Below are 72,089 nucleotides of genomic sequence, written 5' to 3'. Positions count from 1 at the left end.
CGGGTGGAATAATGAGTGTTGGCTTTTTGTCTAACTGATTCCAAAATTCAAAAAACTAAAATTCACACATTCCTAAACAGGAACAATATTTGTAATTAATGAAATAATTTTATTACCATGATGGGTATGAAATATTTTAACATGTCTTTGCAATGACAAAGACACTCAGACTTTAAAAACCTCAGATTTATAAAAATATTTTACGTTCTTTTATTTATATTCAACATATGTGTTAAACATTTATTGAATTTCAGGTTCTAAACAAGGTGTGATAGTGGTAGAAATTTGAATATGGCATGTTTTACACTTTCAAGGGGGCTCAGAGCTTATTAATGAATTAGAACATGTAATCAACCAGTGTGGAGGAAACCAGAAGAAGTAACACCAGACTAGAAATTAATATGAATTATTATACATGAATTTTGGTAAGATATTTAATTGCTTTAAGCTTTAATTTTCTCATTTGAAATATGGAAATAATAATGCCAGAATGGAAGAATTGTTTATAAGTTTACAGACAAATCACAGTGCTGTTTGCATTCTGTTAACAGGTCCTCAAGAGGTAAGAGCTCTTATTACTATTACTTGAGAAGCCTTCATCAAAGCAGAGGAATTTTACCTGGAATTAAGGAAAGGAAAAAAAGACACATGCGAGGTTGCAGTGGGGAACGAGAGGCAGAGGCTTCAGGTAATCGAGGGAGAACATATAGGGAAAGACTTCACGAGAATCTTTTTTATTTCAATAAAAGACTGCAGATAAATGCTTAGTAGACAACATCTCTAGTGTGATTCAATAAATGAATATTAAGTTTTTTGGTACATTTCACAAATTTTCTAGAAAGGTGTTCACTTGGACCACCTCATTTTCCCTTGTGTATATTAATGTGTTATTTTTCCCTCTGAAGAGAACGTGGGATAAACTAAATGACTTCATATAAATTCGTCAGTAATGCAGGAACTATATAAGAAGATCGACTAAAACCGTGGAAATCCTTGGTAACAACCCACACAGGGACTCCATCGTCATGACTGGTGAGGTGAGCTGATGAGATGCTGTAGTTTGAGGAAACTTGGTTGCAGAGAGAACAGAACCACGTCTGTACAATGAGTGGTACAAGTGTTGGTTCGAGGGTAGGCGTGCACATCAGAACAGGAGAGCAGTCCGGCCGGGGAAGAAGGGAGGAACACACACTTGTCTGCTCCAAACCGCGCACGCAGGTCAAATTTCTATCCGTCAACCTGGGGACAACAGTGAGATAACTTCAGACAACTGTTTTTCTTAGACTAAACTCCTCCAAAAAAAGGAAAAAATTAGTTCTTTGATTACGTTTTGTCATCGTAAAACAATATTTCCTACCAATTTGTTTAAACAAAAACAAAACCAAAAGCATATGAGAACGAATTTTGGTAGAATTCTGCTGTTTCAAGATTCTGTCGAGCTTTCATTGCAGGCGCTTCCTACTGACTTGCCGGGAGGAACAGTGGGTATTTCTCTTGCCTGTGTTTTGGGGTGGAACTAAGTTCGCTAGTCATTTTATATTTTATCAAAGCTGCTGGAATTGCCATAACAACCCAAAAAATCATATTTTACCTTACTGTTTAACAGGATCTTAAGGAATAATATTTAAATTTTTAAGAACAGAAGTTAAACATATTTCTGGCTTTCAAGCTACAGATTTTTTTCCCTAGAAATTAATTTTCATTACTAGATATTTTTTTGTTTTTTTAAGGCAATATTAATACTTTCAAGAGAATTTTTCAAGAGAATTTAGTTTTTCAAGAGAATTTAGGATTCTCACCATTCAGCTAAGTTAGATGAGATGTGCAATGTTGCTGAAGAATGAAAGTTTTATTCTATGAGACTTTGGTTTAAAATAGTGCCTGATTTCACACTAAAATGTTATGCAAAGAGATGCAAATTTTCAATACGACTGGAAACTAGGGGTGTTGATGAGGGACATGACGGGCTCAGGAGAAATGTCCGTTAGTGAGAGCAGGGACCCTGAGGACGATTAGTGTAGATGCCTCCGCAGGAGACGACTACAACCCTGGGTCACCGTCTCTACAGATGCACTTTGGGGCACAGGTTCTTAACGGACTGAAGAGAAAGAAACCACCTCCTCCTAAAGGAACGTTACCTTCTGAGACGTACTCCTCCTACCAGCACTCCCATCAGGACTTCTCCCTTCCTGTCTGTCCTAGGACGACATTGCCCATAATGTTACACTAAACGTATTATACAACATGACTGGTGTCACTACATTTTGAGAGAGTACAGAGACGGAAGGTTAGGAAGGGCCACAGGAACAATAAACTATGGGTGCAGCATTGTTTTCTACATTTGTGCTGACTGTGGAGAACTTCCAGTCCTCCAAAAATAAAGTATCTGCCGTGTGGCCTGAGCTAAGCATACGGTGAGAAAACTCCTTTCAGTACAATAGAGCCAGTTTAAATAAATAACTGCCAAACAAGAGAACTCAGCTGCAGACTGTGGATGACATGAGATAAGAAACAAACATCTAACATTTACCTTGTGGACAGTGAGAGGTGCAGGATGATTCCAAGGTGCAAGACTGCACAAATGTAAAACAAACTAAATTAAATTAATTTTAATTAAAAAAACAAACAAACATGGAAATATGAAAAATTCAAAAGCATAAGTTAAGGAAATTATCATTTTTGAAAAGCAGAAGAAAATCAGATCTTAAAATAAGTTTTAAAAATAATAACTGAAGAACAGTTTAAAATGACTTGCTTATGTTAATCACTAATGAAAGCAATATTTTTTAAATTTTAAGAAAAAAAATTGAAAATAAATTCACAGATCCAAGATAATCAAAGTCAAGCACAGAAACATGAAAAATCGTAATTAAATTGCATAAAACCAATGATAAAGAAAAAATCTTGCAAGTATCCTGAGAAAAAAGACACGTTATCTACAGATAAAGATGACAGCAGATTACTCATCAGAAAGAATTCAAGTGAGAAGATAGTTAAGCAAAGTTTTAAAGTGCTGAAAGAAAAAAAAAGAAATATCTTTCAAATACAAAGGCAAAATTAAGACTTTTTTAGACATACAAAAGATGAAACAATTCATATGAATTCAGAGCAGACTCACAGTACAAAAGAATGTTAAGTCCTTCAGGAAGAAGAAAATTTATGCCAGATGGAAAAGCAGATCCCCACAAAGGAATGGAGAGCAGCAGAAATTATAACTGCATGAGTAAGTATATGACTGCTTTTCTTATGATTTAAATCTCTCTAAAAGATAATTGACTGTTTAAAGAAAAATAATAATAACGTGACATGGGATTTACAACAAATGTACAAGTAAAATGTGTGACATCATCAATAGAATAAAAGTTAGAACTAGACAATTTGAAATATACCAATATCTCAAAGTAAAATATTCCATTCTCTAAATAAAATCTCCTTTTGTTTTTAACCAGTAACTTCCTCTAAAACATTCACTCCAGTGGATTCCAAACCAGCTGATATGATAATATTTATCGTGTATCAATTCTGTGTGATAATTTTAATAATATTTCAAGTTCCCCAAACTTGAAGAGGTTGTTCAGACGTTGGTGCCTGAAAAGAAGAGCTGATGTGAACCACAGCAGCAGAAATAACCACGGCAATGTCACCTTTATTTTTTTTAGTTTCTTTTTTGTTTTTATAGTCATTGATATTTCTGAATTCTGGCATGTAACTTGGTGTGGTTTATTTTGTAACAGCATCTTTACTTTTTTCACAATGACACAACTTGCAGATTAAAATGTATAAATATTCTTCACCTTTACTAAGAACAATGATTACTACCATTTATCTGAAACACCTGGACCACTGGTCTTTTAATTTTCCCACTTTTAATAGAAACATGGGTTAAAAACTTCCTGTTAAATTTACAATTAAGTAACCCAAACCCTGTCACAGTGTAGCCGACCTCCCACATTTGGAGCAACGAGAGTAGTAAGGGCTAAACAGAGCTGTGTCTGAGCAGAGTATTTTCACATCAGACTGCTGGCCTGGTGTTTCCACGTACTTTTCTGCCAAAAGAAGCTGAAAATATGGATTTTTAATTTGAATTCCCATGAATTTAATAGGTTGATAATTAATGTCATTAAAATTAATACACAATGGGCTAAAATACTGTAGGCCAAACATATATGTCTGTGTGTCTATGCATATAAACACATATATATAATGTGTCCGATGTGAGCACACATAACAAAACACACAAACATACACGCCCATGCACACTTATACACACATGCATGCACACACACACGTACACACAAACTCACAAAACTGTGGCATATTAGGGCCAAGAGTCTCTAGTTTATTTTTAAAAAATAGACTGCTTTTGTCTAAGCTGAACATTAGGCTTTCATGCTTTGGAATATAAATATTTGGAAATATGTATATATGGAAAAAAATATTTTTTGGAGAGTGTTACCAGAGAAGGAAATTGACATGAGTGGATAGTCTATTTAACAAGACTAATTTAGCAGAGGAGTTTTCACTTCTCCATACTTGTTATTTTTATGAATACAACCCTTGAGGTGACCTGGCCCTTCACTGTTGTTGTTTTTATTTTTAATTCACTTTTTTTTAATGACCTTTGGAATCCACTGTCTCTGTTGCCTGTGATAGGACCACATCGCAGGCTGGCGGTGAGGTCCTCTGCCTCCGGGAACCCCATGCAGAGACCTGCATTAGCAGGGGGCTCTCTCTTCCTCCCTGACCCTCTCCAGCGAGGACAGAGGACTCCTCTGAAGGGAGCCTGCGGACCTCAGCATCTCATGAAGGGGGTTGACTGTGCTTTTCTTTTTTTCCACAAACCCCATAAAGCATGTAGTTGTTGTTACCAAAATAATTATTTTGGGTCAGTTGTGTACAAATTTGAAACTCAGGCTGGTCAGAGTGTGGCTCCAAATACAGAAACCATCCAGATTGCCTGTGCATTGAAGAAAGGGGAGGTCTTAAATCTGAAATTCTCAGTAACACACTTTCATTGCTTCTTCTCTTAGTTTTAGATTGTCTTTAGGTAGCACAAAGTAAATAGTAAATTCAACACAACATCAATAAATGCTGTGGTTTGGAATAATGTTTATCACATTTAAAGTTGTTGCTGACACGGAGGATGTGACACAAACATACAATTATACACCTATAACTGCAGGTACAAATCTCAGGTGAGGGTCCAGCCTGACTCAACTAGGGGAGAAAAGCAGCAAAAGTTCAGTGTTTGTCATGAAGCAGTGCACCTTTAGAAGATACCGCTTCATTTTGAATTGGTGATTTTGTGCTTAATTTCTTCTTTCATTAGAGCAAATATTTAAATCACTAAACCAGATACTGGAGTCCTCCTCTCATTGAAGACATAGAGAGACATGGATCTGTCCACCTATGTCTGTGATCCTCAGCACTCTTGTGATCATTCTGACCTTAACTTACTCCTGGAACAAAAAATTCTGAAGGCAGACGGAATAAAAATAATTCACTTGGGAAATTCAGTAGCAACTCAGAAGCAGGTATTTACACACACAATGAGAAAGGGGAAAATGGGTACTTTTTCAGGAGAAAAAAAATGAGCTCCCAAATCTCAATTTACACACCGTGCCAAGTAAATTGTACCATGTCTACTCTGCCTTGACTTTTAAAAGCATCAACAAAAATTAAATCCTAAAACAGCTGAAAGGAGGTTTCAATTTCATGTTAGAGCAGCTTATACAAGACCAACACTCCCACCAAGATCAAGAACAAAACCTAGAAAAAGGCACAAGGCAGACAACCCTGGAGGGGTGGGAATTCTCGAGAGAAGGAAGTCATAGAGCTGACCCCACAGTCACCTCAGCATCTTCCCTTGGATGATTTTCCAAATCACAACCAGGAATTAGAGACTTAGGGAAAGCGACGCCCCAGGTCTGGCTGCAATCCTACTGAACTGACATCCTGAGGTTATACCGTGAGACTGTAGATAGACCAAGACAGGAGGTGAAGGAGAGAACTGCGCAGACATGAGACTGAAAGTCGGTCTCAGATTTGCTCACAAGGCATGTACCAGTCAGCTAGAGCTGCCTAACAAAATACCACACTGTGAGGCTTGAACAACAGAAGTTTATTTCCTCACAGCTCTGGAAGATAGAAGTCCAAAGTCAAGGTGGTGGGGAGGTTGGGGTCCCAAGGCCTCTCTCTCACCTTGCTGAAGGCTGCTTTCTGCTGTCTCTCCACATGGTCGTCCCTCTTTGCTCACATCCCTGGTGCCGCTCTCTCTTGTAAGGACACCAGGCACTTTGGGTCAGGGCCCCAGCCTGAAGGCCACACTTTAACTGAGTCATCTCTTTAAAGACCTTCTCTCCAAATCCGGCTACATTCTGAGGTTCTGGGGACCGGGACTTCAACACACAAGTGGGGGACACACTCCGTGCATAATAAGGCGTGTGCCGACTCTTGAGTTGTATGTTCAGGGAGCGAATCAAACAGAGCAGAGCAGCATCTACGTGACGCTGCAGAAACCTTCGCAGTCTTGCAGCGCTGAGGAGACAGAGGCTGGAACTCCGGTTGCACCAAGATGGGGGCACTTCAGTTAACAGAAAAAGAAAAAGAAAAGAGAGAGACACACTTCATGTTGCAATCACAGAATGTCTAAAACCAAGAAGAATTATTCTTTAGGAAGAAGGACAATTGAAAGCAAGCAGCTTATCAAACACCCTCACCTGGGTCAGGTGATCTAAAAGCTCTCTAACTCCTTTCCAGAAAAAACTAAATCCTCTTGGGAGGAAGATAGATGAGGTAGAGCCTTGGCAATTTTCTTTAAAAAGTATCTGACATTCAATAAGGGATCATGAGGCATTCCGAGGGAGACCAAATTAAAACAAAACACGACCGTGAAAAAAGTGAAACATGACAGTGAACATACTGTTCCTACTGAAAGAGATGGGGGAATTCCTGCTTCAGCTCCAAAATAAAAACAGCTCAGAAGTCATTACTCCCAGATTTCCAACAAGAAGAAGCTTAAACCAGAAAGTAATGATTTTTCTTTGACCTATTACAGAACTGAGTTTGCAAGGCACACTGCCACCCAAATCTGAGTAGATCCGTGAGTCCAGGGTCATAGTTACATCTGCTTACCTGGGGCAGAAGCTGCTGGAGCCATGAACGCAATGGGACTCCTTCCGTGGTAACTTTGACTAATTGCAGGAGAGAAGTGTGGGTTACCTGAGTGAGGACTCCTGGGGCTGCAGTCTTGGGGACACTCCCATTTCCCTGGGTTGTACCTCGGGGACACTCCAAGTCCTCCAGGTCCAGACCCAGGAAAGCCCCCTCGGTGACTCCAGCAGGAGGACAGGAGTAGCCAGTGGAAAATACGTGGAGTGTGCTCCGTAACAGAGGCCTGCTCTGACAGAAAGACTTCACCAGAGCCCTGCCCCACCAGAGGATGGGCATGCCTCACACTCAAGCTCTCTGGTCTCACTGTGTCTCCCTTTTGGTCTACAGGGAAATACTACTATCCCACTCGAGAAATACCCTTGAAGTTTACAGCCCTGAGACACAGGCCCCACACAAGACTCAGATTATTCGTAAGATGATGGAATGCTTCCCCTCCTCACATCCCCTCCTCACAGCACCACAGGACCAGAGGTAATTACAGTGCAACACAAAGGGACATCAGGTAAAAACTGAGGAAATGGAATACAGCATGACTTCAGTTCACAATAATGTATTAATATTGGTTCATTACGCTTGACAAATGCACCATATTAATGTAAAATGTTAATAATAGAAGCAGGGTGCAGGGTATATGGAACTCTCTGTACTATCTCTACAATTTCTCTGTAAATTTAAAAGTGTTCTAAAACACAAAATTTATATTTATAGTAAAAAAATAGAAATTAAAAAAAAACCCATGGGTAATCTAGACATTGGAGATATTGGACAGGGAATTTACGTAACCACGATTGGTTCAAGAACAAAGAACAATATCACAGGCAAATGCAACCTGTCCAAGGGTTACATGGAAATTCTAGAATCGACAAAATGCCAGCGATGTAATTAAGATGTATCAATCCTACAGCAGACATCACAAAAAGAGGAAAAATAAGCTGGAAGATAGCTTAGGAAAAGCATCCCAGTTGAAGCACGGAGGGAAAAAACGGCTAGAAATCAGGAAGAGAGCAAAGGGCACACGGGACACGTGCAAAGACGTTTCATTACAGCAGCTGTGTCCCGGAAACAGAGAAGCGAGATGATAGACACGACTCACCAAGTCAGACAGATGAAAAGTCCTGTGAAATTCAGAAAAGGTTATTTCTAATTATTTCCAATCCACACATAGACACCTTATAGACAGACTTCTGAAAACAAAGGAAAAAGAGAAATCCTAAATGAGCCAGAAAGATAAGATGCATTCCTCCACAGGAGCAGCAAGACCGAGAGCAGAGTTTCAACAGAAACTTCGAAAGAAATAAAAAATCCTAACTTTCCTCAAGGGAAAAATTGTCAATCTGGAATTCTATATTCAGTGAAAATATCCTTTTTAATACAAAATACAATTAATACAAAATAGGACACTTTCAAATTACCAAAAACTGTATTTGTCACTAGCAGACCTGTGCTACAAAAAATACATATATACGTGATAAAGCGAGATACTCAGGTTAAATAAATGAGGTGACAAAGAGACCTGCATCCTAGGAATGAAGGAAGGGCATCAGAAATGAGGAAAAAACAGTAAAAACACAAAACCAGATTTTTCTTACAAAGTCAAGTTAAATACAAACAAAACTAAGTCAGTTAAAATAACTATGATATTCAAAGCAAAACCTAAAATATCGTTTTATGTTTTTAAAAACTGTTTGTAAATGAAATTCATATGACAAATATAACAAAGGTAGGAGGGAAGAGCCTATATGGCTGTGGGGTTTTCAGCTTTACCTTGAAGTGGCACAATATTAACTGTAAATTGACTGTGAAAACTTATTTAAATTTAACTACAACACCTAGAGGTGTAGTTACAATGCCAATAGATACATTAAAACAGAACTTTCATAAACAACAAATTATGTAAGAGGGCATGAAAGAGAGAACAGGAAAACCAAACATGGAAGGAAAAGTGGAAGTAATAGTCAAGCAGTAGATCTAAGTTCAGCAATATCAATAGTTAACATTCAATGCCAATCCTCTAAGCACTCCAGCTAAAAGGCAGAGATTATCAAAACGAATAAACAAGCAACGCTGCCTTTGAAAAACACACGTTCAGTACAAGGCAGGTAGGCTGAAAGTTAATGGATGGAATAGATAGATCTTGCAAGTTGTTAGAATGGAAAAGCTGAAGTTGCTAGTTTAGCATCAAATAAAATAGACTTCAAGACAGATACTCCCCGAGATAAAGGGGGCATTTCAAAATGACAGTAAGAATAACTCATCAGGAAGACATAAAATTATGAACGTATTACAGTGTCTAATATAGAGCTTCAAAAAGCATGAAGTAAACTTTGACAAGTTAAAGAAAGACATATCAAAAAATCATGGTAGGGGATTTTAATATCTGTCTTTTGACAATAGAAAGAATATATTGTCAAGAAATTAGTAAAGATATAGAAGACAAAGTGTTATCAAAAATCTTGTTCTAGTGGACAGTTCTAGAACACCACACTCAACAGCTTCGTATCCAAATTCTTTTCAAGTGTCCATTCCCCAAGAGAGCTCATACACTGGGCCACAAAACACTATCAATAAATTTAAAAGGGTGAAAATTATGCAGAGTATCTTCTCTGACCACAATGTGATTAAATTAGAAACCAACAGCAATAGATATATTGTAAAACACAAAATATTTTAATATTATGCAACACACACTAAATAGTCCATAGCTCAAAGACAAAAATCATAAGAGAAATACAAATATTTGAAGTTGAAGATAATGAAAATACAATGTATAGAAATCTGTGGGATGCAGTAAAGTTGTAAAAGAAAAGAAATAAAAAGGAAAATACAAAGGAATGAGGAGTGGAAGAAGGGAAAGAAGGAGAGAGAGGAAGGGCAAGAGGGTGCAGGGGAGGAGAAGGGGGGAAGGATGGGATGAGTGACGGAGCTCTTGGCCTGGGGTCCTCTGCTCTATGACTCACCATTAAGTACAAGCTACGGATGGTCACCGGGTCTGCTGTGGGTGCTCGTGCCCGATACCACCCATCCTTGTAAACAGCAAGAAACCAAACAAGGAAAACAGAGGGTACGGAGAGACACTTCCACAAACCTTGTTGGGCCAACCTGGCAGCCATGTGTAAAAGTGCAAAGTTATGTATTTACCTCACACTGTGTATCAAGAACTACAAATTAATCAGAAATTCAAAGGTTTAAAAACTATGAAACCATGGGCAAATCCTTATAACTTTGGAGAAGAAAAGCCGTTTCTAACTATAAATCAAAAGGCATGCACTGTTTGTAATTATCGTGTTTATTAATAATAACCTGTATGCACACAAGAGATTTCCAGAGCAGAGACAGGTTAATTATTATTATTTACACAATAGTAGTGGCACTGTCTCCTCTTTGCCCTAATTTCTGCCCCCAGGGCCATGTGATGAGATGCAGATGTCACCTCTGTGTACCAGGGTCTGTGCTGTGGGTGAGGAACACCAAAAACACGCATCTGAGTACTCTTGTACACACTCCTCTGCTCCTTAAAGAGGGGAGAAACCCTTTATTCCTTGGGAAGACTCTGATTTTTTATTATCATTATTCTTATTATCATTCTTTTGGAATGTAACAAGTCTCTTCCGGGGAAAGATAAGAACACTGTCTTGAGCTTTGCAGCCCGGGACATCCCCTTGCAGCAGGCCTCAGTGCTCTGAGCAGTAAATGCCACCTCCAGAGTTAGGGAATCTGTCATGGGTTCCCACACACGTAAATTAGCTTCTAAAACTTGCTCTTGTAGACTACAGCCCAAGCTCCAGTGACATGTTTCTCAGGAAGCCCAAACTGTGCAGAAACATAAAAAATATTCTCTACAACTCCATATCATGAAACTTGATAACATTGAGTACCCCAAAATTAAAATTCTTCCAAAGGAAGACTAGAAAAGTAACATAAAATTACATAATTTTCAATATGAAATTTATATTATTGCTTTAAAGTATACCAATCTTATGCTAAATTTTAAGGGGAATTTATCATATAATTTCTTATATAGGATGTATTGAATGATATTATGGGCAATGTTTTTATTCAGGCAATGTTTTTATTCATTTGAAATCAGTAGACATAACTCAAGATGAAGAGGATATTTTATGTCCTTGAATTCACTTATTCCCACACCACATGACATTTGTCTCTTTGACTTTTTATTTATAAACACTCACATGTACACATATCATTTTCCATCAGAAGGGAAATATTTTGACTCATCATACCTGAGTTAGTGGGGAAGCATTAAAAGATAATTTCAAAAAACTAACGCTCATTATTTTGACTTTTGAAATTATAGTCATGTTAAATTAGCTATTGAAAAATAACATATCAAAAATTTGCAATGGAACCTCAGTCATTTTCAGAACTTGAGTTATAGGAAAAAATTAAAATATTTTTGAAGTTAATTTCTGAATCAGAGCTGATCATTTCAGCCAACAGTCCACGCCTACAGTGGAGAGACCAGAGGGGCTCTTAGGAGGATGGTCTTCAGCCTTGAGCTGACGTCAGTCTGTGGGAGAGCTTTAAGGGCAGCAGTACCCGTGATATCACCCAGTTAACTGGTTAAACTTCACTGGGTGTGGGTGGAGTCCGGGCGCTGACATTTAAACACTGTCCAAGGGATCCCAATCTCTCTAAAGTCAGGCATCACAGTTGAGGATTAAGTCCAGCTGCACGCAAGAGAAGTTCCAAACAATGGTGACTTAAAGAAGATTGAGGATTATTTTCTTCCCAAGTAACCAGAAGGTGGACATAGGTGTTCACAGTCTACAGTGGTAGCTCCAAGGTGTCTGGGCCGAGGTCTCTGTGAATCTGTGTCCATTCCCTTGTGGCCAGTTTTAAGATGGCAGCTCTCGCTTCAGTTATCATGTCCATATTTTAGCCAGGAAGAAAAAAGAAACCTCAAAACCAAAAAGTACCAGCAAACTGGATCTGTCTTCTGAAACTTTCTGGAGGCTCAGATTTCAACTTCCGTCTACACCTCATTGTCCAGCGTTGCGTCCAGACCCATACTTCCCCTGGGCAGTGCGGTGGAGTACGGTACTTCAGCAGATGCAATCCCACCTCCACAAATTTGGACTCGGATCCTAAGGATGAAAGTTCAAAGGTTATCAGTCTACTGCTTCCATAGCTGTGTTCTATGAGGTCTATCACCTCACTGTTCCGAGATTTTACTCAAAGTATAAAGCAACAAACAGAGTAATAAAGGAAAGAAGCAATGTAAAATTGCACTTCTATTCACAAAAAAAAAAAATTAGAAGTGTTTATAAGAAAGAGAATCCATGTCATAAATGAAAATGTACAAATTTAATGCAACTTCATTTCTCATGAAATGTCTACACATTTGAAAATGCAAACAAATAGCTGAGAACAATATTTTAATAGAAGACTATTCAAAAACTACTGTTATGAAAAGAACGAAGGGACCTCAAATTGGAACCACAGTGTCTTCACCCTCAAACCCCTTCATTAGGGGACTCATTATCTCTACCAAGATGAGTTTTTGAAGTGAAACAGCTGGGGCTTGCAATGTAGGGGACGGGTACTTGGTATCAAAGTGTAAACTGTTTATAACTCAGGACAACAGCGGCCTGAAACTTGAGAGAAAGTGCACCCTCTGTGTCCTTTAGTCCATGCTGACCATAGTCCAGTTGAAGGTAGTACCCCTTATAAAATGAAATTTTCTGTCTCAGCATATCTTACAAGTTAGAAACTTCTGTAATTATCTCCCAACAGCATGGAATTAATGTAGAGCAAACTACTCTGAGCTCTAATGACTGCACGATCAGGTAATTTTGTTGTTTTAGCAAACAATGGGAGCATGCGTTTAAATGTTAGTTAACTTTATTCTGATTAATGTATATCTAGTAGAAAAAAATCTTCAGACTTTTGGATGGTTATTAGTTTTTATTTCCTTTGGTGGAGTTTTGTTTTATAACTGCTGCTACACTCCATGTATAACGAATGCTTTACTTGCATAATCCAAAATTCTCTATATAAATATGATACGATTGAATTTTCTGGGCACAAAGTCTTTGATATTTTAAAAGAATTTAAATTGAATAGATTTCAGACTGCATTTTTAAGTTGCCCCATTAAGTTATAAACGATAGGAATTTTGTTATTCCCTGTAACTAATCTCTTCATTATTGTAGTAAAGTCCTCTAATTTGAATCTAATTTTTCAGTGACACAGTTGATGAATAATTTCAAAAAATATTAAATTAAAACTAATACATGAATGGATATTGTACCCACAAGGAATATATTAAGAGGTGTTTTACTGTAGTTGTGCCATGTATTGTGTTATATATGCTATTGCTTCATAGAATGGAAAACACGTTCATTATTCAAAGATGTCTTCAAGTTTGCAACTTGGCTATTATTTTAAAGACATAATCAAAAACCAATATTACTTTGAAAAGTTGAATATACCATGAAGAATTAGAAAAATAACTAAAATGTAATAGAGAGTGAATTGTTACCTTTCAACTTAATTTTCCTGCCATAAGGACTAGAACAACTGAAGTTTATTCCTAGTTTGTTCTTCTTTACTAAAGTGAACTGGAGAAAACTCAATTTTTTAAGAGGTTACAATAAAGTAGAGACCATCCACTTTCTAATGCAAATCTATTTCAGGGTTGTGGGCTCAACACATTCATTTATCTCCTCTCCTGTGATATTATAATAAAATTACAGTAGAGGTTAAAAAAAGATGCCAACTCAGGAATAAAAAGGAAATTTTCTAGATGGTGTAAATCAAGTGGAGGAGTGGTGTCTGGTGAATCAGAGAAGCGATAACATGAAACCGGCAATAAGGAAGTCGTCCTGACCTGCAGAACGTGGAGAAGGCAAGAACCCCCCAAAAGACAAGTTCAAGTCGGAAGTGTGGTTGAAACAGAGTCTAGTGAAGGTCTGCATGCAGAGGACAGCACATACTATACGATAGTACTTATATGTGGAATCTAAAAAAGCCAAACTCACAAAAAAGGAGAGTAGAATAGTGGTTCCCAGAGGCTGGGAGGTGGGGGAGATGTTGTTTAAAGGTGCAAACTTGGAACTAGTAGATAAATGAGTCCTAGAGATCTAGCGCACAGCATAGTGATTATAGACAACTACACCGTATGATAAACTTCAAATTTGCTGAGAGTAGATCTCAATTGTTCCCACCACAAAAAAGAAATGATAATTATGTGATATGACAGAGGTGCTGGCTAATCTTTGGTGGTGATCATATTGTAACACATAAATGTATCAGGTCAACACAGTGTACACTTTAAACTTACACAGTGTTATGTGTCAATTATATCTCAATAAATAGAAATTACAAAAAAAAAAAAGAGAAAGAACGTCTGTGTGTAGAATAGGCATATCCTTCTCTTTCCTCATCACCGCTCCAGCCAAGGAGCTTGGCATTTTATCATCAAGCATTAATCAATCAATCAATCTAGAGAGTTCTTTAAAAAAAATTACATAAACAATTAGTGCTGGTGTTGATGTCATAGAGCAAAACTCTACTCTGTAACTTAGGTGCTTCCTCAATGTTTTATCCCTGTCTATGTTACTTCATTCCTAAAGTCATCTTGCCAGGCCACAAGTTACACCTCCTCCAGACACAACCACACCCAGATTTTATGAGACTGTAGTATCAAGGAGAAAAACCAAAATCACCAAGACAAACTCATAAATTAAGGAAGAGTAAAGAACTTAGATAAGCAAACAAATTATAAATTCTAATTGGCATTATCAAAGATATTTGAGAAACACAGCATCTAAGCACTAAAAGATCAAGAAATTTACAAGAACGAGAACTAAAGTAAAATATGTAATAGAAGAATTAAAAGAGAAAAAAAAAATACTTCCTAAAATGTAGAACAAAAAGATCAAGAGATGATGTAGAGATTTCCCCAGCTATCTAAACCATACGTTTTTATGAAAGACTTACATTAGTACCTGTTTTCCCTAATCGAAAGAAATCCAAACAGAATTTTTGCTTTCATGGAAATAGGAGAAAAGTGAAAATAGTGTTCGGTGTTTGTTTTGTGTCTAGTGTGCTGTTAGAGAGGCAGCGCACCGCCAGCAGAGAGAGTGGCCCTGCCAAGCTCCTTCCAGGGACCACCCAGCATCTCAGCATCCGTGTCTGAGCATCTCTGCTTTGTCTCCCCTTGTTTTGGTGGCTTCTATTTTGGGGCTGGGAATGCTCAAAAGTGTTTCCCATATAAATGAACTGTATTTGCTTCTTCCTTTTTTGCTATTTCGGTTTAGGGAAGGTTTCACAGGAATGCTGTACTTTTGGATACCGAGGGAACCTGTATTTGAGAAAATAGAACACAAGAGATATCTATCTGCTTTGCTGTAGAGAGAACAAACATGGGAAAAGGAGGTGCATGGGGTGGGATAAGAGGAACTCATCAAGTGTAAGTTAGAGGAGAATTTCCCTAAGTATAAGAAGGAAAATGTTTTCATATTGAAAGTCCTCCCACCAAGAGCAAATATTACATATTGGGGGAAAAAAAAAAAAAAACACCTCACTTTGGGCACTCTGGGCACTGTGCTCTGAAATTCTGGAGGATTCCTGCCAAATAGAAGCACAATGTGAGCTGCATATGTAATTTTACATTTTCTAGTGGCCACTTTTAAAAAGCAAAAAGTAAATTGAAATTAATTTTAATGATATGTTTTTCAACTCAGTATATCCCAAATATCATGATTTCAATATTTAATCAATATTAAATCATTAATGAGACACTTGAAGTTCATTTTTGTAACTAAGTCTTCAAGATTCACTGTGTATGTACATTTATAGCCCATTTCATTTGGATGCTAAATTTTCATCGACAATAATTGTTGTATATTTAGATTTCATAAAATTACATGAAAAAGATTTACACAACCAAGTTATTCCATACTTAAAAGTTTTCCAGTAACTGAATAGAAAGTCAGTTTTTAATTCAAATTACTTAAAGTGAAATAAAATTTAAAAATATTTTCCTCAGTTGCACTAGCCACATTTGAAGTGACAATGACAACAAGTGTCTAGTGTCTATCGTATGGATTGGCAGTGCTCTCTATCACCAGGACCAAAATTAGACTCTGAAGCTTTTAGTGTGAGTGTAAGAAAGGGGAGCAGAGGTGAGTATGAATTTCTTACAAAAGAACAACAATCTGTCTAGCGTCTTAATTCTCATTGACAGAATTCTATGGTAGGATAAAAAGAAAATAGTTCTTCTAATTTCTGAGGGAAAAATGATTTATAATGTAGAATTTTATATCCAGCTAAAATATTATTCAAGTGGAAGTGAAGAATCAAAACACTTCAGAAATGAAGAAATTTCAACTATTCAGAAATATTATTTCTACTGCACACTTTCTTAGAAATTATTTGAAGAAAAAGATATAATATCAAGGAGAGTGTAGATCTAATCAATGACAGTACTGTTGGGAAATTGCAGGTCGAAGATCAGTAGAGCTGTAAAACAAAGACGCCAAATTAGAGCAAGATGACAGGGCTTTAAGAGGAGGGTGGAGGGAAATCTTTGGGGGAAAAGAATGCAGACATTCACATAGTATGATAGTGTCTACGAAGAAAACGAAAACAATGCAACAGCAATGAGTTCAGAGTGAAAAAGAAAACCCATCAGAATTTGACTCTAGGATTATTGTTCACTGATGAAAAAAATATATGGTTATAGAACAAAATGTAAACTTCATCCACCTTGAGAATGTGAAAGTAAACCTGAAAACAAAAGATGGGATACTAATAGCAGAAAATAGGAAAGAATGGGACTATTGTATAATCATCTTTAAAAACAAGAAATAGAGAGATGTCATGTGTGATTGATGAAAACAATAAATATATAATACTATTTTGTTTGATGGCTGAGGCGACCAGTGGAAGATCTGAGGATAGCGATATAAATTTATCACAGGGTCCTTGGCTTCCTCAGCCACCTGCTCATCTAATACCCCCCAACAGACTCATCCAAAATCATGTCTGACCAATACCTGGGCACTCCACAACCCAGTCCAGTCGACACGTAAAATTAACCAGCACACTCCTGAGACTTATCTGATGAATTCTGAAACTAAACATTTGTTGACACCTTTTCTAGTCTCTGTGAATGAAGAAGCACCCTCAGAGAAGGAGAAGGCACCTTTAAAAACATCTCTCTCTATCACTACATGTGAAATATTATGCTAGAAGAATGTGAAGCGGAAACTCAGAGGAGGGGATTTTTGCTGTGGGGTGCTGAGAACGTCTTCATAAACGTACATTTGATCTGAGCATTATTCTACTCAATCATTCAAAATAGATTCCAAGTATCTGTTAATGAAGTTGAAAGTGATTTAGTTCAAACTTGAATAATAAAAACATAAGTCCCTAAAGGTTTTTAGAAATTATGATTTCATCCTGAGACATTTTAAAGTAATAAAGCAGCAGGAAAAGTGGGAGACAAATGGAAGAGGACAGAGCTGACCGAGCACTAACGCCCTGAACAGGGCAGATCCACAATCTGGACTGTGGACTACGTCAGAAGTTCATCACAAGATTTAGGTACATGAATGGTACTTCCCCACTGTATTGATTTATCTGATGAAGGATATCTTTGAGACAGCCAGTGGTCCCTAACCATGACCGATGCTGATGATCTTGGGAAGATCTCATAGCCTTTGGCTGTCACCACAACACCAGCGCACAGCACACAGCCACAGAACCTCAGTGCACTCAACGGTGTGTGTTTACTTCTCACAAGTGTAGTGTTGGCTAACAGTTGGCTGATCTCGGCCGGGCTTGTTCTTGTGTCCACGGGTCAGCCGCTCACTCTAGCCTAGGACATCTCTACTGTACGTGTCTCTCATCCTCCTTCTGAGACCAGCAGTCCTTCTCACTGTGATGGGCTAAGAGCATGAGAAGCAAAACCCAGTCACATAGACCCTCTTCAACACTCTTTGCATCAGATCTGCTAACATTCGATTTGCCAGAACACTGCTGAGCCCGGGGACAGGGACCGTGTACACCCACAGGAGAAAAGCAAGACAAAGTTAAGAGGCAAAGGTCAAGGGTGGAGAGTTGGTGGAGAGTGGGTTCCAATGCTGAAATCTACTACACACCTAAGTGGAGGGGTCCACTGTGAAAGAAATATTGTGTGATATAGGGAGTCACAAGCAATTCAAACATGCATTATGCTCATGAGAAAGTACAGTTTTCTAAACAAGTTGTGGTAGCTGGTGATATTACTGTCGTCGTGGCTGTCATTCTGACAATTATGTGCCTCTTATTTAGGGTAAGAGAAGTATGGTGATGCAAGAAAGGTGGAAATAAGGAAATGAGTAAAATAGATGGCTCAAGTAATGCAAGCCGAAGTGTGACAAGAAAAGGAAAAACTAGTTAGTAAAAATATATTTATATTATGAAGGAAAATAAAGGAGATTGTTTTCTTATTTGAAAAATACATGAGTTGCAAGCCGTAATACAAATTCAGGACAATGGAATTCAATTATGGTTGAGATAAAGGTGATCTGAATTTGGCTAACTTTATACTTAAAACATCTGACTAAAACACTTTTCTTAAATTTTCACATTTTAGAGGTGATAAACAGTGAACTGGGAAAAAAACTTTTAAGAAATTACTTTAGCCACCATTTAATTGAAGCCATTAAGTGGGTTCTACTTGGGTGTTTAGAGACGTACTAAATGATTTCCAATTTTTTTCTAGATTAATGATTTAGTGAATTCAAATATGTTGCCACTCCTTCACAATCTCCTAGAAAGTAAAGGAGTGAATATTTTATTTTTACCAATTTTAAAAGCAATACACTTATTTTAGGGTTAAACAAATATTATTGATAAAAAATCATGAAATGTAATCTTTAATTCAAATTATATTCCAAAATTGTCACAAATGTCTAGGAATTTTATTTTATTTATAGTAAGTGGTCCGTGTGTGTACTGTAGGAAAAAGTTTCATATAAGCCTTCCAGCACACTTTCTTTCAGCTAAATTAGTTGCACTGTTCTTAATTATTCAAAACTACATTGACAAATTAGGAATCTAAGTATATAGGAATATATTTCCTAAATTTTTCTGTTTGATTAACAAAGCAAGAAAATTAATCACTATTAAGAGAATGCAGTTTCAATCCGTCAGACAGTGGTTGTTGAATCCTAGGAGTGAAGAGAGCTTCATAAATTCATGTTCACACAGGTTTTTCCTAAGTGTGTGTCTGTGTGTATACAGTTAGATGGACAGAGAGGTATCGTAAGTACACGGTACCTACATAAATCTATGTAGCCACACCTAATAAATGAAGGAAAATTGCTTATAAACAAGTATGTATAAAAATGTTCAAAGTCTTTTGTGTGAGAAACTATTTCTCCTGATAACGATTAAAATGAAACTTGGGATTTAAGAGAGAAATTGTGTCATGAAAACTAGCCTTGCAAATGGAACAAAGCTGCTGTTTGAGAGGAACGGAAATGTCCTACAGGCTAAGTAAACTAATTCCCTTCTTAATTCAGAAGTAAGCTTTTTAAAAAATCGCAGATATTTAGATCAAAATGGAGCTTGGGGAAAATTTAGTCAAATTCTCTGATGAGATAGTGAATTCCATTCAAGTTACACCGACAGGGGCACAAATCAGAAGCCAGGCCCCTTGTTCCCAGTTATGCCCTTTCTGCAGCTCCAGAGGACAGGGTCCCAGCAGGGGGATGGTATCACACTGACTGGACAAATCTGACAGAATATATACAACATTTTTGTTCTGTGAGCCACTTCCAGAGTAACTATTTTCACAGAGAATTTTGGACACCAGCAAGCCTAGCTTGAGCGTCAGACTAGTCTTACAACAGAATGCATCCCTTTTTCCCTTCTGGCCCTTTGATTCGGATCTCATATATTTTACTTCTGTCTATATTATCAACTCCAGTTTAGTAGCCTCTGAGAGTTTCTCTTAAGTTTGAAAGCTCAGTAATGCAATTAAAATAAGGATTTATTTTCTCCAGAATTTCTACGAATTTTGTAGTAGGAGATGATTTCATGGTATGTCTACTGTATTCCCAGAAATGCAAATTAGACATTTAAGCATATTTAAAAAATAAGAAAATGTGATGCTCCGATCAACACCATAGTTCCTGAGCAAACACACAAACCAAGGGGGACTGCTGGGATGTTTTTGATGGTCAAGTGCATTTCCAGCTTCCCAAGAGAGGAATCTGGGGTCTATACACTGGGTTGAAGAGCACTCGATCAGTCTCCCAATGGGAATTCAAACAGTAACTCCATGTCCGGCTTTAATACTATCTACAGTACTTAAAATTTGTCATTTTTAGTTCAGGCTGAAGCCCTGAACTCCAGACTCATCGTTCAACTGCCTTCCTCACATTCTGTTTGGATATTTTCTAGGGCCTCCAGTATAACAGTTCTAAAACCCAACCATGTCTCTCTCTCCCATCTTCATCCTCCAAACCTGCTCCTACCAGTGTCCATTAGCAAATCCTGTAGGCTCACATTCAAAACATATCCCAATTCAGACCACTTTCTCCCACCTCTGTAGCTAACATTCTGCCAAGGGTGCTAACATCTATCCTGTTGGTCATTGCTGTAACCTCCTTACTGGTATCTTTTCTTCCCCCTTAGTGCTCACTCAACGACTATTCTCAGTTAAGCAGTTACCATAAATTCTTTTAAAACATAGACTAAATCATAGTATCCTTCTGTTTAAAACCCTCCTACAGGTTAAAATTTCACTCAGAGTAAAAGGCAAACTCCTTACAAAGCCTGTGGTCTAGCCCCCAACTGTATCTCTGATGCCAGCTCCCACTGCTCGGTCCTTTGCTCCACCTTACCCAGTACAATGGTCTCCTTTTGTAAGGAGCTGCAGGGTCTTAGCGTTGGGGGTTTCCTTTGCTTGGAATACTCTTCTCAATAGCTTCGTGTCCCACTCCTTCAATTTCTTTACATTTTGCTCAATGTCACTTAACTAATTAGAACATCTCTATAAAAGACTCTACCCTTTGCCCTGTACTTCCAATTTTGGCCATGATTTTTTGGATATGACACCAAAAGCACAGGCAATGAAAGCAAAAATCAACAAGCGGGACTACATCAAACAGAAAAGCTTCTGCACAGCAAAGAAACAATCAACAAAATGAAAAGGCAATCTACTGAATGGGAGAAAATATTTGCAAATCATATATATGATAAGGGGTTAATATCAAAATATATAAAGAACTATATAAAGAACTCTTACAACTCAATAGCAAAAAAAGCAAAGAATCTGATTAAAAAATGGGCAGAGGATCTCGACCGGCCCCGTGGCTTAGTGGTTAAGTGCTGGTGCTCCGTTGCTGGCTGCCCGGGTTTGGATCCCGGGGGCGCACCGACGTGCCACTTCTCCGGCCATGCTGAGGGCACGTCCCATGTACAGCAACTAGAAGGATGTGCATATAGGACAAACAACTGTCTACTGGGTCTTTGGGGGAAAAAATAAATAAAAATTTTAAAAAAATGGCCAGAGGATCTGAATAGACATTTTTTCAAAGAAGACATAGGGATGGCCAACAGGTAGATGAAAAGATGCTCAACATCACTAGTCATCGGGGAAATGCAAACCATATCACCTCACACTTGTTAGAATGAGTATTATTCAAAAGACAAGAAATAAGCGTTGACAAGGATGTGGAGAAAAGGGAACACTTGTGGACTGTTGGTGGAAATGCACATTGGTGCGGCTACTTATGCAAAACAGTATGGAGCTCCTTGAAAGATTAAAATAGAACTACCATATGAACCAGCAATTCTACTTCTGGGTATCTATCCAAAGGAAACAAAATCACTATCCTGAAGAGATGTCTGCACTCTCAGGTTCACTGCAGCATTATTCAGAATAGCCAAGACCTGGAAACAACCTAAGTGTCCATCGATGGATGAATGGATAAAGAAGATGTGATATACACATGTTAACACAAAATGGAATGTTATTCAGGCATAAGAAAAAGGAAATCCTACCATTTGTGACAACATGGATGGAACTTCAGGGTATTATGCTGAGATAAGTCAGAGAAACTCAAATACTGTATGATCTCACTTATATGTGGAAACTAAAAAAACCAAACTCATAGAAACAGAGAGCATTTTGTTGGTTGCCAGAGGTGGGGGTTGGGGGTGGGGGAATTGGGTAGAGGTGGTCAGAAGGGGCAAACTTCCAGTTATAAGATAAGTGAGTCCTGGGGAGCTAATGTACAGCATGGTGACTATAGTTATCAATTCTATATTGTACATTTGAAGGTTGCTAAGAGGGCAGATCTTAAAAGTCTCATCACAAGAAAAAAATTGTCACTGTGAGAAATGATGGATGTTAACTAACATTGTGGTGATAATTTCACAATATATTTATATATATATCAAATTATGATGTTGTTCACCTTAAACTAACACAATGTTATGTGTCAATTATATCTCAATAACACTGGAAAAAAACCCATACAAAAATAATAAATCCATTAGTATCTGAATATCCATATGCTGCTGTGTATATTTCACTGCCATGTTAACTTTGTAAATCTAACATAAATAAAAATACTACTGGTAAGAAAGTAGGATAAATTACATTATTACAAATAAAACAAAATAAATATTACTAGATATAAAGGAAATCCCTTATAGTGAAGGCTTTTTTTTTCAAGGAACATGAGCATGTACTATGTGAATAGATATTGCTGATTTGCTCCTCCAAATGATGTTCCAATTATACAGGGCATGTGATTGCCTGTTTTCTCCACATTTCAATGACAAAAAATCTGGTCTAATAGGAGAAAAACTGTGTTATGCTTGAGTTATATTTCATTAATTATGAACTAATTTGACAAAGAATCTATAAAGTGAACGAGATACATCACTAAGTTTTTATTTGGAAAAATCTCCAAGATATATTTTTAAGTGAAAAAATCAAGGTGCCAAAACATCTACGTAAGATACAAATGTTTTGGTGTAAATAATATGTGCATTTATCAAATGATATGCGAACTATCTTGAGGAGTATTAGAAGGAATTAACAGTATTCCCATTTGGAAAATGTGACTGGTCTAGGAAAATGGGAAAAATCTTCACTTTTTATTTTATACTCTTCTGTGGCAATTTTATAATTTTTAATCACATAAGTGTCCTGCTTTATAATTATTATCAATGATAATAATAGAAAAAGAGTATTTTGTCTGCATTTATCACTGAGATTGACATGCACTCACTAATAACAAGAAATACCAAATCAACCATATTGTTTTCTCTGAAGGGTAACTAAATGGGTAGATCAGAATCATGTGGTGGACACAGTGCATTAGTACTTCTGTAAAGTTTTTGACAAATTATTGGTGATAATCTTGTAAATAAGATCAATAAACATGGACTGATACCCTGTAGGATCATAACTAGTCGAATATCTCCAGGTGGGTGGTTCTTGGATCAGTGTCAACCTAGATGGATGTTTCCAGGAGCACGGTGCAAGGTTTTGATGTCCTATATTTTCTATTGGTTTATTCCATTAATAACTTGGCAAATTTCAATTTACTTTAAAGCTTTCTTCTGGAGATCAGGTTCATAACAAGGGAATCTGCTGTTACTAACTCCATTCAACATGACACCAGTGGTCCCACCAAATGATTTAGAGCAAACAGAAATAGAGAGGTGGATTAGAGGGGAAAATAAACCACCGTAGCTGTCTGTGGTTGACATTGTCATATGTGGATCATGTAGAAAACCCAAAGTAGTTTACAAACTGGTAGAATTAATAACCGAATTGAGCAAGATGGCTGGATTCCAGCTTAGTATAAAAACCAATCATATACATTTCTATGCAGCAGCAATTAGAATTGGCATTTTCTGCTGTGCTCCCTGGGAAGGTCTTCTGCTCTTGGCTGGATTTGCTCAGGTGCGGGCTGTCATCTATGGGGTTGTTAGGTGGCTTTGCTGATTTTGCTGGACTCTCCCACATCTCTGGAGCCTGGGCTGGACCACTGGGCTGACTCTCCTCTGTTCCTGTGGTCTTTCACCTCCAGCAGGGTCACGGTGGCTTGTTCAGATAGCTCAGGGTCCCCAAGAGACGAAGTGGAAGGTCCCAAGGCCTTGAGAGGCCTGTGTTCAGAGTTGGCACATTATATTTCTGCCACATTTGATTGACAGATCAAGTCACGGACAGTCCAGATTCAAGGAGGGGAATGTAGATTCCACATTTTGCTGAGAGGAGCTGCAAAGTCGCATTGCCGAAGCTCTGGGTACAGCACAAGGAAACTGCATGGATGCAGACGGAGTTATCGGAGGGCACGGCTTGAACAGAGAATGGCCTCACACAGGGATATGACCTCTGCTTTGACCCACCGGATGGTTTCCACGTGTGACATCACCACAGTGCCTTTCCAGCAGAAGGCGGTTACAAGACATGAAGAACGGGCACACAGGGCCCTTTGAGAACTGCCATCTTTGTAGAGGAGACCTTCCAAAAGTACACGTACAGATACAGGCGATCTAGAAGGCAAGAATATAAGGCCCTACAGAGGCAATAAGTTCAGCTTGGGTCACGAGGACCATCTCTCCCTTCTCATGTAGTAAAACAATGGCAGGCTGTGAGAACAACTTTCCTAAAAAGTAAAAAAATTCCTAAGGGTCCTGTCAGCAATTCTCTATAAGAGAGAGAAAACACAAAAGATCAAAAATATGCATTTAGTTGTCACTGAGCAATCGTGAGATTTCGTCAAAGAGACAACTATTGGAAACCAATCAGTGTTTTCTGCCAGTGTGTCCGAAGGTCGTCAGTCGGAGCTCAGCGAGGCGACTTAGTGGAGTGCAGCCGACGGAAAAGAAGCAACACTCACTGGGTACGTCGACGTCTCTGCCATAAAGAGGGGAGTGTTGTGGACTTTAGGGGACGTGTTGTGCCTCGTGTGGAAAGGGCAGCAGAGAGAAGTTTCTAAGAACAAGGAGGAGGATGCCTCTGCAATTCCAGCAGCTGAGCCCTGAGTACAACAGGCTGGGCAGACTCCACTGTCTACTTTAAAGTGAATCCTAATGGGCTACTGGATGCGGGCTGTTCTCATTAATTTACATGAATAGCCCTACAGCACCTCCTTTCGCTGGAGAACATCAAGTAAAAATGTGTTTTAATCCAGGACTCCAAATCCCAAAGCTCTGAAAATGGTTTACTTGAGATGAAGACACTTCTGTAACTGTTGTGGCTCAGGGTTCAGGCCTGAATTAAACGTAATCGGGGACCAGGCTCTCTCACTCTGCGTTGTGCAACGGCCCATCACGCCCAGGAAGGGAGGCCATCATGGAATCGTGGCTGACCTGGTGGTGTTGAGGACAGTCCTCCCTGGGAAGGAGACAGGCCGTGCTCTGCTGCAGAGCAGAGCTGTCCTGGGAGAGCATTCAGGTTGTAATGCTGTTGTAACTCTTTACAAGACTGTGGTCCCTGTGGGCTAAAACCGAAACAAAGTTATGGACTCCCTTTTAATACAAATACTGAGGAGGAGGCTATATAAGGTCGCTGATATACTGAATAAAAGAGGGAATATCCAGGAAACAGAATCATACAATGTTCTGGGAGTTTGACAAAATAGAGAAACTTCTAGTGTAGCCTTAGAGAATTCCAATCTAAGATACTGGAGAACTGGATGTGGAAAAGAATGTAAGACTAGACCACAAAGATTGATTGATGGATGTAGAAAATGAGGCAGCATATAATGTTACTACTTAGTGGGCATGGATTTCATAAAAACATGTAAGTTAGTTTCAATGGGAAAAGAAAGCAATTTTATCACAATTACTGTGTGCGTGTCTGGTCCAAACCAATGAGTCTGCCATGGAAGTGTGCTTTTTCACGGTACTGTGAGGAAAGGCTATTAGGGCAATTTGAGAAGTGTTTTAGTAGAATTTACCAGCATTACTGTAACTGGATGGATATACTGGACATGAAAACTTGTTAGATGTTGAGAACAAAAACGAACGACAGAGAAGGAAGGATGTCTTGTGTTGTGGTTATCTGGAGAGCAGATTCTGAGACCTTACGTCGGCTAAGTCAGAATCATCCAGCATTACTGTTAAGGAAAGAACTCTAAATAGACACCATCTGAGGTAAAACAGATTACAAAGCTAAACTTAAAAAAAGAGGAGGGGGTTTCATTCTACTGTAAATAGAGGAGAGGTAACTCTGTACACGCATATCAATTTCTAGTAACATCACCTACCCGCAAGACAAGAAAGCACACAAACAAGATGCGATAAAGCCGGGCAGACTTTTTATTATTGTGTGAGGACGATCAGCCCTGAGCTGACATCCATGCCAATCCTCCTCTTTCTGCTGAGGAGGACCAGCCCTGAGCTAGCATCCATGCCAATCCTCCTCTTTTTGCTGAGGAAGACCGGCTCTGAGCTAACATCTATTGCCAATCCTCCTCCCTTTTTTTTTCCCCCAAAGCCCCAGTAGATAGCTGTATGTCATAGCTGCACATCCTTGTGGGACGCGGCCTCAGCATGGCCGGAGAAGCGGTGCGTCGGTGCGCGCCCGGGATCCGAACCTGGGCCACCAGTAGCGGAGTGCGAGTGCTTAACCGCAAAGCCACGGGGCTGGCCCCGGGCAGAATTTTAGGGACCAAAGTCTCCAGCTCTGGGGTCCTGAGCTGTTGGCCTTAAATACCATTTAGTAAGTTAAATACATAAGCACCAATCTGGTCTAGTGGCAATAATGGAAATAATGGAGCATAGATGTTAATAAAATTCCCTCAAGCTGTCCTAAAGGAGAAGGCATTAGTTGTCATTTGGGGCATTATTCCAATCCAGGGTTGGACTTTAGAGAGGATTTTGAATATAGGGTTGATTGTTTTTATTATTATTTTTTATTATTTTATTATTATTTTTTTTAATGTGGACCTTTCTTCCCAGAGAATCCACAGGTCATTCCATAAGGGACTTGTAAAAAAATCCTACCCATTTACCATTCTGTGTTTCTTTATTCCTACCTCTTTGAATTCTGCATTTACTTCCTGAAATTTCAAAACTTTTAATTTATAAAATCATGAATTTACATTTAATAAGTTCCTTTTTTTTTCTTGGTCACTTTTGCAGGTACTGATTAGCTACCATAATAGGTTCCGTCAATGGTTTGGTCTGCAAAACAATACAGGTGGATCATAATTTTTCTTAAATTTTAACAAGTAAAACAGAACAAAAGCAGCCAACACCACCTCCAGAGCAATTTCAGAGGCATTTTCTGTATCTAAGTGTTTATGAAAAAAGGCTTTCCATTTACTCAGCAATTTTCTCCTTTGTTTTGTTTGCAGATATAATTAGATGTCACAGGCATTAGTCCAGTAAACTCTGCTGATATTCTTCACAGTATATTCTTTATGGCCAGTGGTCCCTAGACTTGTTGAAACCCAGTTCTAGCACCAGGATCTTCAATGGCTACTTTTCCTCTCTTGTGTGATGTTTCTAATTACAAAGAGCTTCACGAGTACATAAGTTGGTTGATATCTGCCGACCTAGATTTATAAAATTATAAATAATCCCAATTGAAATATCTTGAATATTTTCAAAATCTTCTCAGAGAGTATATTTTTTTTTTACTTTTACTGAATTCCAGAGATCGCAAGTATCTACATAATGTTTGTATGTATTATGGCAATGCCCTCCTCAAACAGGCAAGAGCATTCTCTTGAAGACATTTGCATGATTTCAGTGCTCAGAGTTCTGGTTATAAGCTTGGCTTTAAACTCTAGGTGGCAACTGAAATGAAGATTATGTAAGTTGAAAGCAGCAATAAAAAAGACGAGTGGCAGATATGCTCCATATGAGGAGTAGTCAGCCAATTCAACAGTGATTATGGTTGAAAAACAAGGCAACGAAGCACCTTCAATTTGGTGTCATTGTTATCTGGTGAAGGAATTGAATTTAAAATTATTGATAAATAAATGTATAGAGGATCAGCATGATATAGTTAATAAGATTTAAGTAAATGTTATACCCTAATAACATAGAATAAGCATTATTTTCTGTATCTGTATCTGTAAATGTCCCAGTTTACGTCTACCACTAGCTTAGTCACTATAGTCATAGGACCAAGCCCTGTAGCAAAAACTTACTGTGAGGATCCCATCAATGTGGGACAGAGAAGCTTCAAACAAAAAACAGTGGTATGCTGGTATATGTGTAACAACCAGCTCTCCAAAACAAAGCAAGACAAACAAAAACCCAAAATACTTATTTGTGGTGTTCACTGACTGCGATGGGGTAAACACTCCCTTCATGGCCAGTTTCAAGCTCTCAATAGAACGTGACTAAACCCAAAGTCAGGAAGAGATCTGCACAATCGGTGTGGGTGAGGCGCCTTCAGACACCACTGGAGGACTTGTGAACAGAGAACCCTGAAGGTTCCACCGGGGTCAGCAGGCCCCTAACGGTTGGGTCCTGACCATCCTGACCAGGGCCGACTGCGTGTCACACAGATGCGCTCAGCAAACACTTCTCAAATAGATGGATGTCTCAAATAAGGGACAGGGATTCTAGGCAAGTTAAATCACATTTAGAGTACTCGATTCACTTCTGGATTTTACACTTCAATAGAGAGAGAGACAAAATGGGAAATATATCAGAGGATATAGATAAGAATATTGACGCATAGTAACAGTGTATAATAACAGGAATATCTGAAGAAAATACCATTTTGCTTAAAGAAATGGAAATATAAAGGTTACATGATAAACCATCTTTAAACATCTGAAGTGCCATTTTGAAAGAGATACTTGATTTTCCTATGTGTGGCTTTAAGAAGTAGAAACAAAAAAGAAGTATTATAGGAAGATTGGCTTACTATGAAGAACTTTTACAATAATTTGAACCCTTCAAAGACATAATAAAACTCTATGACAATTAAGGAATCCATTAGCATTGGTTTAAGGAAAAGAAGGAACTTTGCTGAAAATCTTATTCTGGAAATTCAAATGTCTAGTAGAAGGTTAGAAGGAATGATCCTAAAGTCTGCTGCAGTCTTTAGATTTTATGATTATGTGTAAATAAATTCCCATAGCAGAGAGATGTAGACATGCCCTCTGATCCTAAAAGAGCTGCTGTGTGTTATTATACACCCTCCCCATTGATGAAACCGGTCCACTCCTACCCAGATGGAGGGCAATTGTCTCTGTTCCTGACTAAAGGGAGACTGTTTAATTTGGTTTCTGAGAAACCATGTTCCAACTCATAAGGACTGCATTTCGAGAAAATGAATACTTTATTTGCAAACATGCATATAAAGCATGATGATTATATGATTTAATATGATTATATGAGAGTATCTTTTTGTCTCAAAATAAAAATATTCTGTATACATTTGACAATGGAATGTGTATACATATATATATATATATGAAATGTGAAATAGTTTTCCAAGCCACTTCAAGTATTTTTATAGAGAACAAGCATATCTGAGATCAAAATCTCTTGAGGTGCAGATCCACCTCACTTTAAGTTTGCAATATATGTCTTTTCCTAGTTTATACTTTCTAGCATTCTTTATCAGCCTGTCATTTGAAAGTGCTATCTTGGCTGATTTTTGCTTTCTGAAATAAAATGCAGTAATTGCACTGGTGTTCATACTTTTGTATATGTATTTCCAGGTAAAAATATGATGATTAAAGCCCTTCTTTTATAAGAACTAATTTTCTGAATAAGACATTTAATACCTTAGGATGTCAGTATTGTCACCTAGAAAATGAAGAGATTAAACTAAAATAATCTAAGATCACCTGTGTTTCTATAATCTATATTCTCCAGGAAAACTATTTCTGTAGCCTATAAACATTCATTGAGCTCTTAGTGAGCCATAAACTAGGCACTGTGGCACAGAATGAAACCAGAGGTATGGGTTTCATAGGTTAATGGTTAATAGGCACTATTGTCTACAGTGTTGTTAAAATTTGTACTCGCTGAGCCCAAGTTACAGTGTGAGTGCAGGGGCAGAGTGATTCACCCCATCAAAAGGATGGCATGAGGGAACGTTCTACAGAGGAGGCAACGTCTGAGTAGTTTGAGAAAGAGAGGTAAAGTTCACAAAAGGTTCCCGTATCTCATCATTTGTTACCTTCTATAAAACCAATATACTTAATGCATGTATAGAAGGCATGGTTATCATACTAATAATTCATATGGTTCTACTTTACATGTTTAAATTATTTATAATATCCTTTAATGTCATTTACTTTCAAATAAATGAATATTTAAGATATTTGAAAAGCATCTACTAGTTCGTATAAGTATTCTTATGGTAGTTCTTCCAAATCTAGAATTTCATTAAATTTTTGAACTAATTACTTCAGCGCCCATTAGTATAATGTAATTTTTGTAAGCCCATCAGGTAACAAATATACCTAAGAAAATTATGTAGAGAAGAGTTTCCCAAGTTTTTCAAATTCAAAGTCTTTTGCTGTGAATGGAGAAATCCAAAAGTGACTGAAATACGCTAGGATTAAAAAAAATAGTTTTCATAACTTGCCCAGCTGAAGCCAAAAGCCACTTGTCTCTCCTTAGTTTCCTTGACCTTTCAGTTCTAGTAAATGCAGGGACCACGCCCCTAGAAATACTCTCCCTCCGTGTTCCTCCATGTCTCCCCTCACCACCAGCCTCTCCTTCTGTCAGTTCTGGGCTCACCTTGTCGAGAAGACCACCCTATGTTGGTGCGTCTCCAGTTTCTGTGTTAGGACTCCTAGTCCCACAAACCTCTGCATGCTTGGGCCATCTCCTGCATCCTCGAGACATCAGTTCTCAGGCACAGGAGGAAGTGGACAGCTCTAGCCAGGCTCTTTTTTCTGTGTCCCTTTGAATCTCTCACACAGCCAGAAATTTCACCTGCCATGTACTTCCCACAAAATGCTTGTCCTCATTCGTTTCTAATGTCAGAAAATAGTGCGCCCATGTAAGACATGTCTTGGTATCTGGACAATGTTCTTGTCCGTTTTCAAATCCTCACGTCCTGTATGTTCAGTCCACCGTCAAAATCTTCTTTTTTTTTACAATGTCAAAGAATTTTGTTTATTCATGTCGAAATACACGTGCACACATGAGTACATTTGTCTTTTGAACAATAGAAAAGAAACACCGTGAAGAACAAGGTTATTAACACAAAAAGCTACTTCCACTTGAAGTGGTTTTTTGAGTTAGTAGCATCAGGAGGAACAATGGGAGTTGTAGGAGCTAAAATTTTGTCTATCACTAGATTTTAAACTATCTTGTTGAATCCCCATGTGAAGGTGTGTTTTATATCTTTAAATTATTTTACTTTTCTAAGGTCTCCCAGTTTCCCCCATTCTGTTGGTAATATCTAGACACTCACAATTATATATGTCCCCCATTATGCCACATGGTCCTTGATCCATCCATAGATTTCAGCAAGCCTTAGGTCTCTGCATGAAGCGTCCCCCCCCCCACTGGCTGGGAACTCACTCAATTGTATGGCTGGTTCCCTCGAACTCTTGTCTTCTCTTAAAGGACTCCTCAGGCTTCCCGTGAACAGTCCACGCAGGACCTATTACCCTGCTTTCATCGAGGTTCATTTTCCTAGAATTACACTTGACCCTGTGTGTTGAGGTCACTGTGGAATCCCCAGTATCTATAGTCTTTGAAGATATGGATACTCAAAATATTACCTCTATGTGATGACTTAAGAATATTTGTTATTTCAATATGGCTGCAAGAAACGTTTCCAGAGACCCAAACATTTTGCCCATTGTGGTAACACTCAGGCAAATCTGTGTTGTGCTTGGTTGGTAAACTATGTGCTTGTCAGTCTCATGGGCCTCTCCTAAGCTGCATCAACGCTTCTACGGGTCCAAATCGAGTTCCTTTCACTAAGGTAGGGAAACAAACATTTTAGGAAAAATATAATAGGGTTCATTATGACAAGTTGACACAAATATTGGTATTTTGACCATGACTTTAAATATGGGCTTGGGAACAATTCACTCCTGCAGCTGCTCATGGACGATGGTCGTGCATGGGCCCAACCCTCCAGGTTAGACCAGATGCTATTACTGCTGCACTCAATCTGTCCGTGAATGTCTGACTGGTTCTAACCCAGATTATCTTATCAGTGACCTTCCCTCATGACTCCGGTTAATCAAAAACTCTTTTTAATTATTCTGTTAATTCTGAGCTCTCTTCCTTTATTTTCACTCTGCTATTCCTCATTTCTCAGCTTGAGCATCGTGACCTTCAAAATTACAATTATGTTAGCACAAATATTCTATGACTCGACTAGTAATCAGACCTACCCTCTGGAGGCCTGCATTTCTCCCCCCAGTACTTCCTGTCTCTCCACTTTGTTCTTGCCTCTGTGAGTCAGGTAATACCTGGTCCCCTCATGAAGCCAAGGTGTTCCACACCTCTCCTCATTCTCCTGATCAGTTCCCAAACTGAGTCACCTCATCTCTCCATAAAAACCATATCAAAGATTTTTCCACAAGTGTCAACATAAACTTCACTCAGCTTTAACTACAATTATGCATTTTAAATTCAAACAGGTGACCAAAGATGAAACACTCATATTCAGAATAATTATTATAAGGTTAACTGAAGAAAAAGAATTTTCCATTAAGACATTTAGTTTCAGGGCTGGCCCCATGGCCTAGTGGTTAAGTTCGGTGCACTCCACTTTGGCAGCCCAGGTTTGTGGGTTCAGCTCCTGGGCATAGACATACACCACTCGTCAGCCATGCTGTGGTGGCGACCCACATACAAGATAGAGGAAGGCTGGCACAGATGTTAGCTCAGGGCTAATCTTCCTCACACACACACACAAAAATTAGTTTCATCTGTATTCTTGTATTTAAAATAGTATATATGTGAGAGGCAATCTCCTTGTGAACAGGTTATGACTCTCTAGGGCAGTGTGTGACGTGATGATTAAATAGAAATGCTTGAATCTTATAGATTCATTAATCCAGATTTGATGCTGGTTCATAATCTGTTTACAAAATTAAAAATCAATATAATATGTTTTGATAAAACAAAATTGTATGTTTTCCTTCCATGACCATAAAATGAGGAACTTTTTCTGATCACCAGTTTTTCATACAACAGACGAGCGAACCTCGTGGCACCAGCCAGAACTGGTTACACGTCAGGAGCTCCACAGCAGCCGGGTCTGTTTGGCTGGACAGATGTTGACCCCTCATCCAAACGCAGCCATTGGTCAGTGACGTGAGTGCTGCATCAGCCCCCAGGATGACCTGAGATTGCCAGGATTTGACCAAGTGATCTTCCAGCAGACATTCTCCCAGATGTTGGGGGATTTCCCTCGGCTTCTTAGCACCTCCACATGTCAGCTCAGTACAGCACTGAGAGACAGTGCTGTCCATCCTACAACACGAGGACCAGCTCTGAGTCCCCCATCAGCAAGACACCTTCCGTGTCCGGAGCTCTCCACCTCTGCAGCCGGCTGGTGAGCCCAGTCACGGCGTATCCCGATCAGATCAACCACGGTCTCCTAATGCAGTAGGGGGCTACGTGTTACTCCCCGTCTTCAGTCTACTTCCCCATCTGTTTTTGACACTGTGGTGCTTCATGGTAGATATCTGGCCGTATCAACCACCAATTAGACTTCTTTTGATGGTTTTCCCTTACGCTCAAAGCAAAGACTAAATCCCTTCCTTGGACTGTAAAGCCCTATCTTATCTCTTTCTGCCTCCCTCTCTGCATCCTCCTTTGATGTCACTCAATGAAAGCTCTCTAGCCTCCAGCTATCATGAATTTCTTTCAACACTTCTCCCATACCATTTCCCCACCCCAAACCATACACACTGTTAATCTGAAGAAATGCATTTTCTTGACTCCACCTCACTTCTGCTGAAGCTAACCAACCAGCATCTGTGCTTCAGGTCTCGGCTTTCCCAGCCACCTCTCTCCCCAGCCAGAATCCTTCCAACTTGAGTATTCTTCACTTTTACTTTGGAGCACTTAGTGCACTTGCAATTTTTTGTTTAATGAAAGTCTTTTGTCTTGGGTTTGCCTTAACTTAAAACATCCTATAAAATGTATACTAAGTTTTAATTAAAGTAGTCTAGATAGATAAACTCGTTTTATATTTATATATAAATATATATAAAATTTAGCATGTTAACTTTTTCTATTAAAAGTATGTGAGAATTATTCTATTAGGGCGTGTACTAAAGTATTTAGATCTGTGCTATGTGATGTGATAGAGATGCTGCAGGAGGGGAGGAAGAGAAGGCGCAGGGGAGGGAGGGAAGGAAGGAGAGAGAGGGCTCTGTGACTTTTAATCTTCAGGAAAATAAAAGCAGTGAAAATAAGAATTTCATCTACCAGACAACTGCTGTGTTCCTGCTGGAGTGTGGGTTTACTTGTTAGAACAGTTTAAACCAGGTTCACAACAATGATATTCAAACATAGTTCCTACAACTGCTGCCCAGCAGAAAGTCACATGTGAGATGATATATTATTTTCCCTTAGAAGATTGTCTTCAATTCAACAAAACTTCGTCAGGTAAATGTATGATATTTAATACATATTGATCCAAAATGCACATCTCCTCAGAGAATAATGGAGTGAAGAAATAAAACAATAATAACATGACTCAAAACCAAGAAACACCTTTCATCTGAAATATTGAAAGATGGAGGTAAGGTATTTTTATTTGCTAAAATTAGCCAGACGTTATTAATTCTCAAATTCCCTTTGAAGATAGAAAAGACTGGATAATCATCCCCAGGGAAAATGCTTGTGGATTTGGCACCTGCACTAACTGAGATCAAACTACATGATGTGTGCTGTGTCCTTCTCTGTACATTTTTGGCCTTAAGTCATTAATATACCTTCCAGAAACCCCAGATACGCTCATAGAGGAGAGATTAATTTTAGTCGAACATTTGCAAAAAGAATATTAAAAACATAATCACTAGCTTCTAGAAATTTTAAATTTGAATACAGCCATATGTATAACATCCTCTCATATTTTTCTTTTCTTTATTTTTTTTCCTTTTAAACATGTATAGGCTAATTGAAATCCAAAACAGAGGAGAAATGGAGATGGAAGATAAGGCATTTTGTAATGAATGAATACTATTATTCAAATCTACCAGATTACGGTACATCTACTTTAGCACAAGAATTTGCCTGCCAATGAGCTCTACCATTGAGTACATCGAGGATCTCTTGGTATTTGAGACAAATGGGGAGATGGAGTGAGAACAGATGACAAATGCTCTCTATAACATTATATCCTAAACTTGAAAATGTAAGAATTTCACATGGAAAAAGTTATCTTGGAACTCTAGCGCTGTCATGTTGAATTAGAATGTTGACAAAGCAACAACCTCAGTATAAATCTCCACATCCATAGGTCTCGTGCGGCTAAACAGAAAGCCAATACCAATTTTAAAATTAAAAAAAAATAGAAATTTAAAACAAAATCAGATTAGTGGCTCAACTATAGTGAGACAGATGATGCTGTTTTGGTAAAACTAATCTGTAACTCAAAACACGAATACGGTACCAACAGCCACCACGGTGTGTGTACTTACCTGTGTACAGTCAGCTCTGCCATAATGCTGTTTTAAAGATGCAGAATTGTTTCAAGATGAATGGTTAGGGAACAATGGAAACATAACACAAATTTCTTGTTTGCTTGTGGAATACCTCCAGGAGAGACACCACATGAATGCAGAAAACTGGAACTGGGTAAACGGAACCCAGTGGGAATAAACACAAAACGTGCCTTCAGACACCCACCAGCCACCTGGGTCCACCTCGTTTGTCCTGAGCCACACCTGACACATACGTTACAACCTTCCCTCTGATTTCAGAGGATCCCCCTTCCTCCGCTTCACAGTGGCTCCCGAGCTGCAGCCCCTGGTGCTCATTTCCACAAGCAAACTTCAGGACTTTTCCAAGGAAAAGTCCGGTATTTACTATAGCATCTGTGTATTTCCTAACCATTTCTTAATCATTTTTATGAGGTACCTATATTTTAGATATCATTGACAAAGGTTTTGAGTATTAGGTCCCTAACCCCAGTTTTTCCATAAGTCCTGTGTTTGTGATCGTGTAATTGTGCGTGGAGCAGGGACTTTAAGAACAGAGATGTTGCATCACAGAGCCGACTGCATATGTTACCTGCTGACTCAGAGCTCCTGTCACGTTTCTGTACTCTGAGTCCCCAGGAGAGTTTTGCAGATTTAGGGCACTGACTTATGGTCTTCACCAGGAATGAAGGCATGATTTATATACTTAGTCCACTTTGTTCTTCATTTGCCTAATAAAATTAAAGTATTATATTTGGCTCCAACGAAACTTACAAATACAGTCATGACTCAGTGGCGGTACTTGAATAAAAAATAGTTGTATTAGTCATTAAAATCATTTGATCACCATTTTAGTGATTAATTTTTCAGATTGTCTTCCAAATTTAAACACAAGGGGCTGAAATTCCCCAAATTCCCAAGTTTCACAAACTATTGTCTTGCAGACACTGAAGTGGTCTGAATTTCAGAAACAACTGGTTATAGTTTCAAAGCGAACTTAGTAACAAAAGGAACAACAGACCGTCCTGAGGACTCTAATTGTGTTTTCAGATTAACCACATCCAGAACAGTGTGGATGACATCACTGTCTCAGTCAGCTCGGGCTGCTATAACAAAATATCTTAGACTGGGGGGTTTACGCAGCAGAAGCTATTTCTCCCAGTTCTGGAGCCTGGGAAGTCCAAGGTCAGGCTGCCGGCTGATCCAGTTCTGGTGAGGGCCCTCCTCCTGGCTTGCAGACAGCCAGCTTCTCACTATGTCCTCACATGGTGGAGAGAAGAAGCTCTGGGTCCCTTCCTCTTCTGATAAGGGCACTAATTCCATCTTGGGGGCTCCATTCTCATGACTGCATCTAAACCTAATTATCCCTCTAAGGCCCCACCTCCTAATGCCATAACACTGAGGGTTGGGGTTTCAACATATGAATTTTGGGGAGGACAGAAGTGGTAGGTCCATAACACCCCCCTTCCCATATCTTCTCATCGACACCACGATTAAGATCACCAATTTCCTGAGTCTTGGATAGACTCATATGCTATCTGTTCATACACTTCAGTTGTGGTCACCGCATCTTTTTTATTTGTTTGCCCTCCAGTCCTGCTTCTGTATCTGATAACCTGATAACGGCAGATGCTCTGGGATAAGGCCATTCCACGGTGTGTTGTTCGGTGTGTAATCTGCCTTCCATGAATGAACAGGCTGAAACTCGCAAGTCTTCAGAGTTTTCAGGCAAGAACAGTTGTTTCAGCTTGAATTAATGATCCCGATTTTGCTGACTCAACTTGCCCTGAGGTGCTCGGTACCGAGGAGACCAGCGTGTGCTTTATCAGAGGGGCACGTGGTGCGTGAGGAGTGGGGAAGTCAGGACAGAGGACTTCTAAGTCTCTTATTTCTGCCGAGGTAATTAGAGCTAATTGGAAGAGAGCCGGTGCAGAAGTATGTCCTAAGAGTCTAGAAATAAGATTATCAAGTTAAAATTCAGTTAGAGAAATGAGATGGAAAATGAAGGACTTCTGGTGGCAGTTAAACCCGAAGGGCGGTGGCTGCATTGGAGATGTGATGTATGGAGACGTGTTATCAATAATACTGTCAATGTGCAGCAAGAAATTCCCCCAATTACAGGTGCCCAGAAGCCCTGACTCCTCCTTAGAAACATCCTTGTTTCTAAGATGATTTAATTTGCTTTAAGTATAAAAAGCACCTACAAATCAACATTACTCTGGGTAGAAGTAGTCATGATAATAAATTATCCATTTTTAAACCTAGACTTCAAGCCAGATAATTACTTGAAACATTTTTGGAAATAGGAATCAAAGAAAAAAAGTCCCATAAAATCTATGACTGAAGTAGAGATTCCTGTTCAGTGTTCTTTACTAAAGGAAAAGGCACCCTATTTGTAATGAAATAATGCAATCTTAGAACAACTATAAGAGAAAACTGAAAATCTGTATTTATAATTGCTGAAATAAACGGTACTATGTCCAAATAAGTTGCTTATCAAATATTTTGTAATGATCCAATAATATAAAAAGCAGTTTTGAAGGAAGTTGTTAATTAGCAATGATGGGTACCTAAGCACAGCATCATAGTTCACTGCTATAGAAAATTCTCAGATAGATAACTAAACAGAACCAAACATCTGGGTCACCTAATTTACCCCCCATCAGCCTGAGGCAGAGAGTTTCCTGTCACAAGTGCCTGTGAAGGAGGCCACTATCATTGCTTCTTCTCAGGCTTCAGAGTGTAGTTCATGTCTCTTCATGAAGCCTCATAACATACGGACACATAATCTCAAAAATGCAAATATTAAGACTTTTCACCATCAAAAAAACATGTATATCTGCATTTGAAAGGACATTGGGGTATTCCTTATAGGCCAAATCACGAATTTTCTGTAAAACGATCTACTACAACAATCAGAAATAGAAAATCTAACATGGGCTATTCTATAGCGACAGCAACAGGAGGAGGTTAAATGGCAAGGGTACTTTTTGTTTTAGCAAAGAGACGCATGTGTATAAGTGCATGAAAGTGGACAGCGTGCTCATCTGCAGAGCAATAACTAGCAGAATCTGGCCTCACCTGTGTTCATAGTCACTTCCCCTCATCTCCTTTCTTAATCACTTTTTCTTACTTCCCACTTTAAGTAGATATCTGTTCTAAAACGTAGCACTCTTTTAATGTTAATTTTCAAAAATGTTTTGAGTTCTGAGACTTGTTCATTCAACCACATAAAGCCAATTTTATACTACATCCTGCCTTTTTAGATTATTATAGTTCAGTTCCTAGGGAATTTAATATCTGTCCCTTAACCACAGTGACGATTTGGCTCTGACAGAGCACAAGACCACCGCTTGGCGAAGGTGAATTTAGGGCGAGTGAGGAGAGACCCCATAAATAACGAGAGTGCTGGGAAAAGAAGGAACATAATTCTTCATGCCCATCCACACTCTCAGGACGCCCCAGCACTAGAGGGAGCCCTGGGCGTCAGGGGTCTCTAAAAGTCAAGTGGAAGCCACAGCCACCTCTGGTGGAGACTCGGCCTGCACTCGCTCAGGCAGCGGCTTCCCGCAGGGTCTCTTCACATGTCGTTACCGCCAGCCATCTTGAACCCGCTCATATCCAGCTGAGCTTCCCCCGGGAGCAGAGCACGGATTAGAGTAACACCAGCCAGACCTCTTGCTCCAAATTAATGCCAAGGCGAGCTCCACTGTACCGGGACGAGAAAACTCTGTCCCCCTCTTCTTCTCTCTCTCTCACACACCCACCCGCCCACCCACACATACACACACACACAACACCCACACACACACACAGCCAAGGGCCTCCTGGGTTGAGGTAGTCTATAGTAACACGTCAGGTAATTAGCAATATTTCTGTATAGAAGCAGAGGGAATTCCTAAAACAGTACACTGTAAACGAGAAATGGGTCGGGTCATGAGGAAAGATGAGATTCCGTTTGCTTGGGTAACATACGATTCAGCAAAAATAAACAGGGCCTGATACTTAAATGGGTTCTTAGATGTCATTTGGTTTTGCTTTCTCATTTCATGGAAATGAACCCAAACCTCAGGAAGGTTAAGCGACTTGTCTAATGTCACAGAGGCACCAAAAATCGTTTTTTATTTTGGATAATTCTCAATGTGTGATTCGATGAAAGGGAATCTTATGTTCAAAACTTATTTTACAGAGGTTTATCTAAAACCTGTATAATAATTAATACTATGAGAGAGGTTTTGCAAAATATGTTTTTTGTCATCATGAGAAAGTATGTCCATAATAAATATAGGAGTGCTTCTCTTGAATTTCATTAGTTTATTGGAAAACAAAACCTATTTTATTTCACGCCACGTGGGGACATGTAGAATTAATTAGTGAGGAAATGTTCAATTTAAAAAGGAATATTTCAAGGTTATTTGAAGCAAAAGTGAAAACATGCTCTGAGTAAGAAATTCATAGCAGTAATCTTTATGAGTTTATTTTCCAACACAATCTTTTCAAATTCAACATGGATTACATAAAAACTGACTACTTAAAATGCTGGAAAATACAAATATCTTCAAGAAAAGACAAACTGCTAATTTACACATGAGGCTAAATGAACACTGTAGAGTTTTTTTAATTTCCTCATTTTTTAAATATTTTGATTTCTGTACATTTTTGATGGACTTTCTGGTGGAAACAATGTATCAGAAACTAAATCACAGTAAGACTTTGTTATAACGTCCTGTGTGGTGGACCAGCATGTTCTCACCCAGACGTCCCGTTTGTTGTGCCAAGTGTGTTGCTGCTGTGTACTTATGTTGATGGAATTCTAGTTTTCAGCATTATTCTGATTTCTTACTCTGAGGATTATTTTTTTGACTCTAATGGCAATTACATCCAAAATAACACGATGTGCACGGGTAATGAGCTTCCTGTTACTGTTGGTAAACTTTGTACTTTCCACCACTTACCAGAACTCTCCTATTTGGAGCCATGCGAGTGGCCATTTTCCTCAGGTTCTGACACACGATCGAGGTGGTACGGGACCAACGTTGTCGCACCATGATTGACACGGAGTGTTGTGTCCTACAGGACAAGACAAGAAGTCAGCAGTCAGTTCCTCGGATGACGGTAATGACAAGAGAATAAAGGTACTCAGCCCCAAGTGGCACAAATAACCGTCAGATCAAAATAAAAAGGGTCAGGAGGAAATGGGATCCTGGACGCCCAGAGGAGGAGCTGGGGGCATGGTTACAGCTGGAGACACCAGCCAGTGGGTGAATCACCCGAATTGAGGTTACAGAGGGACACGCATTCTGGACTTAGAGAAGATGACTTGTGATACCAGTGAGGATAATTTGAAAGGAAAGGAAAGGTGAAAATTTTATTTTAAAGAATCCCAAAAACAGAAAGTCAAAGTCAAAAATGAGCACATACATGTGTGCAAGTGAGTGAGTACGTGTATATGTACATATTTTAAAATCTATCTCTATATTTCCAGACATTTTCACAATACCACACCTTCTGCTCTCTCAAAACTTACTGAGGCCCAGTCTCTCAGTGAAACTGATCAGGTAAATGGTGGTAGACTGACTTTGCTCTTGGAGAAACTGTATGTGATGCCTCAGCAGAGCCGAAGTTGGAATATAGGTTCACGTTTTGTCATAAGGAGATCTGGCTTCTCCTCTCCTAATTCGTTGTCCTCCCTTCCATTCCCTTCTTGTTAGTGACAGTGCTTTAGGAGATGGGAAATGTCAGCTATTGTCACAGTCTCAGAGTCCCTGGGCCACACGAAGCTCTGCCCTCCACTACCAGGTAGGGCTGCAACTCCTGGTATTAAAAATGCTCCTCACGACCACCAACTGTGAGCTCCACACACCACCAATCACAACTAGTGTCCCATTAGGACCACTCATCTTAGGTAGATGTTTGGAGAAAATGAATCTGATTAATAAATACATATTACAGATAAATCAATCACTTATCTTTCTAAACTTTGTGACAGAGAGATTTTATAGCAAAGAAACTTTCAGGCCTTGTTAATTCACGTCAAGTAGTTCTTCTATCTACTGTTACATTTGGCTCTAAAAGGCTCTTAAATGATAGGCACTGGAAAACAGAGCACTCTATCAGAATTTTAATAATTCAGTTAAAGTCCAAGATGAGCTCAGTCCCAGATTTACGTACACATTAACCTAGAGCTGTAGGTGTTCCGAACATACACAGCAGGAAGAAAACTCTCTGAGCGTTGGTTGAGGGCCACTATAAGGCAGCAAGCAAAAACTGTTGAGACAATAGATCTCTGAAAGATTAGATGAAAAGCGATTGTTAGAAAAAGTGAAATGATGTTTTCAATGCAGTCTGCCCAGATTCCCTTAAATTTATTTTGTTACAGACAGCACAAAAACAAAAGTATATTTCTGGTCTTTCTGAGTCAGGACTGTGAGTTCAGTTGGATCATATGTTACCTGTCAAAATACAAACCTGTCCAATTGTGCTCCAAGTCTTCATGCAGAATTTCTATCAGGAGTCACCTAATAACACAGACTCTGTCTGGAACAGGCTTTCAGGACCTGGCCTCAAACTCAGGTACAAAAGCACGGAGCCTGCTTCTGCTGAGAGAATCAGGTCTGTGGCTGGTGCTCGGCAAACCCTTCACTGGCGTCTCTGCCACCATGTTTTACTACAGAATTTATTTGCCTTCCTTTTGATCAGTGAAGTAGTTCAGATTCGGTAACACAGCAAACATTCCACAAATGGAACTGGCTCTTTATATAATAACCTCTGTTCCAATTACCTGTGTAAAAGCATTTGGAATTATTTTATGAAGGGGTCTAGAAAATAGTTTATTTCCTGTTTGTGAAGGGTCTTAGAATCACTCATTTTAACAATACAAAGGCAAAGAGTCCTTTCTAACAACTGTAGTTCTCTATTTTTTCTACAATTAGATACATGTCTAGCTTTGTGCTCAGAGCTATTCCAAAGGCTTAATTCCACAAGTCAATTGAAGTTCTTTGATAGCATATTTTCATTTGAACCAAATCCCCTGTGAAGATACGGGAAATTCAAATCCTTTAACTAAGAAGGAAGCTGATACCACCCGAATCCTTGTAGAACTAAGCTGAGAGCTGTAACCAATGCTGATCATTATTGGGCTAATGATGATGGATCAATTGGTGGTGGCATTTCCAAGAAAACACAGACCTTGGCCAGGGAGTGTATTATGTAGCGTCACTTTTTCACTCTCTGAGGCAATATTGTCTGCTTGTGAAAGGGCAGGGTGAAACTCCCAGGGAGTAAAAGCCAGATGCTACCCAGGTCTGCAGAGAGGAGCTTCTGAATTGAGTCAGCAAGCACCGTCTGACTCAACCTGCTTTGTCATGTGGGAAATGATACCCATTATATTGAAACATGGAGAGAAAAAACCTAATCACAGAGAATTATTTTATTTAAACTATTAATTATTTTACTTAAATTGTTATTTTATTTAAATAAATTACTTTATTGTTTTATTTTATGGTTCTTTAAGCAGACCATAAGCTGGGTATTTATATTACTTTTGTATAAATGAGAAATAAAAGGTTAGAAATATGGAACACCATGTGGGTCATAGACCAAATGGGGTAGGGTTGAGATTTGAACCCAGATCTATCTGGCCACAGAGTAAATTCTTTCCTGTCTGTGACAATGCATTAGCCTCATATAATTAAACAGAATAACAAACTGTTTCCTCGGTATATAATTGCAAATGAATACCTGGAGAGACTCTGCATATTACTAAAAAAAGTTTGAGTCTGTAACGCACAGGCCCCAGTGAACAGATGAGAATTATATAAACAGTAGACACATCCACTCTTTGAACTCATAAAACAAGCTTACTGGAGAAACCCATTGGTCGATCGATTCAGTCTGTGAACTCCTATATGCCCAACACTCTCCTTGAACGCAGAGAATCACAGGAGCAGAAATCTAATCAATCTCTCTAGTCGGGAACAGGTGGCACCACGAGGCACCTAGACACAAAAGCCAAAGAGCAGAATGTCGCTAGAGACGGTAAGTTCAACACAAAGATTAATATTTATCTGCGAGTACTTTAAACTGGATTACTTAATATTCTGTAAGTAGTATTAATAATAATCATCATAATACATGAAGCAAAATACTCAATACACAAATTAAGGAAGGATAACGCAAATGTTCGTTCTTATTCAGAATATAGTCTGAAAAACAGTGTGTTCACAGTAATTTATAATTTAAAACAATTCACTTCTGTCTGTTTTTCTAGTGAGACAATTACATGTAAACTATTCTGGTCCTGATTCTAATACTTATTCTTTCATTTTTCTGATTGTTGCTTAATTTTGAGAAAAAATAAATAGCCAAGCTTTCAAAATGGAAAAAAAAAAAGATGTCTAAAAAAGAGATTTTAATAAAATACATTTATCTCAGCTTTGCCTCTCCATCCCAGTAGACGAAGCAAAGCACGTGGGTCAGCAAGTGCCGTGGGCACCGCACCCGGACACGCGGGCACAGCTCCTGGACGTGTGGGCACCGCGCCCAGACACGCGGGCACCGCTCCTGGATGTGTGGGCACCGCAGAACCAAATGTGTATAAACAGCTCCTGCTGAAGAGCAGAGGCTCTGTTTTCAGTGAACGTGATTTTTCAGTGGTGAATATCGTGAGCATCGTCTCCCTGCCTTCCATCCCAGATTGCAATCGTCCGTGAGCTTTTCCCTTCATCTCCAAAGTTCCCAGAATACAGACTTTAAATCCTTCTCAGGCTCAAATTCTTTAAAGTAGTTTTGCAGAGGCCAGGGAGAGAATAAGAGAAGCTCTGGGAATTACAGAAGGATCAAAAAAAGCTGAAAGATGCCAGGCAGAGGCTAGAAGCTGTGAGCCACAGGACCTGCGGATTTTCACAGAGAGGTAGAGAACTCTACCTGATCTACACAGAAACGTTCAAACAAGACTCTCTTTCCCTTCACCTTGTAGAACTGGTAAGATTGCTACAATGTGAAGTTAGCCTAAATAATTAATGCTAACACGACCCAGTATTCCTGTACAGTTAACACAAATCCTGTTACAGATAAACACCTAAGGAGGAGCAACAGAGGGGAAAGAGCAATGAGGTGAACTTTAGGGGCATCCTTCCGTTTTCACCATTATGATCCTAAGACTTGTTTTATTTCCTCTGGGAGAATTTGAATATTGCAAGTAAGCTAGAAAACTTTTCTTGGCATTGTCAATAAGTGGCAGGGAGTCATTTCACATCCTCTTTGGAATAGGCAGAATACAGACATGTAAATAGGTAATTAGCTCAGCAGATATCTATTTAAGTAAAAAGAAGAAAATCTACATACCTAACTTACTGATGGTGGAAGTAAAAATCCACCATTTGTTTCAAGGCTCATCTAAAGGCTCCAGAGAGGACTTGTAATCATGGAAAGAACTAGGTTTTGGGGAAATTAGCCCAGGTTAGAGACAAGTGCAGTCGCACAGTGTTGCTGGTTCCCATGGAGATTTTTATGTGGGTCTATTTAACCCACTGTGATGGTCAGGTCTTAAAACTGGAAAGAATAAGAAAGAAAAAAAACAGCGATCTTTATCCCCTATGAAAAATGTCTCCAGGTTTTAATCCCAGAATCGTAGGAGACACTATGAAAATATACCCTGGTTTCTCCAGACCAGCAGGAGATGACTGATTTTCTCAGGGTTTCTCCAGCGGTGGAGTGATCAGGTACCACACTGCTTCATTTCAGAAGTTCACTGAAATTAGCATTTGCTTTTAAGATCTTGATAATTGGTCCAATATTTAACAAGTCTCTGTAATCCCTCAAAATCATTTTATTCTAAATATTCTTATAGTATATTTGTAATAATCTCTTTGTTATAATACTACAGGAGGAATTCCAGTGATATAAAATTGTATTGCTCATAAGTATTCTAAGCCAAAAACAAATCAATACTGATTACATGTGGACTAGATGATATTTCTCTCCATGTTCTATTCCTGCAGTTAATCCTACACAGTCATGACCACATATGACCACGGTGGTCCCAAAAGATTAGTACCATACAGCCTCGGTGTGTAGTAGGCTGTACCATCGAGGTGTGTGCAAGTACGCTCTAAGACATTCGCACAATGACAGAATCACCTAACGATGCTTTTCTCAGAACGTGTGTCCTTCGTTAAGTGACTCATGACTGTAGTTCATAAATATTATGCTTCCAATCGTAGAGTATGAACAGAAAATGCAAACATTTCTTCTTTTTAAAATTTAATGTTACCCTAATTTTAATGATGAATGACAGGTTGTGGGGTGAAATTTGTTATCTCAAACACTAATAGAAAATCAATATCTAAATCTGAATCAAAAAACACTAAAAACATCATGCTGTTTTACTAAGCAATCTACTTTCAGGAAATGCATCATAAGAAATTACTCATTTGTATAAAAGGACCCGTTGAATAATGTAAATATTCAATATAGAATTACTTCTCAGAGCAAAAATTACTGATTAACTAAATATGCAATCAGTGGGAAACGGTGGTTTAGTAAATTATGGAATAGCCACCACAAAGAAATGGAGATATGTAAAGTTTTTTTGGAAACATAATATGCATTATGTTTAATATCACTAAATAACTGTGACAATGTATGCATAGGATCAATGCTAACAAAAAGAGGAAAAGAGTAATTTTGTAAGGGTGGTAAAATAGTGCTAGTCTTCTGCAAACAAATATGTATTTGCTATTATATGGTGGTGAAAACGAAAACTGATAAAACTATAGTACCATTGTAAAGGGTGGAAATAACTGTCACCAGGGTTTCTGCTGGTAAACAACTCATAATCTATATGCCTAAAAACAAATATACATTTATTGGTTCACTTTGGAGTTAAGTCCTGATCAGGCCAGAATGTAATTATTTTAATCCATTACCTTTCTTAATGGAGATAAATCAACATTTTCATGAAAGTCACATGTTCAGTAACTTCCACCTTCCATTTTTGATTTTCAACTCCAGTTTCATAAATTCCAACTTTTAAGTCACATAAATAATGCTGGAAAGGAACGTGCGCTGCATGACTTATAAACGTCCGACTGTTTCTGTTTCTGCAGCTTTTCCGTGTAGGAAGGACAGCCGGTCACATAATTATAGGAGCAGCGTTTATGGCTCCATATGAGTCATCATACCGTGCTGTGTCAGGCAGTAAATGTGAGGTTAGAGGAAGCAGGCAGGCTCTACTTCCAGTCAACCAGAGGCCATCAGCTAGAAGAAAACATGGTGCCTGTGGCATGAGTTATGACACGCCAGACGACAGGAGGGAGGCTCTTGCAACCACAGCCATTAGCAGCTGTGAGAATGCCATTAAAGGAGTCGTTTCTAAATGGTAATATTTATCAGGTGCAGACGGATTTATGTGGTGCTCCCAGGATCTGGCACAGGGCTGTGGGCGTCCACTGCCGTGTAGCCTCCAGAACCGCCAGGCTGTGCCCCGCCCTGCCCCTTCTGTGTCACATGCTCTGTGACCTTCTGTCTCGACAGCCTGCGTGGAGTCAGGAACGTGAGTTACAAGTGGAGTTGGCTCTTACTTTGCCACGTGACCTTGTCACGACATTTATCATGACCTCAGTTTTCTCATCTAGGAAACAAGTAAATTAAAATTTATAGTATCCTTTAATAGAGGGTGTTTTAACAGGGTGTCTCTTGTTTCTTGTGGCTGTGGTGTTCCTCTGCTTTTTTGTTGCTGTTGTTGTTTAAGGCTTTATGCACTGACGTTTGTTTCCCTGTTGTTTAGCAACTATCCCAAAGATAGCAATAGAGAAGGGGAGAAGTATCAGAAATGTGTGTGTGGGATCCACACGGGATCTAAGGTGAGGAGAGAAGAAATGTAGGAGCGTGAAAATGAAATGATACAGACATCGGGTTTCGTGAATATCTACACTGTCTATGAGAACCCAGGTTCCTAGGGATTTCCAGTCACATCTCAAAGCAGCACAAGTCTACAGGAAAGTAAGACTAATATTCTGGAAAGTGAACAGTAATTGCCCACCACTCTTGTCCCACCTGAGTGATGAAGGCAGACCACCCAGACTGGAGACAGTCACTCTTCACCTCATCAGACGGAGACAACCTGGCTAATCCATCTTCCCAGGAGAGGAAAATGGTTCCTAATGTGAACAACACTAGTACCTCGCACCCCTGCTCCCGGCTCTGTTTGGTTAGAATGGATCTGTTCCCTGAGGAAACCGGGAGACGTTACATCCTCTTCAATTCCTTTAGAGACAGGAAGTGCCCAGCCAGATTAGAACTAGCTAAGAACCTGTGAAGAACTGGAGGAACAATAGCGCCATAAAAGAGGTCAACATTGTAAAACTTGAGAACCTGTCATATGTTAGGGCACGTGACAGGAAAGAATTAGGAATCGATAGCTTTCAGATGGTTGCTAATCAGACGGCCTTAAAATAGATGACCCTGGATGACCCAGGCGGGTCCAGTGCAATCACAGGGTTCTTTAGCTGTGAGGGAGGGTGGAGTGGGACTGGATCGGCCACTGCTATCCAGAAAGGAGGGCAGCCCCACTGACACCTTCTGACCTCCAGAACGGGGAAACAATAAACGTGCGTTGTTTTAAGCCCCTACATTTGTGCTAATTTGTCACAGCAGGAATAAGAAACTAACACAAAAGCCTTAAAGCCTCTAGGAAAAGCCTGTTTATTTGTACAAATTCCTCACGGAAGCAGCTGTTTCTCTCTGTATTTCCCGAGCAAGAGCTAATCCTGCAGAAACTGACATCTGCCTTGCCCCTCAGTCAAATCGCTGAACTAAAGATCCAAAGGGACACAGACCTGATGGGCCTTTCCCCAACTGGACACCCGGCTCAAGTTACAGCCCCGACCATGCCCCATCCCCGAAGACCTTTGCTGGAGCCAAACAGGGTTTATATTTTAACTCTAATTATTCAGACTGCTAACTGTTTCTGTAAGTAACATTGCTTACATCATAAGACATTGTAGGAATTATAAATATGATTCAGAAGAGAGTTTTCCATATTTTAGAATCAGAAAGATATAAATCTACCAAATATTTAACAATGTTTTACTAAAGGAGTTTGCTCTGTTGATAACATAAGTTCTGTTAAGTACTGTGAGATTAGAATGCTCCCAGTTGGCTGAATGGAAAGAATTTAAAGAACAAGTTTAAAAATTAGATCATAATTCATGTATCTTCCCTCTGTCTCTCAGATCTGGAAGGTTTAAAGAACCTTAATTGTATTGTTTTGGATATTTCCTTTGAAATGTTCTTATGTTTTTGTTCGTTCAGGTGGTTAATTTTAGACTACATGGGGACAAAAATACCAAATCCAAAAATTTGGTATTTTTTATCTTTCTTTTTTATGGTTCCACTTGAATTCTCCACTATTTAACACTATTTCCTTGAATGATTTTTAGCCTTCTTTTTTTAAAAAGATAATTTTACCCAGAGTTTTCCCTAAATCCTATGGTTGTTATTGTAAACATATGCTTTGCATTTATGTCTTTGAAATGAAATCTTGCTCCTTGTATCCTTTGAACTTAATCCTGGAGGATTTAGCTCTTTGCACCCAAAGAATGTAAATAAAGAATTGCACTATTCTATTTCACTTGGCTTTAAGAAATTTCGAATAAAATAACAATTAGGTACATCTCCATCCTTTCTCCAAACCGCCTAACACTGTGTCTACATGAGGACAATAACTTAATCAATGGACGACTGGCTCACCAGTGAAGCAAAAGTAATACAGAATTCACCTTTTTTAATGGAAACTAAACATGTGTCAAGAGATTCTCACATGTTGAGGTATATGGGGTAACTATTTGGGTTCAAAAGTGATTCGGCTTGAACTAAAAAGCCTGGCTTCTGGCCTATCAAGCATACATTGTACATCTCCTTAACCGTTAAGGTAAAGAATACACTCTCTTGAGGTAAGAATGCACACTTCCCCTCCTACGCCCTATTGGTAACGCCTGGATTAGTCGCTTTGCTGACATCATGGTCACATTGACCTGCTAGTTTGCAATTGAATACCTCTTTGAACCTTTGATGAAAGTGTATCCTGGGTGTGTTTAATGTATGTTCTTTGTTCTAAAACGATGTGACTGTACTGGAAACCGTGCTTCTCTAGAATGCTTCCTAAGGCCTTCCCAGGTTACAATCCTCGCTCTGGCTCCAGTAAACTCACCTTACTTCTCTTAACTGTAGAACAGTTGTTGGTTATTTTGGGTTGACACATGTATCAGACTTTTGAAGGATAAGTGCAGTTTGCCTCTCAACTCCAGTAAGGAGAAACTGTCAGCAATCCTTTGTTAGTGAACTGTTTTTAAATATTTAAATATAGTAAGTTGATTAAAGCTCCTTTTGTTTAAAAGAGAATATAGCGCGGCTTTTTAAACTTAAACGTGTATGCAGTGGAATAACAGAAGGTGTCAATGATTCTGGTGGATGTAAAAGCTCCTGGGTGTCTTGCCACCAGTTGAAACCAGCAGTCCTTTCAGCTTTTATAGCTGGGCAGCCGCATTTTGACTATGACTGTGGTCTCTATTCTGAAGTTCGAAGCTGAGAAAAGTCCTAAATAAAGCCACGAAGTTTCAGTTCAACAAAGGAAACTCCCAAGTGAACCAGATCCAGCCAGGACTATGTTACAATGGCTGCTGAAAGGGATAGTTTATGAGAAGAGTCATTACCTTTCCTGATGGTGTCTCTAAGGAGTAATATATCTTCAGACATCTTAATGGTTCTTTATGCCCTGTAGCATTTCAACATACCTACCAAGAAGGCCTGACGTTCCCTCGCTGGACTAAACTATGGACAGACCTCTTCCTGACTCTGGGCCTCTGACCTCCCTTTTCTGTGCGCGTTTACTTTGGAACATTTGTAACCATAAACCTTTCTCTATCCCTTTAAGATGTAAATGTTTAAAGCTTCTTGCCAGAGTCACATCCAGGAATGTCTTTCTCAGGACCTGGGGCTGTCTTTTATAAATATCCTCATGAAGGAAGGTGGTCTGTTTCTCCAGTTCTGGAGGTAGGAGCCTGACTCCCCTCAGCAAACACAGAAAAACCAAACTCAGGAGCAGCTGAGTGTGCTGGACATATCCCAGGACCACCGTCCTCCCTGCCGTCCTCAGGCCCTCCTCCACTGCTGGCTCAGGCGTCAGACCCTCCTGCTCTCACTTCCGCAGAGCGGAGTCCACACGTGCTGCTGGCCCCTCTCCCGCCCACACCGCCTCGTCCAGGGCGGTTTCTGCCTTGACAACACCTACAACTTCTGTTTAGCGTGTTCAATTTCCTGCTGTTACCATCGTGTGTGTGAGCAATGTTTTTGGGGGGATTAATAAAGCTCTTTTAGTTCTCATTCTGTCAAAGATACACCCCAAGAGAGGCATGAAATTCAAGAATTTCCTACATTTGAATGTGCTGTGAACTTCTGTGATTTCACGTATTTCCAGAAGAAAGCTCCAAGGTGACCAAAAAAATTGAAAGACCCCCAAAACCTCCTTGTGCAGTGTCAGAACTGGGTGAAGCTACAGATCTGCACCCACGCTGAGTCTAACGGACTGTGTGTTCACAGCGTGGACCGATTTAGATTCCACTGAAAGCTCAGAGCTGGTCTTGGATCCAAAGAGTCTGAGTTACGACTGGAAAAAAAAACAAAAAAACCTAAAGAAGAAGGGGGTTCAAACACTTCGTTTTTGTTCCTAAATCTACACTCAGGTGAAATAAACTTCCTGTGTTAGTAAATGGAACAATTTAGAAAACTTGGCGATTGTTTCATCAAGGAAGGGTAGCTGTTTGCTCTGAGTATATCTGGTCAGCCCTAACATACTCAGTTAGCAGAAAGTTTGGGTGAAGAAGATCATTGAAAGCAGAGATTCACTGTGAAAAGATCCACAGCAAAGACTAAGGTGAACAAAATGGGGGGTGAGTAGTGAGGATCGTGAGGAAGACACCAGCATCATGATTCAGACTCGGAGGGCTATTTTTTTGTATGTGGCTCCTTTCAAAATCTCTGCAGATTTTATCTTTCCTTCAACTCTTTAAAAAATCTTTTTCATCCAGATTCCTCATATTTTATTGTGGTGACCTAAGGAGCTAGTCACCAAAACCTTTCTGCTGCCAATGTCCTCCCTGAGCTACTGGACCAGTGTGGACACGTGCGTCCTGTTCTTTCACCTGGTCTCCTGATTAAGGAGGCAGACCAGTAACATCGGGTGTGACACAGACATGCTGGGACGGTTATGTTAAAGGTTATGCGGCCACCCTGAACTCAGAGCTGTGGGCTCAACTACTGTTCTATTATCTTAAATGTCACTTGCTTTGGTTGAAATATTGAGCTTATTATAAAACAGGTACTTTACTCATAAGATTGTACTAGAAATTTAAAGACATTTTACAATTGAAAAAAAGCATAATTTTTCACTATTTCTGAGCAGACTGGATATTTTAAAATAAGGAATATGACTACTCTCAATGTCCTCTCACAAATACAAAGGTTGAAATGTTTTTCCCACCCATCCAACCACCACCCAGCGCCACCATCACGTGGAGAATAAACTTTAATAAATGTGACATTTACAGAAGATGTGACAAATGGCTGGTTTATATCCAACATTTATAACTTCAAATTATAGATTATTATCTGGTAGAAAAACCACGCAGCTGACATACGATATGGGGATGAGTCAATTTCCAGAAATGAAATGACATGTCGCTGGTTATATGTAATTGAAAAGCAAACTCTCATTTCTGTTCTTCTTGCTTAACACTTGCTCAGTCTCAGGGTGAGAACATCTCGCTCAGGACTAGAGAGGGATGTTCTTAGAGTGGATAGCAGTGGGCGTAGTGGGATTTGAAGGCCCACAAGAACATATTCCAAGGGAAACTTCTTAATCTATTTTGAGCATTGTAACTTCGCTGAAACGAGAATTATTTTCTTGGATCAACCCTTGTCACCTCAGCAGGTCCTTGAGTGACAAGGGTGACAGGCAGCTGACAGTCTTTAAGCAAGCCCTGAATTCCCATCACAAGGCGACACAAACAAGGTGCATGGCCTAAGATCATAATTTGAACAATCAACAATTTCACAGTAAAGCCTGTGTCTAATCAACGTTTTTGGCCCAGACCAGCCCTCTTAGCAGGAGAGTTTCCCAATATAGATTTGAAGAGAGTAAATTAAATATACAGAAATAGTTAGCTTTCTAAACAAACACTCTGTGACTTTCTGCACTAAGACTGTGAACCAACAATGTCACTATATTAGGTGACCACATTTGACCTCACTGAGTCATTGGCCTAGGAGATGACAACGCTCAGCCCAGGCCAGCTCTGCACCCACGAAGCTACGCAACCTTGAAAGAGTTGTCCAGTCTTCACGCCCTTGCTTTCCTCTCTGTAAAACAAGAGCGGTGATCGGTGGACCATCAGTGCCTTCTCAGATTTCACATGCAAGGGGGATTTAAGAATATTATCTTTACTAAAAGGCTGAAAAAAAACTTAAGGAGATATTGATTATGACTAATTATATATGACAAAGACCTTAATTAATGTTCATTCATAGGGGCCGGCCCCGTGGCTTAGCAGTTAAGTTCTCGCGCTCTGCTACTGGCGGCCGGGTTCGGAACCCCGGGCGCGCACTAACGCACCATTTCTCCGGCCACGCTGAGGCCACGTCCCACATACAGCAACTAGAAGGATGTGCAACTATGACATACACCTATCTACTGGGGCTTTGGGGGAAAAAAAAGGAGGAGGATTGGCAATAGATGTTAGCTCAGAGCCAGTCTTCCTCAGCAAAAAGAGGAGGATTAGCACAGATGTTAACTCAGGGTTGATCTTCCTCACAAAAAAAAAAAAAAAAATGTTCATTCATAGTTCATACTTGCTGTGAACCGTAAGCCTACATTTTTAATACAGGAATGAACAGAGAACTCTGTATGAGCTTTTTAAAAAATAAGTATGTTTATGATAACTAAAATTTTAATATTAATGTGTTAAGGAAAAAAACCCCACAAAACTTCTTCTAACTAGTGTTATGGATATGTATTCATTGACACAGTCCAAAATTGCCAGACACTACATCACAGCCTGGACGCTGCTGGAGTTAGCCAGACTGACCTACACAAGAGACCACTTTGACATGACTATGAGACCCTCACTGGGAAAGCTCTGGAGGTGTGAATTAAGCATAAGCTGCCCTGGAAAAACCTGACCAGGCAGGGAAGACTGTATCTGAGGCTGTTGCCATAGGAGGGAGAGGCCAGAACTCAGTTTGAGCTCAACTCCATGGAGACAAAAGACAGAGGTTTTCAGAGCTGGGTGGGAGGTGATGGGCTAGTAACTAAGGTTACTAACTGGTGACCCTGGTAAACAGCCTCCCGTCTAGTAACTAAGGTTACTAACTGGTGACCCTGGTAAACAGCCTCCCGTCTTCACGACTGGGGTCAGTTCACAACTGGGAGGGAGGCACAGGCCCCCATAGAAGGGGGATGTGGGGTGTTATCTTGCTTGATCACTGCATTTCAAGAAATGGTTCCCAGGTTCTTGAGAAAGATGTTCCTGGATTAGAAAATGGGCAAGAATTATTTTAAAAAGATTTACACCTCAAGAGAATAGAGAAAGAAATTACAAGTTGTCTAAAGTAAATGCTCTTTTGGAGTCAGGGGCCTACAGTTAGGAAAGAGCTTGTCTATAATTTAGTCAGACTGAGGACGCTAAGCCACCTAGGTTTGGTGACACTGATTTGGCAGAAAAATTAGTACTTTAGAGCCCATCAGGCTGAAGCAGTGGGTTCTTACTATACACACTATGTATTCTAAGAATAGGATTTGACTCATGAGTCAGTGAAAATTGTCTTTAAATGATCACGGCCGCATTACCTCATCTTGTTCTTTTAACGTATTCACCTTCATTATGTGTACTCCTTCACGCCATTTCTCTGTTTTCTCATGATAGCTCAGGAGGACCGAGTAAGGTAGATAACAGTAACCCGCTGGTTTACAGGTGAGAGTAATGGGGTGAAGAGAGACCAGCCCACTAGTCTACAGCACACAGCTGAAACAGGTGAGACAAAGCTTCGAGCCCTCTCTCCACGGCCATGTGCTGTGAGATGTGTGTGAGCAGAAGATGCCAGTAGTGTCCCTCTCTAACTGACAAGAAACAAAACATTTTCCAGGAAATATGACGACAGAAAACTTAAACACAAAATATCTTCATTTAACTGTTTATTTTGTGGAGGCAAATATTTTTTATTTTACTTTTCATGATAGGGTGGTCACTATAAGAGAAAAATACATGTTCCTTAAGAGCTAAAATAACAGTTTCTTTTAAAATATCATCGTATGCCCTTCACATGCTGGGAAAATACTGTTACCTGCTTGACTGAATGGAGCAGGTCCACATCACCCAGCTAACCCATCACAGCCCAGGGGCTTCTCTACCTGCAAGATGTTTTGTTTTTTCTAACTGAACACCCATGATCCCCAGCAGACAGCTTGATTGCAGCTTATTTGTAAAATATTTGAATTTTCTTTTAAAAAATTAGTTGACTTTGAACAGTTAAGCGTTTTGAGCTGTTGACCGCTGTCCACTGTCATGGTCCACCTCGTGACAGGGCTGCACCCTGTGGGCCACCCTGGGGACAGGCTGCTGCACTGGAGAGGCCCTGTCAGTGCACAGACGGGCACATGTGTCTTCCTGCACGGTCACTCACGCGCTCCAGGACTGGACACCGCAGCTCCTGAGGCAGCCCGTCTCTGCAGAGAAGTCCGAGCTGTGGCATGTGAACCACACGGACAGCAGGAACGTCAACTAGCTGGCACTGGAAATAACGTATTTATAGTAACATAAGTGCCAGGGACTTTGATCTGCCAGTGAGGGAGCTACCAAACAGTAGAAAAGTGAAAAACAGTTTTATTTTAGGGAAGAAAATTCACTGGAAGTGAAATATTTTTTGCAGATTTTTTTTCTTACAATAAAGCTTGAGATGATATACATTTTCTACAGGATTTCTAAAATGAAAGCAATACGTTTTTTTCTTTTTTTTGGCTGTGAAAGATTTGCCCTGAGCTAACATCTGTTGCCAATCTTCCTCTCTCTCTTTTTTCCCCTCCCCAAAGCCCCAGTACATGGTTGTATCTTCTAGTTGTAAGTTTTTCTAGTTCTTCTATGTGAGCCACCACCATAGCATGGCTATTGACGGATGAGTAGTGTGGTTCCCCGCCCGGGAACCGAACCCGGGCCGCCTAAGTGGAGCACCAAACTTAACCACTAGACCATGAGAGCTGGCTCATGAAAGCGTACTTTTGAGGTTAAAATTATATCATCATATGAGCTTTCTGGATCTTATTCAACTTAGTATGAAGGCATCTATGAATGAAAAATTTGTTTACTTGGCATTTAAACCTGTTCTTTCACCCAATAAATTGAGAAATCAATTTATAACAAAAGGAGGATATGATGTCATATTTGTAAAAATGGGTAGGTTGGATACACTCCTGTATATTTTTCCAGCATATGAAAAATTTCAGTTCAGACAACAAGAAGTGGGGTCGCCTGGCATTACCCTGAGGTCCACGTGGCCTGAGCTGATTCCGCTGAGAGACACTGCCCCCGGTCTAGCAAGTTTGGGAAGGGCAGCCCACGTGTCGTGTTCCTATCAACTGAAACCACAGGTGACAGCTTGTCAATAGGGGTCAATAGGAAAGATAAACGAGAGGGAAGGAGTCCAACAGTCACGTGGTTGATTCACACAAAAAGAGGAAATCACCTTTGTGTCTGAAAGATAAAATAGAGGTGGAGAAGGGAGGGATTATCTAATGACCCAGCTTGCCTTAGTGCTGTTCTAAAATCACTGGCTGCTTGTTCCGGTCTTACCCTTCCATATCTTTGCTTATCTGGGGTTTGAACCTTCTAAACTTTCTGTTTCACACAATGAGAATTATATTAATACTGTATTTATTTTTGGACTTATAATCAAAACATTTTTATTACATATCTGATGTTGAAACATTTCCCAAGTGCTAAAACCATCTATACTAGATTAAATAATATTCTTCTCTATGGAATATAAAGAAATAAAAAATATAATCATTTCACTGGTGATGTGATAGTTATAGTTGATAGTTATAAGCAAGCTATAGCATCTAACCAACTTATTTTATGGTGACGTTTAGATTTTATAATTTTACGTATTCCAAAATTTTTCCCTTTAAAATTAGATAGTATAGAAAATTCCAATACAATTATTATACATTTTTATTACACAAAATTCATTTTAATTTTTTTCATACAATGATGTAGTGCATTTTTACTCAGGAAACAAAGACCATTCTCTCTTCTCCTCATCCCCACATAACAGTCCACAAAAACCCTCTTGCTATCACTCATATGAAAATTCATGTAGATTATAATAAAAGTCACCTAGAAAAACTATGTCCATCTGTCAGCAAGTTATGAACTACTTTGAAAAAGTACATATATGGAAAAAGAAAAGGGAAAATATAAGAGATTTATAGATTTTGTAAGTAATAACTTTCATAGAATGTGTCATGTTTTATTAACTATGACACTCATATTCTGAAATATAACCCAGAGAAACTCTACATAAAGAGCATCAAATTACATTTGAATAGGATCTAAAATTTTCAGTGTGTTTTTGATAACTTTATCAGTTATTGATAACCTTTTTAATTTTACAAAAACTTTTTTTCACAAAATCGCACAAACATCATGAAATAATCATTTGTTTTTTCTTAAAAATTTAAATATATATATTCTTATTTATCCAAATTTAATTATTTAGTTGCTTTCTGTTATGTTCTGAAATTTCTGTGGGCTGATAGAAGCAGGTAGTCTTGGAGTGATGCAGCATCATGGCTGGTTTAACCTAGGTATTAAAAGGCAACAGGAGAGAATTAATAAGATACACGACAGCTTTCTTAGCTGGATCGTGGAGAGGAGTTGGCTGGAGGCAGTTAGGACTGGGAGGTGGGAGAGGACGCTGCTGGAGGGACTCCCACCATAGGCCTCAGAGGCCCCGTCACAGCAGACTTTATGTGAAGGGCAATGGGAAGCCCCTGAGGTGTTAAGCAGGTGAGGTAAATGAGCATATTTTATCTCGAGAATAATCGTCCTGGCTGCAGCATAGAGAAGGGCTTTATGGAAGCAGTAAGAAAAGTGTGGAGGCTTCTTAATTCAGGAGAGATGTGATGGTGGCCTGATGGCTGTGGCCTGAAAGTAGACGCATAAGGGATATTAGACAATAGGACAAGCAGTACCCAGGAGAGATCATCACAGGGGCTGAGAAAAGACCACGTCAACAGTCACGTGAATATTCCCATTCGCTGAGCTGGAGAGAACAGAAGTGGGCTCTGACGTGGAGGAGAAAGACGACACCATCAGAGGACCTGCTGTGTTCCCGTGGGCCCTCACCCTAGGCGACGAGACAGGGTTAGGGCACGAGAGGTGGGGCGTGGAAATAGGGGAATTGGGGACAAGCACCACACGGCTACCGACAACAGGAATGAACACATGGTCAGGGAAAGTGTGGGAGATGTGACAGCGGTCAGAATGGCTCCTCTCGAATTTCTGAGCGCACCTACTTGACTCTTCTCTCTTTCTCATTCTTAGTTAATCTAGCTAAGAATTCTCAATTTTATTGATCTTTAAGAAACCAACTCTTAGTTTCACTGGTTTTTTTTCCGTACTGTTTTTGTATTCTCTCTTTCCTTTGTTTCTGCTCTAATCTCGATTATCTCCTTCGTTCCCCTAACTTTGGGCTTAGTGTTTTCTTCTTTTTCAGGTTCCCTGAGGTGTAAAGATAGGTTGTTGATTTGAGATTCTTCTCGTTTTCTAATGTATTGCAGTATTCTGTGTTTGTCTATGTACTTACCTTTACCGGCAAGCTTTATATCTTCATGCACTTTTATGTTAGCGTGTAGCATCCCTTAATTGCAGGTCCCCCCAGCAGCCTTGTAAGGCAGGCCTGGTGGTGAGGACTCCCTCAGCTTTTGTTTATCTGTGGAAGTCTTTATTTCTCTTTAATTTTTTCCATTTTTTTATTGTAGTAATATGCACATAACACAGGGTTTACTATCTCAACCAGCTTTAAGAGTACAGATCAGTGGTATTAAATACATTCATATTGTTGTACAACCATCACCGTCATTCATCTCCAGAACTCTTTCATCTTGTAAAACTTAACTCTACATCCATTAAAGAACAATTCTCCACTCCCCTCTCCCCACAGCCCCTGGCAACCACCATTCTACTTTGTCTTTATGATTTTGACTCCTCTAAGTATCTCATATAAATGAATCATAAGTATTTGTCTTTTTGTAACTGGCTTATTTCACTTAGCATAATGTCCTCAAGGTTCATTCATATTGTAACATACGTCAGAATTTCTTTCCTTTTTAAAGGCTGAATAATATTCCATTGTATGTATATACCACATTTTGCTTATCCAGTCATCTGTCAATGGAAACTTGGGTTGTTTTAGCTACTATTAATAATGCTACTGTGAACATGGGTGTACAAATATCTCTTCCAGACCCTGCTTTCAATTCTTTTAAGTATATGCCCAAATGTAGAATTACTGGATTATATGGAAATTCTATTTTGTGAGGAATCTCCATACAGTTTCCTCAGCATCTGTACCATTTTACATTCCCACCAATAGGGCACAGGATTCCAATTTCTCCACATCATTACCAACACTTGTTATTTTCTTATTTTTTGGTAGTAGCCATCCTAATGAGTGTGAGGTGGTATCTTGCAGTTTTGACTTGCATTTTAGTAATGATTAGTGATATTGAGCATCTTTTCATGTGCTTATTGGCCGTTTGTATATCTTCTTTGGAGAAATGTCTAAGTCCCTTGCTCATTTTTGAATTATTTTTTTGTTGATGAGTTTTAGGAGTTCTCTATATATCTAGATATTAATCCTTTATCAGATATATGATTTGCAAATATTTTCTCCCATTCTGTGGCTTACCTTCTTACTCTCTTGATAGTGTGTTTGATGCATAAATTTTTTTAATTTTTATAATCTTTTGAGACTAAATTTGTGGCGTAACGTATGGTCTATCCTGGAAAATGTCCCATATGTACTTGAGATGAATGTGTTCTGTTGTTGTTGAGTGGACTGGACTATATATATATCTGTTAGATCTTCTTGGTCTATTTTGCTGTGCAAGTCCTCTATTCCATACCTTACTTTGTGCCTGGTTGTTCTATCCATTAGTGAAAGTTTGGCATTGCAGTCTCCAACTATTATTGATGAACTATTTCTCCTTTCAATTCTGCCAATTTTGCTCCATGTATTTTGATGGGCTATTATTAGATGTGTGAATATATATAATTGTTACATCTTTTTGTTGTATTGAACTTCTCATTAATATATAATGACCTTCTTCATCTGTTGTAAGCTTTTTTGATTTAAAGTCTAATTTATCTGATACTAATATAGCCACTCCTGCTCTTTTTTTGGTTATTATTTGCATAGAATATCCATTTCCATCCTTTAACTTTCAACCTATTAGTGTCTTTGGATCTAAAGTGAGTCTTTGGTAGACAACATGTAGTTGGATCACGGGTTTTTTTTTTTTGTCCATTCTGCAAATCTCTGTCTTTTCATTGGAAAGATTAATCCACTTACATTTTGTACTAATCAAGTTGGGCTGCTATAGCAAAATACCATAGACCAGGTAACTAAACAAAAATTTCTCTCTCACAGTTCTGGAAGCTGGGAAATCCAAGATCAAGGTGCTGGCCGGTTCAGTTTCTGGTCAGGGCCCTTTACCTGGTCTGCAGAGGGCTATCCTCTTGCTGTGTCCTCACCTGGTGCAGAGAGAGAACATAAGCTCTCTGGTCTCTACTTACAAGAGCACTAATTCCATCATGAGGACCTCATGCTCACGACCTCATCTTGAGTCACCTCCCAAAGGTGCCCTCTCCAAGTGCTATCACATGGGGGTTAGGGCTCCCACACATGAATCTGGGGGGACACAGAAATTCAGTCCATGACATATTTAAAGTAACGATTGATTAGAAGGGAGCAACTTCTGTCGTTTTTCTCTTTGTTTTCTCTTTGTATCTTCTTGTCCCTCATTTCCCACATTACTGTTTTCTTTTGTATTTATTTGATTTTTTTGTAGTAAAATGTTTAAATTCTCTCTCATTTCCTTTTGTGTATATTCTTTAACTATTTTTTTGTGTGTGGTTTCCATAGGGATTACATATAACACCTAAATTTACAACATTCTAGTTTGAATTTACACCAGTTTAACTTCAATAACATATAAAAATTCTGCTCCTTTAACAGCTCTGTCCCCAGCCCTTTTGGTTGTTGATGTAACAGAATTACATCTTTGTACATTGTGTATCCAGAATCATAAATCCAGAATAATTTTTAAGGCATTAGTCTCTTAAATCTTGTAGAAAACAAAAAGTGGAGTTATACACCCTGGTTTCAATAGTACTGGCATTTATAATCCCCTGTGTGTTTACCTTTACTGAGCCCTTTCGTTCTTCATACAGCTTCAGATTACTGCTCAGTGCTCTTTTATTTCAGCCTGCAGGACTCTCTTCACCATTCCGTGCAGGGCTGGTCTAGTGGTGACAAACATCCCCAGCGCTTGTTTATCTTGAAATGTCTTGATCTCTCCCTCACTTTTGAAGGACAGTTTGCCAGATATAAGATTCTTGGTTAACATTTTTTTTTTTTCATTTTAGCACTTTGAACATATGAGCCCACCGCCTTCTGGCCTCCAAAGTTTCTTATGAGAAATATGCTAATAATCTTATTGACAATGCTTGTATGTGATAAACAGCTTCTTCTCTTGCTGCTTTAAAAATTCTGTCTTTATCTTTGGCTGTCAACCTCTTGATTATAATGTGTCTCAGTGTGGGTCTCTGGGTTTGCCCTCCCCGGAGTTCCTTGAGCATCCTGGGTATTTATATTCATATTTTTCATCAAATGTGTGAAGTTTTCAGCTATTATTTCTCAGATATTATCTCTGCCTTTTTCTGTCTCTTCTCTATCTGGGACCCTCACAAAATGTGTGCTGGTCCCCTTATTTGTGCCCCACAGGTCCCTTGGGCTCTGTTCACTTTTCTTCAATCTTCCTTTTTTCTGTTCCTTAGATTTGATAATTTCCACTGTCTTATCTTCAAGTTCTCTGATTCTTCTTCTGCCTGCTCTAATCTGCCTTTAAATCCTTCTAGTGAAATTTTCATTTCTCTTATTGTACTTTTCATCTCCAGAATTTCATTCCGGGTTATTTTTAGGTGTTTTGTCTCCTTATTAATGTTTCCATTTTGTTCATATATAATTTTTCTTACTTTCTCCATGTCTTCTGTGAGGCAGCCTTCCAAAAAGCTGGAACACGGACACACGTTCCAGTCTTCTCTTTTCTCCTTGAGGGAGAAGCTGTGAGCTGGGCTGAGCTGTGCTGGCTCAGGAGACGAGTGTTCGTGCAGCATGAAATGGTCTTCTTATCCATTTCAGTGTGGCTGTGTAGACCTTGTGGTCACCTGCTGTCCTGTCACTTCTGAACTGGTTTCTGGAGTTCTCATTGAGGTATTTTTGTCGGTACACTGTTGTTTCCTTGGTTTCTCTGTGGGGGAACAAGGACTGGGACTTCCTGTTCCACCTTCTTACTGACCTCACTCTGCAACCTAGGATTTAAGTAAAACAAAGTGTCGAAAACATTTTCAAGCTTGAAACTATGGAATAAAATTTTAGAAAAAAATACATTATTTCTCCTAAATTTATATTGGTTTATATATCAAGAATTTCACATTGCTTAATCTTTGACTAGGTGAAATGAAGGAGAATGGGATTATTCCATTCCATGGAATTTTATTCATGAAGTGAATAAAACACCAATTCCAGATGTAAGAAAATTTGCTTACTGCATTTAAAATTCAAAGGAATGAGAGGAGGATAGAGAAATAGAGCTAGGTATTAGTTTTTCAGCACTACATATCAAAGTACCACAAAGTTAGTGGCTTGAAACAACACCGGTTTATCTCAGTCTCCACACGGGCAAGGATTAGCTGTACCCTGCTCAGGGTTTTGCTAGGCTGTAACTCAGACAGTTACCTGTGCAACAGTCTCACCAGAGGCTCAACTGAGGAATGATCTGCTTCCACACTCCCTTGGATCTGGCAGAATTCACCTCTTTATGGCTGTGGGACTGAGGCCCACGTTTTCCTCCTAGCAGAGCACTGGAGGTCTTAGAGGATGCCCGCAGTTCCTTGACATGTGGCTCTCTCTAGGGCTTCGTCACACTGTGGCTATTTGCGTCTTCAAGATCAGCAAGAGGATCTTTCTCCGCAGTCTGGCGGGTTGAAGTGCCGTGTAACAAAATGCATGAATGGGAGGCACATCCTCCCTTGACATACAGTGTGAACTAATCAGGACAGAGGCCCCCATCACCTGTCCATATTGCGCTGGTGACAAGCAAGTCACGGGTTCTGCTTGTGCTCAAGGGTGTGAATTGCTGTGGGCTACCCTCCAGTTTGTTCACCACAAGGTGGCTTAGTTTTCAAATATATCAGCTTGTATCCATGACAACAAACTATTTTGAAGTGTGACTTTTAATTATTTCTATCAAAATTTTAGAGAAGTTCAAAAGTATCTCTTTCCTGGCCAAGCACTTGGAAGAAAAGTCCTATTGTTACACTCCCGAAATACATCAGTGCATAAATTCCTATAGGCTGACAGAAATGTACGTGAAATCAGCAGTAGAAATGACTACATTACACCTAAACTAAATTTGATTAGATCTCAATGCAGAAATCATGCAAGTTTGTATTTTAAAATGGTCATTCTACCACATCTGTCCCACAGGCAACAAAATTTGGAAGCTGTAATGTTCTTAGTTTTTATGTCAGTAGGACAAAATCTAGCTGATCTGATTTTTTTTTTTAATAAATCAGGATGCTTTATGGTTTGTCATTCTCTGATTTCTCTGCTAATTGATTAATGAAGTTTCTCTGCTCCAGGCAGAAGTTCACTGATTTAGGCCTGGCTATGTAGGGTTCTAAGAAAAGTGACATATTTGAGGAACTTATTTGATGAAAATTTTGCTTTCCTCCTTTTCCCAAAGATAGTGATATCTCTGAATATTTAAAAAAAAAAATACAAGAAACCTGAACACTATTTTAATCTGCATTTATTCCTCAATAAACAAAAGTGATTTATGAGATAGTAAACCTAATCTTCTGATATGGAAAATAAATCAATGCAGTCATTTACATCTTTTTTATCATAACATAATATTTGATGATGCAAAATCAATAATATTCATATCAAACTATCCTAATACTAATTATCAAAACTAAGCTGTATGTAGACAAAAATGAAACAACTATCTCAAAAATGGAAAGTTATGCCAGAAAATGTCATTTTATAGGCATTTCACCAAAAAATGGATTTCACCTTTTTTTTTTTCACTTTTCTAGTTATATGTTACATGGACACAACCCAAATGGTTGGTAAATCGTAATTCTTTCCTTGATTACATGAGAGAAAAATACTCAATATTCATTGATTTGGAGAGTATTTTTCACTTAAAAAAGTCAAAAATTAGAATTTATGCATATATTATCCCGATTTAATACTGCTATTCAAACTACTCTAAACTTTGGTTAACTTCATAATATGCTATTCTTAGGCAATGTAAGCCCAACTTGAATTTTGAAATACATTAAGAAAAATAGGTGATAATTTCCCTTACTATTTACCATAAATGAATTTTTTTTTTTTTGTGAGGAAGATTGGCCCTGAGCTAACATTTGTGCCTATCTTCCTCTATTTTGTATATGGGACACAGCCTCAGCATGGCTTGATGAGCTGTGTGTAGGTTTGCACCTAGGATCCAAACAGGCGAACCCCGGCCTGCCGACACGGAGCACGCAAACTTAACTACTACGCCACTGGGCCAGCCCCTACCATAAATGAATTTTTTATACATGATTACCTTAGATTCTCTCTCTCTCATTCATATTACTGTTAACAAATAGATTTGAAAAATTCACTTCCAGCATGTGGTCACAGAGGTCCTCTCTGTGGCTGTCGATATGTATTAGACACTTTAAAAGTATGATGTTAATCAGACTCTATTACTGTGATGGGTCATTTTATGTGTCAAACTGGTTGGGCTAAGAGGTGCCCAGAGAGCTGGTAAAACATTATTTCTGGTGGTTCATGAGGGTGTTTCTGGAAGAAATCAGCATTGAATTGGTGTACTGAGTAAAAATTGCCCTCACCAATGCATATGGGCATCATCCAATCCATTGGGGGCCCGAAGAGAACAAAAAGGAGGAGGAAGGGAGGATTTGCTCTCTCTGCCTGAGCTGGGACTCCTATCTTCTCCTGCCCTTGGACCTCGGTGCTCCTGTTCTCAGGCCCTTGAACTCAGAGTGGGGCTCACACAGTCGTCCCCCCTTCCATTCTCCAGCCTTTGGACTTGGACTGGGACATACACCATTGGCTCCCCTGGTTCCCAGGCTGCAAATTCAGACTGAGCTACATCCCCCCTTTCCTGATTCTCCAGCTTGCAGACGGCAGATTATGGGACTACTTGGGCTCCATAATCGCACGAGCTGATTCCTATAATAAATTTCTTCAAATATATATAGAGAGATACAGATATACTCTTCAGCCTGTTTCTCTAGAGGACCCATCACTATGGCAGTACACATAAAAAAATAAATATAGGATATGTAAGGTGAGCTGTTTCTGATCATATCTTTACAAGGTATGTAACCTTGTAAATAGACATATCTGTCTATTCTTTTATATTCTATAATTTTTAATATCACTGACTTATTCAATGTGATATTTTGGATATTCTAAATTATATACATTCTTCACCTAGAGGTGGTAGGTTCCCATTGGAGGAATAAGAAAATATGCTTTCTAATAAGAGTTCATTTATACGAGTATGTGTCTGTATATGTATATGTGTGTGTAGAGATGTATACATGTGCACATACAACAAATACACACACGTTTCCTTAATCATTTTTCATATATCTAAAAGCAAAAAGAGAACAAGGCATTTTGGGCAAATATAACATGGTTACAAAAGGGATCAACAGAGTCAGTGCTTCTGATCCCCAAAGTTACTTGTTTTTCATCTCAACCCATTCCATATCTCACAACCATCTCATTGTAACTCAGTTATAGTAACTCAAAGATCCTCGCATGATTTCCTGTTTTTCAATAACTCTTTTGACTTGTCTTTGACATGTTTTTCCATTGGCCTTAGTATACCACTAAGACATGCGACTCTTCAAATGCTACCTTGGGTGGCCTGTACCTCTGCTCCCAGTCTCCTGACCTCCTCCACCTCAGCTGCTCCCACGTTTCTTCTTCTAGGTAAATCTTGTAAATTATGATATGTCACATGGTCTCTAAGTCTCTTAATATCCTTCTCCTTTGATCTCATTTGACCCATTTCAAATATACACCCTCTAAAGGATAAAGCCTGGAACTAAATACAAAAGAAGAAAAGTGGTCTGAATGACGTAAAGTATATTGAGAAATCATCTCCATCACTCTTGCCAGTATACAGATTTTATCCCTGTCTGGACACTTTCAAGTGTCAATGTCTTCCCTTTCGTACCACGACCTCACTTCTGAGTGTCGGGGATCCCACCTTCTGTTGAACAGTAATCGTCATCACCATTATCATCAGTTTAAACAGAGCAGAGCAAAGTCTCAGAGCAGAGAAAAGCTTTACTTGTGCTGCTGAGTCAAGCTGCAGTAGAATGTCATCACCAAGGAGCAATGAGAAAGAGAGTCAGGCAGCATCTCAGCACCAAGGCCACACGGCACCCTCAAGATGGTGAAAGATGACTGGCAGTCAGGGCCCCCATAGCTCACTGTAGCTGGCAATGGATCTTTTGATTCCATCTCTAGATTCTCTCTCTCTCTTTTTTTTTTTTGAGGAAGATTGGCCCTGAGCTAACATCTGTTGCCAATCTTCCTCTTTTTTCTTTTTTCTCCCCAAAGCCGCAGTACATAGTTGTATGTCATAGTTGTAGGTCCTTCTAGTTCTTCTATGTGGGATGCCACCTCAGCATGGCTTGATGAGCAGTGAGTAGGTCTGTGCCCAGGATCTGAACGGGCTAACCTGGGCCACTGCCGAAGTGGAATGCATGAACTTAACTGCTACACCACTGGGCCAGCCCCTATCTCCAGATTCTGAGTCTGGTTTTTGTCATGTCATTCTCTTGGGAGTTTGGCCTCAGGTACATTTCCCCAGTTTTAGTCCCCAGCTACTTCCTCCAAGGTCTCATCCTCATCCCAGCCTTTTTCATTAAAAAGATCAATAAAATTGATAAAGATCTAGCCAAACAGATGGAGGGGAGAGGAAAGACACAATTTACCAATATCAAGAAGGAAAGAGGATATCACAAGTCCTGCAGACATGAAAAGAGTGATGTGTAATATTCTTGGGCCAATAAACACCACAAGTGGAATTCAATAAGGTACTGAATATATTAATGATATTAAATATTTATTATTACTTTCAATAATTTGTAAGGGATAAATTTCTTGAACACACAACCTATCAAACCTCACTCAAGAGAATAATAGATAAAATGAATACTCCTATAGCTATTATGGAAGCAGAATTTGTAGTCAAACACCTTTCCATAAAGAGAATTCCAGGCACAGATGCCTTCACTGGTGAATTCTCCAGAGACTCTTCCAGAAAACAGAAGAGAAGGAGATACTTCTTAGTAGATTTTATGAGACCAGCATTACCCTGATACCAAAACCAGAAAAAGATAATAAAACAAAAAAAAATTGCTACATAAAGATATCACTCTTTAACATGTATGCAAAAATTCTTAACACGAGGTTGGCAAATCAAATCAAGTAATGTATAAAAAGGATAGTATTTCATGATCACGTGTCATTTATCCCAGGAATGCAAGTTTGGTGTAACATTAAACCAAAAAATATTGTGATCATGATATTAATAAACTAAAAAAACCTCATAATTACCTCAAAAAGCACAAAACAATTATTACAAAATTCAACAACCACTTAGGATAAAAAAGAAAATCACTCGTAGCAAGCAAGAAATAGAGGATAACATTTTCGAACTGATAAAAGGAATCTACAAAACCTCCAGCTAGCATCACATCTAATGGTAAACGATTGAACGCCTCCTTCTCCCTAAGATCAGGAACAAGGCTAAGACATCTACTACCACTACTGTTCAGCCTTGTACTGTGAGTCCTGGCCAGTGGAAAGGTGCAAGAAAAAGAAATAAATGGTATACATACCATTTCTATGCAAAAAGTCCTAGAGAATCTACCAAAAATCTACTAGAACTAGTAAGTGAGCTTAGCAAATTCACAGAAGCAAAGATAAGTATACAGAAATCAAATGTATTTTGGAAATGAAGAATTTTAGCAATGAACAATTGAAAGTTGAAATTTAAAATGCTCCTTACAATAGCATCAGGAAATGCACAACACTTTGAGATTGATTAATAATATACTGTTGAGAATTATTAAAGAAAATAAATAGAAAGATAAACCATATTCAAGGATCAGAAAACTCAGGAGTGTTCAGATGTCAATTCTAACTAAATTAATCTATAAATTAATTGCAATTCTAATCAAAATTTAGGATGGCCTCTTTGTAGAAATTGATAAGATGATTCTAAAATGTATGTGTAATTGCAAAGGACCAGAAATACCTAAAGCAATCTTGACAAAGAACAAAGTTAGAAGAGTTACTCTAGCTACCTAATGTCAAGTCTTCAGTTAAAGATATCAATACTGTGTTATATTGGTGTATATGTGTAGACATACAGACCAATGGAATAGAATAGAGTTCAGAAATATACCACATATATATTTTCCATTGATTTTTGATAAAACAGCTACATATCTAAAGGAGAAATGATAATCTTTTCAATAATGGTACTGGAAAAGTTGGATATTTACCTGGAAAAAAATGAACATTGATCCTTAGTTTACACTAGATACAAATATACACATTATTATCTACACTGTATACCTTAACTTGAAATGCATCATTTACCTAAATGTTTAAGGTAAAATTAAAACTTCCAGAAGAAAATATAAGGAAAATGTCTGTAACCTTGGGTTAAGCAAAATTTTTTTAGGTAGGGCACAAAAATTTGAAACCATAAAAGAAAAAATTTGGTAAATTGGACTTAATCAAAATTTTAAAAATTTGCTCTTCAATTTGACAAGATACAACGTCCATTTATGATAAAAACTCTCAACAAAATGGGTATAGAAGGAAAGTACCACAATAAAGGCTATTGATTACAAACCCACAGCCAACATCATACTCAATGGGGAAAGACTGAAAGCCATTCCTCTGAGAACAGGAACGAGGCAGGGCTGCCCACTCTCACCACTCCTATTCAACATAGTACTGGAGGTTTTGGCCAGAGCAATTAGGCAAGAAAAAGGAATAAAGGGAATCCAAATAGGCAACAAAGTGAAACTCTCACTATTTGCAGATGACGTGATTTTGTATATAGAAAACCCTAAAGAATCAGTTGGAAAACTATTAGAAATAATCAACAACTACAGCAAAGTCGCAGGGTACAAAATCAATCTACAAAAATCAGTTGCATTTCTGTATGTTAATAACGAACTAACAGAAAGAGAGCTCAAAAAGATAATACCATTTACAATTGCATCAAAAAGAATAAAATATCTAGGAATAAATCTTACCAAGGAGATGAAAGACCTATACAATGAAAACTACAAGACACTATTGAAAGAAGTCAATGATGACTTAAAGAAATGGAAAGACATCCCATGCATGTGGATTGGAAGAATAAACATAGTTAAAATGTCTATATTACCTAAAGCAATCTACAGATTCAATGCAATCCTAATCAGAATCCCAATGACATTCTTCACAGAAATAGAAAAAAGAATACTAAAATTCATATGGGGCAACAAAAGACCCCAAATAGCTAAAGCAATGCTAAGGAAAAAGATCAAAGCTGGAGGCATCACAATGCCTGACTCCAAAACATACTACAAAGCAATAGTAATCAAAACAGCATGGTACTGGTACAAAAACAGACACACAGATCAATGGAACAGAATTGAAAGCCCAGCAAAAAAACCACACATATACGGACAGCTAATTTTCGACAAAGGAGCTAAGAAATACAATGGAGAAAGGAAAGTCTCTTCAATAAATGGTGTTGGGAAAACTGGAAAGCCACATGCAAAAGAATGAAAGTGGACCATCTGCTATCACCATTCACAAAAATTAACTCAAAATAGATCAAAGATCTGCAGGTCAGACTTGAAACCACAAAACTCATAGAAGAAAATTTAGGCAACACACTTTTCAACATTGGTCATACAGGAATATTTTCGGATGTCGTGCCTACCCAGACTAGGGAAACTAAAGAAAAAATAAGCAAGTGGGACTTTATCAGATTAAAGAGTTTCTACAAGACAAACAAAACCAGAATCAAGATGAACAGACAACCCACCAGCTGGGAGAGAATATTTGCAAAACATATACCTGACAAGGGGTTGATCTCCATAATATATAAAGAACTCACACAACTGAACAACAAAAAAAACAAACACCCGATCAAAAAATGGGCAGAGGAAATGAACAGACACTTCTCCAAGGAAGATATACAGATGGCCAATAGGCACATGAAAAGATGTTTGATATCACTAATCATCAGGGAAATGCAAATCAAAACAACAGTAAGATATCACTTCATTCCCATTAGAATGTCTATAATTACCAAGACAAAAAAACAACAAATGTTGGAGAGGATGTGGAGAAATGAACACTCATACACAGCTGATGAGAATGCAAACTGGTGCAGCCTCTACAGAAAACGGTATGGAGATCCCTCAAAGAATTAAAAATAGAAATACCCTATGATCCAGCTATCCCACTACTGGGAATCTATCCAACAAACCTGAAATCAACAATCCAAAGAGGCTTATGCACCCCTATGTTCATTGCAGCACTATTCACTATAGCCAAGAAGTGGAAGCAACCTAAGTATCCCTCGACTGATGATTGGATCAAGAAGATGTGGTATATATATACAATGGAATACTACTCAGCCATAAAAAAAGACAAAATCGTCCCATTCACAACAACATGGATGGGCCTGGAGGGTATTATGTTAAGTGAAGTAAGCCAGAAAGAGAAAGACAAACACTGTATGATTTCACTCATATCTGGAAGATAAACCAACACATGGACAGAGAAAACTGTACTGTGGTTACCAGGGGCAATGGGGGTGGGGGGTGGGCACAAGGAGTGAAGGGAGACATGTATATGGTGATGGACAAACAAAAATGTACGACCCAAAATTTCACAACGTTATAAACTATTAAAACATCAATCAAAAAAATTTGCTCTTCAAAAGACACTATTTAGAAAATAAAAAAGGGAATGAAAAGATTGGGAGAAAATAATTTCAAAACACATATTTGATAATGGATTTACATTCAGTATAAATGTAGAATTCTTGTAACTCAATAATAAGCAGACGAAAAGCTCAAGTGAAAATAGGCAAAAAAAGGGGGCCGGCCCAGTGGCACAGAGGTTAAGTGCGCACACTCTGCTTTGGCAGCCCAGGGTTTGCAGGTTCAGATCCCAGGCATGCACCGACGCACCACTTGTCAAGCCATGTTGTGGTGGCATCCCATATAAAGTAGAGAAAGATGGACACAGATGTTAGCCCAGGGCTGATCTTCCTCAGCCAAAAAGAAAAAAAAAAAAAGAGGAGGATTGGCATCGGATGTTAACTCAAGGCTGATCTTCCTCAAAAAAAAAAAAGGGGCACAAAATATTGAACAGATACTTCAAGAAAGAAGTTATACAAGTCTTACATAATCATATGAAAACATGCTGAATGTGATTAGCATTAAGAAATAAAAATTAACAGCTATAATCAGACACTGTTTCACACTCACTGGCACGGTTAACATTAAAACGACTGACAACACCAAGTGCTGGAGAAGGTGTAGAGCAACCAGAACCTTCATACGCTGCGGATGGGAATGCAAAATGCTTAAGTGACTTCAGAAATAGTTCAGCAGTTTTGTTTAAAGTTAAGCATACACTTACCATGGAACTCGGCCATCCCACTTCTAGGTATTGACTCAAGAAAAATGAAAATCTATACCCACGAAAAGGCTTGTACCTGAATGTTCAGTCATTATCCATGTTTTACCCCCTCCCAACTGGAATCAACGCAAATGTCCACCACAAATTCTGATGTACTGT

The sequence above is a fragment of the Diceros bicornis genome, chromosome 15, assembly GCF_020826845.1.
Source record: "Diceros bicornis minor isolate mBicDic1 chromosome 15, mDicBic1.mat.cur, whole genome shotgun sequence".
NCBI classification, from domain to species: Eukaryota; Metazoa; Chordata; class Mammalia; order Perissodactyla; family Rhinocerotidae; genus Diceros; species Diceros bicornis.
The sequence above is the reverse complement of the archived record's forward strand: the minus strand, read 5'-3'. Positions refer to the sequence as shown.